The sequence below is a fragment of the Nannobrachium achirus genome, assembly GCF_963921795.1.
Source record: "Nannobrachium achirus genome assembly, chromosome: 4".
Lineage (NCBI taxonomy): Eukaryota > Metazoa > Chordata > Actinopteri > Myctophiformes > Myctophidae > Nannobrachium > Nannobrachium achirus.
This window is the reverse complement of record NC_137813.1, coordinates 35893810-35955631: the sequence shown is the minus strand read 5'-3', so window position 1 is coordinate 35955631 and position 61822 is coordinate 35893810. Positions and strand designations below refer to the sequence as shown.

The window sequence follows — 61822 nt, the reverse complement described above, 5'->3', positions numbered from 1 at the left end:
ATCAAAAGTGACTAATAATCACAGTCACACTATAATGCATTATATTAAAAATCACACCCGTGTGTACTGAGCGGTGGTTTACCCACCAACCCCCCCCCCCCCCCCCTGTGTGTGTGTGTGTGTGTGTGTGTGTGTGTGTGTGTGTGTGTGTGTGTGTGAACAACAGCGCCCCTCCCTTAACATGTGTGGTCAGAAAAGGTACTGCCAGGCTACATACACGGCCGGACGGACGGACGGACGGACGCATACATACCCACACACACGGCCACGTATAGGAGACGGTGTGACCACCGCTCAAAAATACTTATAATATACATAATTGTGATCCTTGCCAACAATATTCATATTTATTGTTCAGCAGTTATGAAGTATTATAATACTTGACCTAAGCCATTAGAAAATGTTTTATAATGGGTTATGATTGTTACAAAGCATTATGAGTATTTATTGCTTCTTATAACCAGTAAGACTCCCTAATCGGGAGATAAGCGACCGTAGATCGCTTATCTCCACAAATAGGGCAAAAATTTGTTTTTCCAAAATCTTCCTGATCCATGTTGATGACATGAGTGTAGACATGCTGTGTAGTGATTTTCGTGATTTTAGGGCAAAATCTGTAGGAGCAGTGTCCAAAAATGTGTTTTTAAAAATCGGCCTGAAGGTGGCGCTATATGGGACAGATTCATGGTGATGGGATGAGTGTAGACATACTGTGTAGCGATTTGCGTGATTTTAGGGCAAAAACTGTAGGAGCAGTGTCCAAAAATGTGTTTTAAAAATCGGCCTCATGGTGGCGCTAGAAGAGGGCCATGTGAGAAATGAGGGGTGGGGTGTCCGCGTTGCCTTGGCGGACGAATAGGTACCGGCCCCGGCTCTCCCGGACCCTCCTAGCCGGAGTTACGGCATTTAATATGAGCTGCAGTGTAGGGGGTCCTCCACTGGGGGCGCCACCACTTTTGCATCCGTTCTGGAGCAGCAGGAGTCGGTGGTCCCCGGGAATTCCCCGTGAGCAGCCCCGTTGGGGTGGTCATTTGGTCATTTTTGCACATTTGGTCATTTTTTACATCTGGGGGTCCCCCAGGGACCTGGAGCTCCGGGGGTCCTTGGAGGTTGTAGTTTGGCAGCCAAGGAGCGTGTGTGCAAAATTTGGCATGGATCGGGGCAACGGTTGCGGAGATATGAGCAGGGCAATAGTGTGACGTGTGAGGTGTGACAGACAGACGGACAGACAGACAGACTGACTGACTGACAGTTTGTGCAGGTTTTGATAGTAAGTGCGACCTACGGTCGCAACTATGATTCTACAGTCTTATAAGCAGCTATAATGCATTAGAATACAATAGAATAGACCTGTGCCCGGGCCTAGTCGGGGACCACGCAAGTCGGAAACGAAAAGTTGAGAACGCATACAGAGTACTCGCTGTACCCGTTGACAGTGTGGTACCCACTACACTACCTCTGATAACACCTGTGTGAAGTGAGCAGTGCTCATTATATTGTCCAATCAGAAAAGGGAAAATTGCAGACCTCTCCATTATGCAATGTTCTCCATTCAAAACGGACAGAGTATCAATGACTTATTTTGCCCACGTGGACATACACACAAAGTGACGTATTGGAGCAGCTAGCACCGTTCAAAAACACTAGCACTGTCATTTGTATCACAAACGTGATACAAAGCTTGGCGAATCTGTGCAGCCGAAGGGTCAACCAGGAACGCTGATGCATATACCCCTCCTCTCTTCACACACACACACACACACACACACACACACACACACACACACACACACACACACACACACACACACACACACACACACACACACACACACACACACACACACACACACACACACACACACACACACATTTTGTGAATTTATAGATAGATTAACATGGGATGCATAGCAATAGTTGCCATGGAGGTTGTGTAAATTTTGCACACACACTCCTTGACTGCCAAACTACAACCTCCAAGGACCCCCGGAGCCCCAGGGACGGGGGTCCCTGGGGGACCCCCAGATGTAAGAAATGACCAAAAATGACCATTTTTAACATCTGGGGATGTTAAAAATGACCAAATGTGCTCACACGTCACACGTCACACTTTTTCCCTGCGTATATCTCCGCACCCGTTGACCCGATCCATGCCAGATTTTACACACACACTCCTTGCCTGCCAAACTACAACCTCCAAGGACCCCCGGAGCCCCAGGGACCCCCAGGTCCCCGGGAATTCCCCGCGACCCCCAGGTCCCTGGGGGACCCCCAGATGTAAAAAATGACCAAATGTGCAAAAATGACCAAATGACTTTTGATTGATTGATTGAAGGCTTTATTAGAAGTTTGCATAGGAAAATGTACAGATTCATGACGGTACAGTTCACTGGTACAAGGTCTACTAAAAGGAGATCCATGAAAAGACTAAGCTTATTTCAACAGGAAACCATTAAAGTATCTCATATAACATTGAATGACAGACAAATAGAACACAGTACTATGCAGTAGATATGTAAAGAAAAAAGAAAACAGTAGGTCTATACAATCAGTAAGTACAGTATATACAATATATACAAGGAAGCGGCAGGTAACAGTAAGTCTAAACAATCAGTATGTACAGTATATACAAGGAAGGGGCAGGGAGGGTAGGGTTGGGCTAGGTTTTTTACCAGTTGCGAACGGCTGCTGCCTGTAAGTGGTTTTTCAGGGCATTTTTAAAGGATGCTAGTGATCCACACTCCTTTATGGCCTTCGGTAAGGCATTCCACATTTTTGTGGTGTAGCAGAAGAACGAGTTCGACCCTTTCTTTGAGTTGACTCTGGGTTGAACGTGATCTGTGGCACTGCCTCTGGTGTTGTAATTATGGACATCCTTAACGTTTATAAAGTATTTTGACAGGTACTTGGGTATCATAGTGGTGTGGTGTATCTTGTACACCAGGCCCATTGCAAGTTGCTGTACTCTGTCATCTACTCTGAGCCACCCTACTCTTAACTGGTGAGTAGCGGTGAGGTGAGTCTGATAGGGAAGGTTAAGCAGGACCCTAATTAGTTTATTTTGGGCTGTTTGGAGTTTAGTTTTAAGGGCTTGTGGGGCGTCACGGTACCATACGTGGACTCCGTAGTCAAAGAGGGGCTGGATTATTGCACCAGCTATGGTCTTCAGTGTGTTGAAGTTGACCATTGGGGCGATCCTCTGTAGGAAACGAGTTCGTTGGTTGATTTTTGTTATTACTTTTGAAGTCATCTTTTCGCTGGAAAGATTAGCTTCAAGGATACATCCTAAGTAAGAGATTTCGTTTTTTCGTGTTATGACCTTGTCACCCACTTTGATTGTGAAGTCATCTACCTTTTTGAGATTATGATTTGATCCAAAGAGGATGGACTCGGTTTTTCCCAGGTGAATTGATAATTTGTTGTCGTTAAGCCATGTGCAGATCTTACTCAGTTCAGAGTTAAGTGTCTTTTCAACCTGCAAGTGGTCCTTGCCCGAGACTAGGAGAGCCGAGTCATCCGCGAACAGGAACAGGTTGCAGTCGCAAGCAGATGCCATGTCGTTCACGTATATTAGGAACAACAGAGGTCCCAGTATGCTACCTTGAGGAACACCACAGCTTACTGGGAGGGGGGGGGACAGGGTTCCGTTAATCTCCACCACCTGTTCCCTCCCCACCAGGTAAGATTGCATCCAGCTCACTGCTGCGCTGTCAACCCCAACGGGGCTGCTCGCGGGGAATTCCCGGGGACCACCGACTCCTGGTGCTCCAGAACGGATGCAAAAGTGGTGGCGCCCCCAGTGGAGGACCCCCTGCCACTGCAGCGCACATAAAATGCCGTAACTCGGGCTAGGAGCGTCCGGGAGAGCCGGGGCCGGTACCTATTCGTCCGCCAAGGCAACACGGAGACCCCACCCCTCATTTCTCACATGGCCCTATTCTAGCGCCACCTTCAGGCCGATTTTTAAAACACATTTTTGGACACTGCTCCTACAGTTTTTGCCCTAAAATCACGAATATCACTACACAGCATGTCTACACTCATGTCATCAACATGGATCAGGAAGATTTTGGAAAAACAAATTTTTGCCCTATTTGTGGAGATAAGCCACCTACGGTCGCTTATCTCCCGATTAGGGAGTCTTACTGGTATATCATTAGCAACAACAACAATAATAATGCATTGTTCACTAAATAGTGATGTCAGGTAAAAAAAGAAAGAAAAAAAAAGATTACTTGTAAATAAATTGGGAATCTTTAAGTGAATACAGTGTCAGTGAATATGACCTATTGTCCGTGAATCGAAACACAATAAAACACTGTTATTTCTGTTAAAGACTTATATTAAGAGTCGTTCATGAAGATGTTTCAGTTGAACTTGTTTTTCAAGTTTAATTAACACAGCGGGGTTTCTCACAATAGTGTGGATTTATTCAAACAAACATTGACAAAACACTGACAGTTATAACACATGGGTTGCGCAAAGATTTAGTCCTAAACCAGTTTAAAATCACAGTTCATCAGTTAATCATGTTACACAACACTTAAACCACAATACTGTATTTATTATTTCAAAAGCAGCCAACCTTCACACTCTCACTGTGAATCAGCTCAGAGATATGCTATTTAAAAAGAAATTGGAGAACATTTTTGAATTGTATATTTTCATTCTTACCTACAATGACAATCATAAAATTAGGACGTCAGGGTTAAAGTGTGTAGACAGACAGGGATCAAGTTTGAATAAGATGGCAGCTAGTAACGGTGGATAGAACACCAGAGGCAAATTCCTGGCATGAATATAAGTGATAAGCTTAACCCATTTGAGTATAAAGGAAGCAGATTAATTTCTTCAACAATAGTTTCACCAAGAATTTGTTGCAATGATACAGCCTGTAACAGCCACTATAGTGGTAGTACAGTACAAGCCCCATCTGGGTATCCTTGATTATTACTTTGTATTGGTCTATCAACTCAAGCAATAAATGCTTGACATGGATGGACATGTTGTCAGCTAGTAGTCAGCGGAGCTTGCTAGCAAATGGATAAATCCAATTAACCTTTTCACAACCTTATGCCCAAGTGTCACTGACTGGTCTTGCTCATGTTTTTGGTTAGAATCTTAAAAATAAAATAAAAACGGATACATAATAAACCATTTTCAATCACCCTTTAAAACATTAATCATACATAAAAGTATTAATCTAATGTTTGTTCATCCGAGTTTAAATAAAACCCAGAACAACAAGGTTGAAATTAAACTTGGATCAACACATCTTATGATGTTTAATTTAAACATTGTTGATCATGCCCCTCCATAGGGATGTGTTCACTGTAGCATTGCAATGATGCGTTTCCGTCTGAGGAAACCACTACTTGCAAAGTAGGGCAATATCTTGAACAGGTTTTATGAATTAAGTGTGATGACTGTTTTGCAAAGTATCCCTTTATCACCACCAGACACTGTGCCTTTTTGTTCTTGGGTGTATTTCATTACATCATGTGACACTCTATTTGCCTATTGTCACTATTACTGTAGGTGCATTCTTGGACCTGACTCAACACCAGTACCAAGTGTACAGTTTCATGTTTTCTAGTAAGTTTGCCAATGTAATAATAATCATGCATCTTAAAATATTGTGAATTAAACCATGGGTTCTTCTGAAACTCAAACTTTGTCAGTCCATGGCTCAAATTAAGTGATGGTCCTTCTATAATAATAAATAAATAATAATAATAAAAAAGAGAGAGAGAAAGAGAGAGAGGGAGAGAGAGAGAGAGAGAGAGAGAGAGAGTGAGATTTTCAAATGTAAACCCACCTACCACAGGCTTGAAAACAACACAAATATGTAGTATACAATTTGAAGCCTAATCACTGTGTAAAAGAATGTTTTACTGTATTTTCCGGCCTATTGTGGAGTAGTTCTATTTTCCTATGTAGCCTACTGTATGTGTGTGTGCGTGCGTGTGTGCCCACGTGTGCATGCTGTGATTTCAATTTCAAGGTGTTGAACTATGCAGGTGCCACGTACCCAACACTCTCACACAAAATACATAGCCTAACAGGTTTTCTGTAGTAGATGATTTACGTCACCTTGAGGGAAATAAACTCACAATGAGATGAATTAAATTGAGATGACATTACCCGGTGAGTAAGCTACTTACTGTAAGCAAACAGTGTTGGACCCATACCAGAAAAGATAAACAGAATTATGTGCAGTTACAGTTCAAATAAACACAAGCCTGGCAGCAATAACCTGCTAATCTCAAAATACCACTTTGTCAGACCTAATAGCCAACCAGCTCAACAGAGTCAATGAATCTTCATCATTCTGGACTGGTCTCATCTGGAGATAGAGTTACCATCTTCCACATCGCAGAAAAAAGAAACCGTGTTCTAGCTTCACTAGTTAGGACAAACAAACTATCTTTATAACCTGTAGCTATGACCGGCTATGGCCAAACCAATCACTAAAACAAACTGATACTTTTGGGCTTAAGGTTGTACACCTGGAAAATCAGCCAATCAGGTGACAGATGAGGCAGAAGACACCATTGTGGATAGACTAGGCCTGTCACAATTATTACATAATCGTCTAATCGCAATTATTTTGTCATAATCGTCATAATCGTTTCCATGTTGAAAAATGTTCACATATTCAAACATTTTTTTTAAATAGTGGAAGTAGCAGTTCGCGGCGCATTGTGAGCTTGTAGATCGGCTATTTCCACTATCAATGTTATTTTTAAAGTATAATGTTGTCAAATATGTCAGTAATTTCTTTGTATATTTAGGTTATGTGTCATAACTGTCATATCTGCCATGTGCAACTTCAAAGCCTGAAAACGACAAAAACACAATTAAATCGTTAATCGCAATTATTTGAGTGACAAATAATCGTCATGTAAAATGTCATGATGGTGACAGCCCTCGGATAGACCAGGTGAGGGATCCTCAGCTGGTCTCCAGCAGCTGTGGGTGAGGTATTCCAATAATAGGGCTAAACATGGGACTTTATCTGTCTTTACAAGTCCTAATTTGAAACTGCCATTCACACTCCGCTACTACACCTTCACCAAATGTAGCTTGTTAAAACACGCCTATGAGTCACTGCGCCATTCATGCACATTTCATTACATGATCATTCATGTCAAGATTCAAAATTCAAGCGGTTTTATATTCGTCACATGCTCATACAAGTATGGCAGTGAAATGCTGATGTGGCTGATCAGTCTTTGCCAACAATTTCTAACGTATATAATAGAAACAAAGTATGATAAAAAAAAAATACCGTAGGTACTACATTTTAAAATACAAGAGTCCTAACATAATAAGAAAAACAACTGAATCGGTGGGCAAAAAAAACAAAACAATTCATACATCAATATACTGTACTGTACAGTATGTCACGCATTTAGTTATGTCTCGTATTTCCAGATGAGAACAGAGCCCTGCTGTGCTAACAACCCTGTGGCAATTGCTTTGGAAACCAATAATATCACTGCCGCAAAATGTGAAGGACCACCCTAAAGACTTTTGATTGGTTCTGCAATGCAGTTGTTGTGTTTTAACTCTCCAGTTGTTTCCACCCAGTCTTAGCAATGCAAGATGTGAGACGGACTTGTGAGTATAGAATTTAGTTAACAACCCCCCCCCCCCCCCCCCCCCCCCACACACACACACACACACACACACACACGCACACACACACACACACACACACACACACACACACACACACACACACACACACATGCACACACGCACGTGTGAGTCACCATTTTTGACTATTGCGAGAATTGAGCAAGTAAGAGATCAAAGACAAGTGCAGATGAGAGGAAGAGGGGCCCATAGAGGAAGAGGGGCCCGGATGTGCAGTGGTAAAGTAGCTTAAAGGGGAAGAGACAAACACTTGTTTCAGATCAAATCTGTGTCACCATTATTAATTATGTTATAATCAATCACAGCCTTTCAATGGGAGAGGCTGTCAGTGGGTCAGCCCAATCTCGGGAGATCAACTATGGCACCAATAGTAAGGAATGAGAATCAGTAGGTCACTGTGCTATACCTAGATATCAGGTAGGTACCATTTTTGTGTATTGCGTAAATATGTAGACAATGTGTTAGTTTTTTTTATTGATTCCTCTTCGTCCTTGCCCCCCCCTTTCTCCCTTTCTTTCACGGAAATAACAAAAGCGATGTAACTTGCACAACAACATACTGGTGGCAGGGGAAAAGTCTTTACTGCAGAACAGGAAGCTGCCATAGTGGATATTGTTGCCAACAATGCCATTTGATTATGAGAAACCCAGACAGGACCACAATATGTTTGCCAATGTCAACATCATTAACCCACTGGTCCTTAAAACACATCAAATGTAACAGCAACAGCTCTACATAGGAATGGCAACAGAGTGAAGGACATAAGATACAAGTACAAGTACAGGTACAGTAAATTATCTGTAGGGCCTTTTTTTTCTAGAGAAAAATTTAACTTGAAGCCAACTTCACATATTTTCATGTATGTGGATGAACAGGCTTCAACCTCTCAAATGTAAGGAGATGAGAAAGGAACATCATTGGTCAATGTTCCAGGTCAAAAGGGGGCATGTGAGCCAGTCTCCAGTGATGGTGTCCTTCACATTCACATGATTAAAGAACACAAAGAAAACACTTTTGTTGCCGTTCTTGCTCATCAGTGAAATTGTTTGTGCTTTGGTCTTCGTTGGTATCCTTTTAGGAAACTAGAATACATGTCATGCAGTGGCAGAATATTTATTTGCTTTTTACATACTATAATTGTCTCTACCAGGCCGAAGGATGCACCCTGTCCATCCGACCGCCCGTGTGTGCGTCCGTCTATCTGTCTCCAGTCCAGCACCATTGGGCCGTTCGCAGCTAAACTGTGCACACACACTCCCTGCATGTCAGAGCAAAACATCTGCCCAAATTCTTCACATCTGCCTTTTATAGCGCCACCATGAGGCCAACTTATGTCTAACACCTTTTTTGATATTACTCCTTCAGATTTTATCCAAATTCCACGGAAATCACTGAAATCAGTACACATGACATTTCTCTCTAGTCATGTTATCAAGATGGATCTGCGTCATATTCTATCAACATTGCTGGCCCACAATAACCTACCTGACCTGGCGGAGACCTGTGCACTTTAGTATTAGGCCTATGTGTAATGATCATAATACAGGATGGCATGAGTCACATCTGTAGCAGGCTAATATTGATACAGTGGCCTCAGGTACTTGGAGCCACTAAGTCAGAGAAGGCATCACATGATATATGGTGAACCAATCAAGTAGAATAATGCCTGGCCAAGTAGGTCACACTGACTCCTCGAAATTTCCTGAAAACTATAGTTGTTAATCTCATCTGGGAACCCATTCCGTAAAAAGAAAGGTTTGTTTAGCCTAATAAATGTTTCTTTCCTAGAGACCCACAGCCCACACATACAGTATGTAGCCTAGAATGTTCAAATGTGTGACTGTTGACTACAAAACATGATGGGGACACAACATCGCAACTATGTATGTACCAAAATGACGTGTCCTGCTTTTATACCACGATTTTACGTACCTTGTTTGATTCTTGTATGAGTTTCCTCACGACCTCTTTAATATGTGGGCCATTCGCTTTTGGTGGATGGGTGTAAACGGACACCCGAGTCGCTCCTTTGTAGTAAGTACCGCTGGCCGACCAGCCGAGGTCCAGCGGGGGGACCTCAGTGTCTGACATTTGGGGCCAGTATGTCGAGTGAACCCCAGAGTCCGCACTTGACTCCTTGGACTTTTCATTTCCTCCCCCAGACTCAGAGTCACCACTGTCCGAGTCGTATTCGTGGAACGTTTTTCGAATCCCTTTAATTTCCCTAGCGGACAGAAAGTCTTTGACATTGTCCTCTTTCAGACGCATCTTGAAAGCGCCGTCGCCGTTTTTCAGCAACTGCTCCAGCGCGGCTCGCTGTTCTTCACTGTAGTAAAACTCTGGTCTGGACTCCGGTATCTTTTCATTAACGTGCTCATCGTCCATACACAGTAGTTGAGACTCGGCCATAGTGGCGAGTTTCCACCGGTTTCCAACGACTCAGCCCTATTATTCTCACCCGCCGATGCTTTCGAGAATGAGAACACCTTTTTACCTGCGTACAGGTAACCTAAAGGTAGGCGCACTGTAACGCACAGCAGCAGGTGACGTTCAACCTGTTCAAAGTCCGTTTGGGGAGGAGCTTAACACTGTTTGAGTTTATAAATGGCAAAAAGGATATTAATTTCTCCAAAGAAACAAGGTCCAACTCAACAAACCAATGTTATTGCTTCATAATAATTCAAATTGATTGATGAAAAATATTTTATTTCCATTAATGTGATAAAATGTGACAACTTACATTATATAGGCCTGCTGTGTGAATCATGGAGATGACTATATTAGCCTATATATGTGTGATGTGTGACTATATTTATATTATGTATGTGTGTGTGTGTGTGTGTGTGTGTGTGTGTGTGTGTGTGTGTGTGTGTGTGTGTGTATATATATATATATATATATATATATATATATATATATATATATATATATATATACCGGTATATACAGTATATACACATGATACTTCTTTTCCATATGGGGCAGGTGTCATGTGGCAGTGACATTCTATTAAATAGACCACATCAAATCATTGGATTATGTGGGTGCAGGTGCTGGTGTCTCAGTTCTTTCAAGAAAATCACGGAGACAAGAAGGAGCTTATTACAGTATGTTCACTAATCACTAGTAAGTGATTGTTAGCTCTATATTCTGATGATACCAATCATTGAGAGCGTTTGTTTGTATAACAAGTGAAATTGGAAGTGGTGATGGTGATGGTGATCCAAAGAAGTGAGAAGACAAAATTGGAACTGGAAAACTATAACATTTAAGATAACAAATGGGTACTCTCTCCTGATTGGCTGTAATTGGCAACCGACCTAAAATAATTATTGCCTGATTATTAAAGAGACAGGGGGACGAGAAGACCCCTGACCCCAAATACTCAAAAAACAAAGAAATGTTTTATTTTAAACAAAAATATCACATATGCTACCTTTAAGATGTGAACCAGAACCAGAACCACTATGAATTGTAACATCACATCAGTCTGACCTTTCTCTTATAGGCTGTCTGCACCAAGAAGTATGAAGTTGTTGACAAGATAGCCAAACATTGGATGACTCACTGATGGTTTTATCTTTTGTGTTCATGTCACTGTGCAGTTCAAGGCATATATATCCATGGTGGACTCCATAGCCGATGAGTAAGTCAAAGATACACAACCGACTCATCGTGTGCATCGCCCCTGGGGTGATTCTCACAGTGGCGACGTGTAATTAGCTGGAAACAGGCCACTTTTCCCGCGCAGTCTCCCTTTCCACCATGTTGCATCTGAACGATCCAGCACTTCAATGACATCACCAGAACTGAAGCCAAGTTCATCGTCTTCTTCTGCTGTGAAATCGTACAGTGCCTTCGCCTTTATAGTGGCTGCCCTCTGTGGACACAACATTCATGCACACACATGACAGAAGCATACCGTCACTGTCGGGCAGAAATCTCGTATCTCAAGTTTCACATTTGTATGTTTTTTTTTTTCGCAAAGTAAAGCTCTGCTTCATCACACAAGGCCGTCAAACAAAAGTAGTGAAAACAACTGATCTACAAGCACACAGTGCCACTGCGAGGCACTGTGTGCTTGTAGATCGGCTATTTTCACTGTTTTAGATCATTTTCTAAATGATAAATGCAAAACAAACGATTTTGGACATACAAGGTTTCCACTTGACAGCAAAAATATCATACAGTAGCCACCATAAGGGGGGACTGCCCATAAGTCCGAAGGTTCATTAGATATTAATTTCCCAAACCCAAATGACTGGTAATCCAAAATGTGAAAAATCCCAGTCCTCTCAGTGAGGTGGAATTGAAGAGACAGCAGGCCTACCTGAGGATTGGGCATGGTATCTGCTGTTCGACGGGATACAGAGGCTGTATTAACCGGACTGCTTCTTCCTGTATGGCCAATCGTGTGGGCCCTCTCTTCTAGACCAGCTCTCTTACTCTATAGGGAGGAAGGAATAGTCTAGTTCAGTGGTTCCCAACCTTTATGGGCCAGGGCCCAGTTTTATAGGTATAGTAGGGTAAGTGATGGGTCTATGTTCTGACTATAGTGTTTGGTCCATATTTAGACTTCAGCCTTATCTCCTGTGAGGAGAAAAAAGCAGTTTAAAAAACTGTTGGGTGACAAGTTTTCCTCCAATCAGGATAGTGAGGCCTTCCTCCAATCCGAGTGGGGGCACCAAGGCCTGCCCCCACTTGATCATGTTTGTCGAAAGCATCTCAATATATAAATATTGTTATATTGTTATATTATCATTAAAATGTTTGTGTTTCGCATAATTATTTGGGTACCCATTTGCAATATCCACAACGCCCACGAGTGGGCCCTGGTCTAGTTTGTGAATCACTGGTCTAGTTTTCAACCTAAACCAGAGCAACTCAACAGGTTAGCCCATACTGATTATTGGATTAGATTAAAATAAACTAGAATGCTGCAGTGAATGAACCAAGCTGCACCCAGATAGAAAAATAGCTTGCCAGTATGAATCATGATGAAATAATGGGGAGTATATGTACCAGCTGGTTGTGAGGTTGGTCTGAGGCTCTGCGCTGTGTAGCTGTTGTAGCCGAAGGGGTGTTGACATAGTTCCGCTGCTCTGGCAGACTCCCCCTTTTCAACTGAGAAAGATACACAACAATCTCAGAATTAGAAAAATTGTATTTAAACCGATTTAAAGCTTGGATAGTATCCTGTGTAACCATAAGACTCCCTAATCGGGAGATAACCGACCCGTCAGGTTGCATACACAAACTTTAGAAGGCAATCGTAGCCAATGAGGAGGGAATATGGGAAATGGGACAGATCTTTTCACTTTAGAGATACTGTGTACCGCTTTGCGTGATTGTAGGCCAAAATCTGTAGGAGCAGTGTCCAAAAATGTGTTTTGCAATAATCTGCTTCATGGTGGCGCTAGAAAAGGGCCATGTGAGAAATCAGGTTGTGAGTTGCCATCCAAGGGGTGTGTGTGCAAAGTTTGGCATTGATAGGGGCAACGGTGGTTGAGATATGAGTAGGGCAAAAGTGTGACGTGACGTGACGTGACGTGACGTGACGTGACTGACAGATGGAGGTGGAGGTTTTGATAGTGACTGGATAATTGTGACCGCCAGGTCACAATTACCCGGTCAATTTAACTGTTTTGAGGAAGCTTCTCCACCACAATGTCTGTAGCTACTGTAAGGCCAGATAAAATGTGACCTTCATCCATCTGTAGCTATAGCTTGATAGAGGCACACATACAAATGAAATACCGTTTGGAGTGTAGAGGAACACTTGCTGTCTTGGCTTCCATCAAGGAGGTAGATTTCCCTCAGTTTAGAGATGGAGGTGGACTTGTAGAATTCCACCAGTTTGTTTAGGGAGGTAAACTTCTCAGACCATAGGAAGTAGTTGCCTTTGCTGTCTTTCATCACTTTGAAATGCTGCACGTCACAGTCATGTCTGTGGAGGAGACGGCATGTTTATATTTGTGAACACTTGAAAATGTAAAATGTCCCATGCTGGTCAATCTAAATATCTACGAGTTTAAAGTTATACTAACATAAAAACAGAAAAATGTTCTCTCTCTCTCTCTCTCTCTCTCTCTCTCTCTCTCTCTCTCTCTCTCTCTCTCTCTCTCTCTCTCTCTCTCTCTCTCCCACTCACATACACACACACACGTGCACACATACTTAACAGAAATTGAGAAATCTCCAGGAGAACTCTGGCATCCTCGGATCAGAAAACCTCCCACCTCTCTGTTCATCAGAAGCTCCTCTGCAGTACCACGACTGGCATTTTCTTGGAACCAGCTAGAGAGAAACGCGTCATTTATTCAATTACAGATTTATTTATTATTTTGTATTATCCATTAAATCGATTAGTAAAATTAACTGTTGCAGCCCTAATCATGTGGCAAATTAGACTATAAGCCTTGTTTATCTTTACAGACAGATGCATAAACATCACTCTATAACTGTACATGTGAGAAAACATGCAGCAAGCACATATGCACTTAGGACACACGCGCGCGCGCACGCACGCGCACACACGCACGCACACACGCACGCGCACACGCACACGCACACGCACACACACACACACACACACACACACACACACACACACACACACACACACACACACACAGGCCTGTCACAATTAATACGTAATTGCCTAATAGCAATTGTTGGAGATAATAATTGTCATAATTGTTTCATTGAAATGCAAATCTCTTGCACACCTACAAAGGCGACAGGTGCGTCAAGGAGAAGACCAAACCAAGGTCCGACAAACTGAAAAAGAAGAAAACTCTTGCACACTAGTCTTCAAATGCAAAAAAGTATTTTAATGGGAAATCACAATGTTTCTGTCTTTATTTAGACCTTCATTAGGCTATCTTTATGGGCTTTGGCATTCTTTTTCTAATTGTTTCAGATGCCTGAAGAAGGTCATTGACCGAAACGTTGCATTTATTCATATGTACAATCTGTGCATGTTTGAAAATACGTTGATCCCTGCCTACGCACCCATCTCTAAGCCTATATCAGGTGTGCAATTGTGCATTAGACTTTTTTGCCTCATAATTGTTTCATAAAATAATTATCATTTAAATTTTATTTGAAAGCATAAAATGATTGAATCTGTCAGTCAGTTATTTGTATATGTAAGTTAATTGCGCCCTGCACAATCTTTCAGTACAAAGTCTAAAAGCCAAACTGAAATGTTGCAATGTTCAATGCAAAAAAAAACAAAAAAACACACAATTAAATCCTTAATTACAATTATTTGTATGGCAATTGTCGAGTTGAATTTCATGATCATGACAGCCCTACACACAGCACGCACTCACAGACGCACGCACGCACACACCACACAAACACACTCACCTAGGATTTTGCTTATCTACATAGTTTTGTGGTATGAATCCTTCCTGTCCGTGCATCTCTGCCTTGTACCATTCATCTTGTGAGCCTATGATCTGATAAGATAAACCACATCGGTAACACTTTCTATGAAGCCCATGTCTATGATGCATTATAAACATACTTCTATGCATCATAATCTGCTTATAACTCTGCATATTTTTTGTTCTATGCATTTAATTAAGTATTCATGATTCTTTATAACAATAATTACAACAATTACATAAAGAAATTGTGTTTTAATTTGTTACTGTTATTAAGTCATTATACCGTAATAAACAAATGAATAGAATTGCACTAAATCTATGCAAGAACAATTACGTGAAACATGTCTGCCTACACCTCAAGGAATGTCATCATTACTTTACTTAATAACGTATTATAGACATGAGTTACACAGAACGTGTTACCAAAACATCAGTAACATTGGGGAAGGATAGCATACAGAGGTAATAACAATATGTCTGTCCACTGATAAATCAGCATAAAATAAGCAGCATGATTAAAAATCATATTGTAACTGTTGCGGTCCGACTTTCTGAAGTGATGTACAAACATTCTCACCTTAAGAATATCGCCCTTCCTGAAGCTGAGCTCGTCCTCTGCTGTTGCATTAAAATCATACATTCCTCTGGCCTCCATGGGTACAGAGTTTTGAAAATGAAGAGGAGGAACGGAGGTCCAAGGCTGTGCAAGAAGAGAGTGAAAGAATTTAATGCGAGTTGCTCTCAACTCAGTGGCAAAGGGTCAGCACGGACTCATCAGCTTTATCGACAGTCTAAACAAAACAAATATCCAAGAACTGACGAGTACAACACAACCTGCCAAAAGTCTCCAAACATGTGTGGTTGCAAAAACATGTGTAGCAGAAAAAGATTGCTGCTATTAGTTTAAAAAAGCTTTATACCGGTACCTTATAACATGTATACTGTATAACGACACCGAGACATATAGCTCTGTTTACACAAGGTTGTACCCCCTCCTACTGTATATACGTTCCCCATTAACCAAAAACAAAAATGTAAACATATGTTTTCTCATGCCAATAAACGCCCCTTTGAATTGAAAAAATGTAATTGAATTGTGTGGTGGGTTTGCACGACAATATATGAAGATGGATCTATTTTTCCTTCAGATATGTCTCTGTACTACAGTATGTGTTATTGTCACTTGCAATACATAATGCATAGAATTTGAACAGTATCTAAAACTACAGCATTTCAGATACATTTTTGGCATCAACACAAAATTGTGTTTTGAGCCATTCTACAAACATATCTACAAAGCATAAGGTGTGCTGCATTTAGCTTCTATTGCTTGGGACACAGATCTTAAATGTGCATTATTTCTAAACATGAGTTGTGGTCTAACAATGCTCATTTATAGGAACTAGCTGAGAGTTGAGCTGAAGACGTTTGGTTGGACTCCATCATATGAATGATTTATACTGTATGTATGTGACAATAAAGGCAAAAATAAATAAAGGAAGTGGAAAAGTATTTTTGAATCATTTGAATCATCATCATAAAATAAAGTGGGGTCACACAAGTTAACTTCCTCTCTTTTGCTACGATCAGGCCAGAGATTCATTAGACTGACCAACAACATGACTTGTTTCTACAGTAACTGTTTACTCATAGATGCAACAAATGGACAAGGGAGGAGAAAGGGGTGGGGCACGGTTGGTGGGGATCAGTATGAAACTGGAAAAGGTACAAATCTAATTCTGCATTAAAAAGGGACACTCAAGCCACTGAACACCCCATTACACTTATTGCAAGTTAGATCTCTTCGCTTGATTCAAATCCCATGAAGGCAATTATCTTTAATGTTTCATTTGGCTATCTTCCCACAGACTTGAATTAACACTCAACTCTTTTCACGGTTACGTTATGTACAGTAGGGGAGATGTTGAAATGCTCTCTCCCATAATATCATGGTAGTTTCAATCCTTAAGCCCCTATACTCTACAATACATTCCATCCCTGATCATCAAATAACCCACTTTTAATGTATTTTCTTTAGCATCATTCAATCAGGACAGCCATGGATGAGGACATGTACCAGTAAGACTCCCTAATCCGGAGATAAGCGACCGTTGGTCGCTTATCTCCACAAATAGGCCAAAAGTTTGTTTTACCAATTATCAAGACATACGGGCAGTTGACAGTTTGCCATGGTTACTCATTGAAGTTGAATCTCCATATATGGAGATAACCTACGCATCACACTAAGTCTGACCTCACCAGCCCATATTTGGGCATGAGCAACTTATGTCTCCATATATGGAGATATGATGACATCACACAGTCCTCAGCCGATGATGTGGCGTGATGTCATACAATACACAAACGAGCCCTACAGTATAAAGGGGCAATTCTTGCCAGGAAAGAAGCATTTCTTCGACTCAGACCTTATCGCCAGGGTTGGCTTATAGCAGCTGTCGGTAGGACCATATATGGATTCTGTTAGTGTGGATCTCCTAACAGGGCATCATCTGGGATACAATCCCTTTTATGCCCATATATGGAGATCCCTAACAGAATCCCTTTCATGCCCATATATGGAGATCCCTAACAGAATCCCTTTTATGCCCATATATGGAGATCCCTAACAGCATCCCTTTTATGCCCATATATGGAGATCACTAACAGCTAACAGAATCCCTTTTATGCCCATATATGGAGATCCCTAACAGAATCCCTTTTATGCCCATATATGGAGATCCCTAACAGAATCCCTTTTATGCCCATATATGGAGATCCCTAACAGAATCCCTTTTATGCCCATATATGGAGATCCCTAACAGAATCCCTTTTATGCCCATATATGGAGATCCCTAACAGAATCCCTTGTATGCCCATATATGGAGATCCCTAACAGAATCCCTTTTATGCCCATATATGGAGATCCCTAACAGAATCCCTTTTATGCCCATATATTATGGAGAAATCCCTGCTCTGAGTATCTGACATCAGTGTGATGTCACCTGTTTATGCCCATATATGGAGATCCCTGCTCTGCGTATCTGGTTGCTATGGTAAACAGTTGGTTGCTAGGGTAAAAAAACATGGTTGCTATGGTAAACAGTTGGTTGCTAGGGTAAACAGTTGGTTGCTAGGGTAAAACCATGGTTGCTAAGGTGGTTGCTAACGTACACTAACAGACCAGCAACAACAGACTGTTGCCACAGCAACGTACACAAAGGTTTGTGTACACATGTGGTGTGATGTCATACTGATGCGGAGATATGAGCAGGGCAAAGGTGTGACGTGCGTGTGACGTGTGACCGACGGACGGACGGACGGGCGGACGGACGGACGGACGGACGGTGGAGGTTTTCATAGTAAACTGCTCCCTGACGGTCGCAATCATTTGAAGACGATAAGGGTGTGTGGATGCACAAACGACTCAGAGAGGGCATCAAATTCAATTACACATAAAAGTCATGCTCACAGATGTCCTCACATTACCAGATCTGTTCATTCAGCCATGTGCTTCAATATTTCTTCTTCCAGAACAGAAAACATCCACTCTATCTCTCCTTCAAAAATCAACATAGTATATTCACTTATTGTCAGTAATAGGTCATGTATTAGCTTCCTGAATTAACACGTGATAACAACAACAAGAGAACTCTTTGATAAGACAGAGAGGAGTGGACCAGGATTTTGAAGGTCATCAGCAGGATTGTACATATTGTACATTCCACCAGCATGAATAAGCCAAATTGAATCGTTAAGCACTTTCACCCTCGTCCCTATAGGCAAAAGAAACGTCCAAATCTTTCCAATTTTGCCAAAAGCATTTAAAATATCGTCGTCGTCGGGTGGAAACCTCGTATCTCCAAGTTTCAAATATGTACGTTCTTTCGCAAAGTAAAGCCCTGCTTCATCATACAAGGCCGTCACACAAAAGTAGTGAAAATAGCAGATCTACAAGCACACAACACCTCGCGGTGCGAGGCGTTGTGTGCTTGTACATCGGCTGTTTTCACTAGTTTAAATCATTTTTAAAATGATAAATGCAAAACGAACAGTTTTGGACATACAAGGTTTTCACCCGACAACGACGATATACATAATTTAGAACAAAACGATGAGTATAAGCATATATGTTAGACACTGATAAGCATTACTTCATTACATTGTACATACTGTACATAGGCCTACTGTACATGCATGAAGCATGCAAGTCAATACAATAGTGTGATAACTCCCTGCCACGGTTTAGATTTACTTTTTGTTAATTGTTGCTGATACAAGTCTGAAAATATGAATGGTGACAAGATAACATTTGATATACTGTAGAAATGTTTGCAAGTTTATGGTTTCGGTACCGTAAACCTCACAAACCCTCCAATCTTTGAGATAGAAAGTCCTTCTTCTGTCTCTCTAGTAAAATGACTAAATAATAGTAGAATATTCTTGTCATTCTGTCGGCCTAAATATTTTACAAAAAAGACAAACCGATGCTATGTCATCTTTCCTGTGACAATGCTGATTAGCTTGGCTAAGTCTCATCCTGCAAGTCATCTGAGCATACAACAAAGAAAGTGATGGATGCCATATCATATGATGATGGGACACTTTGAAGTGGTGCTTACTGGCAAAGATGATCATTTTGTATTTTATAGGAGCTGAACACTTAGGCCAAGGCTTTGGATTGAAGATAGAACAAAGATATTCTAAGACGTGTATGCTACCCTACACTGAAGTAATTATGTACCAGGTGCAGTTGTTGAATTAGAATTAACTACAGCTAATTAGTAGTCCAATGGAGCAGAAGAATGAGGGCAAATCATGTAAACAGAGATGAAAATAACAATACAGTATTGCCATTAGAGTTGGGGCAATCCCCTTCTCTCTTCCTAGACAGAAAGACCAACCTGACCATTAATTTCCTCGGTCAGCACAAAGACCGAAGGGGGGATAGTAATAAATTATGACTTGAAATTAGATTGCTGGGGACTATAGGACTAGGACTAGTTCTTGATAATATTTCATTTTAGGCATTCTATGAAACACTTTGTTGGAATACTACCTCTTGAATCAATTAACTGACTTCTCATTCAGCTTTTGGTTTTACTATCTTCAACAGGCATGATGACTTGGTGTTTAAAATAGCTCACTTATGAGTTGTTTGGCAAGCTTTTTTTTATTCCTCTCCCATCCTAACAATAAGTTTCTAAATTACATCCCCTACATTTAAACATGTAACTGAAAGCAAAGAGGAACACACTAGATAATCAAACAATAAGGCTTAAAAATGCCTAATGACATGGAAGGCAGTCGTAAACAGCAAATTAGTTTTGGAACAGCACCCATACTTTTGGCAGTAGCTAGCTTATTTAATTATCAACAGAATCAGTGTCAGTGATCTACAAATCATTGCCATTACGCAACTTTGTTTTTCCCTTCTGTGAAAAGCAGTGATACATTGGCTGCTATGCAAACAAAATAACAGTAGCTCAAATTTACAGTAGTAGCAGTGTGGAGAGAGAGAGGGAGAGGGAGAGAGAGAGAGAGGGGGGGGGTTAAAGACAGACAAATTATTATTTTCAATTTACCTGAAAGTGCAGCAGCCCATGCACACTGGGCAGGTCAGATAGGTGACTGGCACTATAGGGTCGTCTCAGTGTCTGCCGTTGGGTCGCCTGTCGTTTGTGGTTGAATGCAGATACAGAGCATTTGCTCTGCTCTGCTGCTGTGAAGAGACCGCCTCTTTTCAAACTAAACACTAGGTTTCCTCATGCCTTCTCGTATACACACTGACTCCAGCACGTTCTCACGTGAAATGAGGAGATTAGCCTAATACTTGATTAGCCTAAATAGTTGTGTTAAGATAATCCATGCAACACTTTAGATTTAAAAACTGTTATTTTACTTCTTCTTTTTGGTATTCATATAGACTGCATGAAACAACCCTTTCTATTCTTAGTTTGTTTCTGATGAAACATCAATTCTAAAAAAGACAGAAGTGGGAAAACAGTGTCCTATAAGCATGCAGGTGTTTGATAGTTTCTGACATGGAATCAGTCAAGTAATAGAAGGGAACAAAAAAAATATTCCTCTACTAGGAATTATTCTTATCACCTGCTTATGATGGTGTGGCTCTGCAGTCTGCAGGATGCTAGCTGTCTATCTGGTTGGCAGTGCATTCTCCCTCCCAAGGGAGGGACTCTGTGTTTGTCTGTGTCTGTATGTCAGTCAGTCAGTCAGTCAGTCAGTCAGTCAGTCAGTCAGTCAGTCAGTCGTCCGGAGTGAATTTTAAGTTGTCCTGCCACTTAAGTTTTGTCTGAAAACGAATTAGAGTTAAAATATGACCACAGTATCACCATGTACAGTAGGCTACAGTACACACAAAAGAAAAGTCCGGCACTGTTACAGATTCACCACCATTAATATTCAGTCAGTATAGACCATGTGTTGCTGCTATCCCCAAGGCAAATTACAATCAAATTGCTTTTGACTGTTATACATTCATTAACTTCTTCTTTAGTCTAATATGACGTTAACACCTTTTCCATGTGAAATTGACGATGAAAGGGCCTGTGGCCATACTGAATATTTATTATGACCTGCCAGACTATAGCATTCCTGATATAATGAAAGAAGTCATATTCATATATGAAATCCACAGCAATAGGCATTTTAATAAGCATAAAAAACAGGAGAAAATGTAGCTATGCATCAGATATCATACAGTGAACAGGATGATCACAGTCTAAGGATACAAAGTCTATGATTATCTATTGATGTATTCTCAAACATGAAGGATACATCTTAATTAAATAGCTATATGTAGTCATTATTTACTACACTGTAGATTTGGTGTTTTGCCATTTCAATTATAACAAAATGGCTACAAGTGGATAACATAATATACATTTGTAATGACTATTAGAAATATGGTTTAATTCTATATCATGATCACAGATGATGCTCAGTCAGCTTATCTCCTTGAAAATGCATGTGAATTGTGTTAGTCAGGGTTAGAAAAGAAAGTAGACAACAAATTTGTGATAACAATAATTGTTTTTGTCTATTCAACACAGCTGCTGCCTGAAACCTTATTGTTCTGTTAAACTATTATTATTATTAGTGTTGTTGTAAATAATTATTGAAAATGAACTATGTTTGGCTTCTGTGTTTTATTCTAGGATATCATTTTCCTTGTGATTTACTGAAATGCACAAATAATGTAATGCATCAGAAAACCATGTGTAGCCTACAGGTGCTATTCAATCTACAAGAAACTACAGCCTTTCAACACTATAAGCCTTTATTGTACTTCACACATCACAAATCTTTAATCAAGTAGTTAAATTATATATAGGCTACTCCCAGAAAACATTCTTAAACAATTAAAGTGGTTTATTGTCTGTGTTGAAGACGAGAACTAACTTAAAATAGCTGATCTACAAGCTCACAACGCAACCACGTGCTTGTAGGTCTGCTATTTTAGGCGCGCGACACCGCCGCACGTGGGACCATAAGTCATATGAGATGTCAGGAAGGATACAGTAATGCAGTAAAGATAGATTTTCATTTGACCTGAATGTTCTCCCCACCACATGCAAGCCGCACCTCAGCCAAACCGCATGCTCTACACAGCTGCAGGTGGAGTTTACTCACATCCGCCTTTAGTGTTACTCAATACCGCAACACTTCAGCAGGCAGCCTTGGATTTTATGTTTATGTGTGCTTTTATGAATTTTGTGCGTGCGTGTGTGTGCGCGCAGTTGTCTAAATTCCAAAGTAACTATTACATTTAGCCTACTACAATTATACCAGTAAGACGCCTAAGGGCGAAAATAGACCTTGCCCTAAAGGGCGAGGCTGCACAGTGTGTGGTGGTTGCCCTAACAGGGCATCATCTGGGAATCAGATGTAGAGGTCAGCTCCATAAATGGAAATCTGGGTGATGAACCAGTCGTCTCCATCTGGGAATCAGATGTAGAGGACAGGGATCTCCATATATGGACATACAAGGGACAAGGACTTAATTAATTTGCAAGTGTGACTCATGTATGCAGCAACCACACTGGTTAAACTGACACAATATGTCCATACAGTATGGGCATTCCCAGGGGTGAGATGCCGTGGGCTCGGTTGGGCTCGGCGAGCCCAGACTTATTTAGCTGCACGCACGCGCGCCTCGCCGCCTCACATGCAAGCACGCGCATGTTACGAATTTAGAGGGGCACCACTTGTAAAATCCATATCACACCACTGGGCATTCCCAGATTTGGGCTTAATATTGATGGCATGATCCAGATTCCAGTCGTCTTCATGTATGGATAGGCGGGGCCTATAAGGTTTGATCTTTGATGAGGTGATGTCACAACAATGTGATGTCACAATGTCAACAATGTGATGTTACAACAGCTATAAACCATAGACATAGACTATAGCTAGGGTTTTCATAGTTAACTGCGACCTACCCTACCGTCACAAACATAGACTACATTAACCACTTCGGGCATTTTAAAATAGCCGCTGTCTACAAGCTTAATAGATCTGTTATTTTCAATACCGGACTGGTACATATTTTGAACTTGTGAAATAGGACATTCACATTCTATACACAATGAGGCTACGTTTACTTTTGCTGTCTTGAAGTACATTTTGATGCCAATACTTTTGTACTATGTGTGTGTGTGTGTGTGTGTGTGTGTGTGTGTGTGTGTGTGTGTGTGTGTGTGTGTGTGTGTGTGTGTGTGTGTGTGCGCGCGCGCGTGCGTGCGTGCGTGCGTGTGTGTGTGTGTGTGTGTTTTCTTCATATTTCAGTGCAATATCCTAGAAGGAGAGCAAGCAGGAGAGGGGAGGAGGCCCCCCTGGTGACATCGGACTGTCATAAGACTGTCATTCAAGTTTATAACCACGAGATGGGGCTCTTGCAGCGCCGGTGAACAGAACAGTGAAGCGTTGTTGTTGGGCAGCGCCAGCATAGATATCTATGAGCGCCAGCCTTGCCAATTTAACTTGGAATCGGATTACTTCTGTTTTACAGCACTGCTTATTTCTTTATGAAATAAGACCGTTGTATCATATCTCACTGCCACTATTTAAATAAGATGGAATCACATTTTATGGAATAATAGGGTTTGTCCAGGTGTTTTTCAGCTATTAAGGCTTGTAGCCTAATAGGTCTACAGTTTAAATGCAAATATGTAAATAAATAAATAAAGAAAGATTGATTGATTGATTGATTGATTAATTGGTTGATTGATTGATTGACTGTATCAGACTTTATTAGAGGTTTGCATTTGGAAAAGGCACAGTTGACAATATAGTAACTGAAAAAAGACATACCCAAAAAAGGCTATGGCTTGTTTTAAATTATATATATAAAAAAAAAAACACTTGAATGATAGACAGATAGAACACAGTTATGCATAGCAGAATATATCATCAGAAAAACATTCGTAAAACAATTCGTAATAAAAAAGAAAGAAAGAAAGAAAGAAAGAAAGAAAGAAAGAAAGAAAGAAAAGAAAAGAAAAAAATAACTTGGGCTTGTTTAAATTGGGGTCCCTTTTTCTTAATTCATGCAACATCCCTCCCACGGTCCCACCACCAGACCATGCGCTCAGTACTCAGTGACGTCATCGTAGTAGCAGGCTAGCAGCAGCTTTTCAAACAGGTTGCAGTGCATTCATGGTGTGGGACTGTGGGTCGTGGTGGGACAACTGATTCAAGCGCTCACAGTTAACGGGTCAAGTGTTTATTATGGAAAGGGCTGCTCGGCATGGAGTTTTAGCAGAGCTCACAGAAACGGATGGGAAAGTACACTTTCACATGGATATTTACGACCAGTTCTTAATTGCTGCGTGCTGCTGTGGATTTCACTCGCAAAAAAAAGATTTGAAAGTTTAACGCGTCGCTGCACTTTTGGCTGCAGGCTATGCATCCCTAAGCGGGATACAATGTAGCCAATTTCACTAACTTTGCAACACATGTCCAAATGATAGATGAAAGTGACAGTAAAATGCTCGGACCAGTGTGATTGTGTTTGGAATGGACAGCTGAATCCGGGATAAACCTTCCGGAATACCCGGGTGATCTAAAGGGCTTTAACTTCGACAACCGAGTTTCCCCGTGTAAACCTGGAATATCATGGAATATTTTAATAAATAACTTTGCGGTGGAAACACTGCAGTGCTTTTGGTACACATCATAACTACACCTCTTGGGCTGGAGTCAACGAAGAAACGAACAAAATGATTTCAGAGGAGAGAAGCAGTCATGTATCTAAGCAAGCCCTGAACTTTCCTGTGGGCTTGTTGATCCGCTCTCCAAAGAAACGTCTGGCTAAGCTCGGGAGGAAACCAAGCAATGGGTCTTTGCAGTAAGTACTAAGTAGCCTACCTGTAGCCAATGACAGCCACTCTGAATTAAACGTTTGTAAAGATAAAATTGATACAATTATACAATTGGGAGAGATTCTATCTCATGCTTTGTTTACTGTATATGACTTTTACCCACCTGCTAAAATGTTCTAGAGCTCTATGCTTTTTGACACAAAAAGTTGATTGGTATCCAACACCAGCACCAGTGGCGGCTCCAGGGAATAATCAGCAGGGGGGCCTTACATTTTCCTAAAGGGCACTTTATTTTTCAACACACCCCTATATTTAGCAAGCCATTTTTGCGGCGTTTTGAGTCAAACTAGTAATGTCCATTACACGTTTTCTCACTGAAATTATTTGAATTTCCCGTGCTGCATGCACAACAACAAAGGAATAGACACAGGAATTTTCATTAAACTATTCATTGTTCAAAATGTATATTTCTAATAATCACAAAGAATATAAAAAGAACATATATAATTAACACCTGTAAAACATCTTAAAATAATGGTGGGGTAGGGTTACTACTGGCCAATCTGGACTGGGGGGGCACAAAGTCTAATCTGGGAGGGCATTGCCACCCAATGCCCCCCTGTGGAGCCACCTATGCAGCACCACCGATGCCCCAATCATTCATGATTCCCTTCTTCCTCATGTACCCTGTCCTCGTTCAGGTCCAACAACTCAGACACCACCACGCGATCAGCAGAGAGTGTGGGTGTTCGGCAGCCGGCCAAGAGCAAAATCCGCCGACACAACAACAGGCTGTCCACGGTTTTCAACCGCAGCCCAAACCTTCGGGACAATGGCCATCAGCGGCAGGCCTCCGGCAGCCAGAGCCTGGCAGGGGACCTCCAGGCTAGAGATGACCCAGCTGAGCTGTCCAGTCAAATGTCTGCCCCGGGCATCCTCAAGATCTTTGGCAGCGACATCTGTCAGGGGACCAACTACAAGAGCGTGCTGGCCACGCCTCGGTCCAATGCTAAGGAACTTGTCAAGGAGGCCCTAGAGCGGTGAGGATTTGGCCCGGGGCCTTGTGGGATTGATCCACAAGGGTGTAATTCAAATATTTTGCACAGCTATGATTCCTCGAATACCAGTCTGTTTGCCCCAAAATCCTTTTCGCCTCGGGCGTCTATCCGGCGGAACGGTACAGGTCTCTGCCTGGTATTTCTAAACGTAACCTCAGCAAAATGCTTAAAAACCTAACCTTATTAAACCTCAGTAAAACGGTGCAAAAAACCTAACCCTATTCATAATCTTAACCTCAGTAAAACTATGTCTAACCCTAAACTTATTTCTCATCTTATCCTTAGTAAAACAAATACAAGTATACAAAAACCTCCCCACCGAGTGGTCGGCGTGAGTTCGGCGGAAAAATAATTAGGGCGAATGTCTACTAATAGATCATAACACCCCTCCCTCCTGTTGCTGTGCAGGTACTGCCTGGAGAAGGAGGATGCCGCTGACTATGTGCTCTGCGACGTGATTGGCCAGACGGCAGCCGATTTCCAGTGGAAGAGAGAGTGTTTCCGGGTCGTGGGGGACAACGAGAAGCCCCTCGTGCTGCAGTCACTTTGGAAACCTAAAGAAGGCTTCTCCAGGCGCTTTGAAATCCAGAAGAGGGCAAGCGTAGAAGAGCAAAGCGCAAAGGACACAGACACAGTCACAGCAGGTATGCAGGTGTACACGAGTCTTCACTCCCTTACAGGTCCGTTTTTACACTCCCGAGTTTACGCACTGAAAATCCACCAATTCACCTTTGGATGATAGGGTAGGTGTTTCTCACAACAGCCTGAAAGTGGTCGGTTTTATATGCACACGTATATTGGTCATTATGTGATCTAAGTAAAACAGGCAGAACTCAGTGCCTGTAACATCTTTATAGCTGGACAATAGGGATGGGACAATATGAAGATGTCATATCACGATTATAGTAACAAAATAAATCAAGATTCACGATATTATCGTGATAATCAAAATTAATTATCCTGGGGTAGAACATTTGCCAAAAATAGCAGATCTACAAGCTCACAATGCGTCGCAACTTGTGAGCTTGTAGATCGGCAATTTTTTGACAAAGATATTTGAAGTGAAAAAAATACTGTATCAAGTATGTATATTATAAGTACCTTTTAGCAATTATAGAGGGTTTAAGTGGTACAGGATATGCAGCTTGGCAAATAAAAGGTGAATTGATCCCAGTACATGACGGAGGACGTTATCACGATAAATTAAATCTCCACGAGACGATTATCGTGGGTGTTTTTTATCACGATAAACGATAATATCGCGTATCGTCCCATCCCTACTGGACAATCAGTGACTCACTCATAGTGTCATTGAGGGACACATAATTCCTCATCTCTAACCTTCATTGTCCATCTTATCACCACTCAGAGAGGAGGGGAGATGAGATGGCATGTGAGAGGTCGACAGGAAACCAAAGCAGCAGGGAGCGATAGAGGAGGTCACGGCGGCCCCTCTCTTATCTTTGTTTTATTGCAGCAGGGTCCCATCAGGGCCCTCTGAAGCCTGCATGGCACCGGTCAGCCCTGACCGGCCGAGGCCTGGACCTGTTAGAGTGTGTCCAACGCACTGGTTTGTTATTCTTTTAGATCAGAGCTTAGACTTCCTGAATACTGGGGGACTGTGTGGTTCACTGTTGACTTTGGGCCAGGGACGTGCTGGGCCCCTGATTCAGCCCGGGAAAAAGAGTTGCAGAGGCCCTCATTGCGTGCTATGGAGAGAGATCTCTCTCTATAGCACTGCTGCTACTCAAAGATTTCCCATTTCAGATCATGACAAAGTGACAAGCCAGTGGGCCAATTACGGTACATGAGTTATATTTCGTCGTTGTCGAGTGGAAACCTTGTACGTCCAAAACTGTTTGTTTTGTATTTATCATTTTAAAAATGATTTAAACTAGTGAAAACAGCTGATCTACAAGCACACAACGCCTCGCGGTGCGAGGCGTTGTGTGCTTGTAGATCTGCTGTTTTCACTACTTTTGTGCAACGGCCTTATATGAAGCACAGCTTTGCTTTGCGAAAAAAATAAATACAAATTGGAAAATTGGAGACAGTGACGATTTACTTTGTTGGCCGCCCAGCCCCCAAAATGGAACGAAGGCCGACATTTTATTTTAATTTTTTTCCCTAATGGTCGGCCTGGACCAGCCGGGAATGAACCGGCCGTTCGGTAGTTGTCCCGCTTTTCCCAATGGCCAGCACGTCCCTGCTTTGGGCACTTGTTTGTTGTGGTGCTCATGCCTCTTTTCGGCCTTATCCCGACCCACCCGCGCTACTCTGGCTACTGTCGGGGCTGCCCCGTGCTTCCACGGCTTTAGGCATTATAGCTGTCGCTGCGTAGCTGAACAATGTGGGAAAAACGCCCACTTCCACAGCTGATAAGGGCTTTGGGGAGCTGGGTGTGAAGCAAGGTTCTCTGAACATTCCATGGTGCTTAATGGCTACAAATGAGCCGGATAGTGTTTATGTTACGTCAGGCCGTTCAAGCGCCTGTTGATATCAGATAGAGGTGACCGCCTGCTCACTTTCCCTCCACATTTCCTCTCCTTCCGTTGGCTGTTTGATTTGAACAGGTGCCAGCGATTGCAGTGAACCATCATCGTTACAGAGCGGAGTCATTTAGGGGAACTGTTAATTATCATTATTATTTTTTTATGTTTGGCACTTAGGGGGAAATGTTTTGTTGTTATACAGAACTGGTAACAGCTTTCGGTAGGAAACAAATGAAAGAATGCATTGTTTTTAGCTTCATTAATGACAAATGTATCCGGCACTGTACAGTAGTGCTGGAGTTTTCAAAGTGGGTGACGGGGCACCCTGGGGTGCCGCGTCGGCAGTCCAGGGGTGCCACGAGATCATTTGATAATATTTGGAATTAATTTGGACACTTGAAAAAATATTTAATATCATTTTAAACTTGAGGTACAAAGTTATTTTCAGTCAGTTCTAAGTAACCAAAATGGCTATTATCTCAATGTTTTCCTCGCAATATAATCACTAAAATATTGTCACTGTTGGGCAGAAACCTCGTATCTCCAAGTTTCAAATGTGTACGTCTTTTGGTAAAGCAAAGCCCTGCTTCATTATACAAGACTGTCGCAAAAAAATAGTGAAAACAGCCGATCTACAAGCACACAACGCCTCGCGATGCGAGGCGTTGTGTGCTTGTAGATCTGCTGTTTTCACTAGTTTAGTACATTGTATAGATGATAAATACAAAACGAACGGTTTTGGACATACAAGGTTTCCACCCGACAACGACGATATGCTATAAATATAAGGTGCTGGGAGTGAAAATTATAATGTAGGGGTGCCTCGGATTTTAAAAAGAATATTCATGGGGTGCCCTGAGACAAAAAAGTTTGGGAACCCCTGCAGTAGTGTATGTATATGTATAGTTTACGACTAGTAAATACACTTAATTATGACTTCTCAGTAAAGCCTTATTTATGCTTTGCCAATACCTTTGCTGAAGCACGCATTTAAGCATCTCATAACCGTGCTCCTCTCTCTCTATGCAGGCATCAATGCCCAGGCACGCAAGCTCCAGAAGAGCCGCTCGAGGGTGACCTCGTTGTTCGTGGAAAGCAGCGGGGAGGACATGGAGGGACTGGGCATCTGGAGGAGCCTTAGCGAGATGGACCTGCCCACCATGGGTAAGGAGGCCAGCCGAGTCCGGCAGGGCCCCCTCAGGGAAGACCCCGAGGCAGAGGCTGACAAGGAGATCCTGCGTCTGGGCATGGAGAAGGAGGAGACGGAGAGCAGCGACGACAACACCACCCAGTACTCCATCCATCCACCTTTCGACTTCCCGTATTTCCTTCTGCTCCAAGGCTACAGCCATAGACAGGTGAGCTATGGGAGGGAAGGAGCACTTCAAAGTAGCTGTCACTTACTGAAATGTATTGAATTCCAGGTCATTGTTTGGTTGGAGTTTTTAATTCATAAGGTCCGATGCAGGACTTTGTTGAAGTATGAAGTCTATGAATCTATGTTTGTTTTACAGGATTTACAAAAAGGTCAGGTCTGTTTTTTCAAATGCATAGAAACTCTAATTCGGTAATGAAAAATAATTAAGGGGACTTTTAAAATACTGATGATAACACATTCCTGTTTAATATAAAAAAAACAATTGTTGCCTTATTGATTTTAAGATGTTTATTTGACAACATGACACCACAGAATAAATATCACACTGCTAATAAAATAAATAATCCAAGGATTTCTGTGAAATCAAACCCCACAAAATCCTTCTCACATCTGCCACTGCTGAACAGTTGAACAGTTCACCTTCAGCTTGACTTTGAATGACTCTTGTGCTGATGGACAGACAGACAGACAGACAGACAGACAGACAGACAGACAGACAGACAGACAGATAGATGGCCAATGCCTTTCATGAAAACATATGCATGTTTGGACTGCTTCAGTGTCTCGCCAACCCAAAATGATTTGTGTTTAGCGATGGGCTAAAAATAATAGGAGGCTGTAGTGGTTGTATTAACTTTACCAACCTGCTTTGTTAAAACAGACAATGCAGTTGTTTACAAATGAGAAATTATATTTTCCTTACGACATGACAAAAGAAAATCATCCTCCGCTTTTTCTCCCCAATAAGCCCTTTTGCAAATCCCGCCCCATTCTGCCCTGTTACTATGATAGGACATTTGACCCTGGGCAGATTGTTTTTATAGTGGCAGTGAATGGGATTTTTTTTTCCCTTCATAGCCTCATTACAGCTATATAAAGTACCAAAGGAAAAACATCTAGGTGATATTAATAAAAAGGGAAGACAAAGGTACAGTAGTTACATTGCAAAACAGGGGGTTTACCCGAAAATATATGTTTTAATTTGTTTAATCCCAGTGGGACAGAATCCTCTTTGCAGATTCTTTTATAGTGGTAGTGGATGGGATTTTTTTTCCCTTCATAGCCTCATTACAGCTATATAAAGTACCACAAAAAACACATCTACGTGATATTAATAAAAAGGGAAGAAAAAGGTACAGTAATTACATAGCAAAACAGTAGTTTTCCCCCCGAAAATAAATGTTTTAATTAGTTTAATCCTCTGGATCAGAAAGAGAATAGACCGCGCATTGCATCCTGGGTAGGAAGAGGACAGAACTATAATCCTAACCTCACATAATAGGCTGGCTTTTCGTAATTCTGCCCATTTAAAATATATGTACCCAATCGTGACTCTTAGACCATTGATATGGTCCATGTGAACTAGTTTGTTGAAGCTTATTCATTATGATGAGCGAGATCACGGCCGAGATCGCGGCCGTACCGGGCGATCGCCGTGTCGCGCACTGCGGACAGTTTTGAAAGCCACATTTAACATTCTCCACTGCACAAACTCCACCCCCGATAGCAAAAAGTGAATGTTTTTTTCTGGTTGGCCAGTCAGGGAGTCTCAGGGACCAATCAGAAGGCTGACAAACGGTCTATTCCATCGTTATGCCAATGTATTCCTCCTCACACACATTTGTGTGTGGTCATTGATGTTATAGCCTCAGCCTTATAGCCTGACTCACCGGCCAGGGACATAGAGCCTATCACTCTTGTCCAAGGGTCTTCAACAGGAGGTCCGGGACCCCTAGGGGGTCCTCAGAGTTACTACAGGGGGTCCTCCAAATCTTTCTGTGGTAGAAATGTTTTTTTTTTCTTTTTCTTTTTTCTTTTTTGCCTTTTTTATATTAACCCTAGCGTCCATATTCTGGGAACTATAGCCAAAAATAGCAGATCTACAAGCTCACAACGCCTCGCGCTGCAAAGAGGTTTGGTGTAGAGGGGAAAAAGAGCAGACTAAGTACAGAGTGAAAGGTCAAGTTTATTGTAAGTATTGATGGTTCAAGTGGTTAAATATCAGAAAACACAAATTGACATGAATCCAAAATACACTGGTGATTGTGCTGTCAAACAATTAAACTATATGGAATCTATGAGAAGGTTGTGGGGGTCCCTGCTTTATCTCTCTCTCAACTAAGGGGTCCTTGGCCTGAAAACATTGAAGACCCCTGCTCCAGTCATAGGTGATAGTACGTATATAGATCTACGTCCTCCCAGTCTCCGAGCCTCCGTCCTTCTGTATCTTTGTATTTCTTTTCTTTTCTTTCTTTTACCCCTTTTTCTCCCCAATTTCATCATTATGTAGAGCTCTACGTCCTCTCACTGGGAGGAGCCTCCGTCCTACCTACCGTCTAATACCACTGACAGGTCCCGCCCCAGCCCGTAGGAGTACAATATCACTCTCCCTGCCCGGTGTTCCTCGCCCAAACACAGCAATTGTGTTTGCATAGACCAGGGGTGGGCAACTTTGATGATGGAAAGGGCCACTATATTTCCACACTCTCTCCAGAGGGCCACATTGCATATTGCTACATGTCTACATCCTACTTTGTCATTCTAGTATGTCATTCAAAAGAAGCAAAAATAGCCGATCTACAAGCACAAAACGTGTCGCAGCTGCTATTTTTGAATTATTTTTGGTTATTCTTTAATTGGAATCCTAGATTGTAGCATTATGATTTAATTTCAAATGCATTTAGTTATACCCATGTTAACTTTATGAACTTAAATACAAATACGTTGAACATAAAAAAGACTATGATTTTAATACTACTATACTAGTCATTAAGCTACTATTTTAAGCAGGTCATGTTTACATGTTTGTAAATGTAACAGCTGAAATCAATAATATATCAGTATTCCAATATCAACCAGCGGGCTGCATTAAGTGAAGGTGTGGCCCCTGGGCTGCCAGTTGCCCATGTATGGAGTCTATGGACCATTGGTATAGACGCTCGACAAAGTCTGATGCACCGTGATGGATTTGAACCCCCAGCCTCTGGTAATGGGCAGGCACTTTACCACTGTGCCACCAAAGCGCCCCCCAAACTCATTCTCAAGTATTGTCTCATCTCTTGTTTGTGGTACAGTAGTCTACTTGACAGGTTAGCTAGAATAGCTAGATTACACAACCCATTAATATACACAGTAACAGGGCCATTCATGTTAATTTGCAATCCACCAATATTTATTGGGTTTTATCACCGTCACTAAAGTGTGATTGTTTTTACCGGATAGCGTTCACGGAAATGATCACCTCAATAGCCCACTCTGATCACCATGGGTGTTGAAAAAGAGATGGTTGTCCGCCCCTGCTCTAATTGGTTGAGCTCCCACATCCATTGAAGATCTTGAGTCTCTCATCTTGGCTTCACAGACAGACACTACTGCAAGTGCACTTCACCTCAGCGGAGAGCATCTTACTCAACCTCTTAGGCTAAGAGCCTCAGAAGAGGAAATCCCAGTGTCAGAGAGCAGGCCTATAACAAGCCAAAGGAGAAGGAAGGAGAGAGGCTTCCCCTGTGGATTACTGTCAATGAGCTTTAGGTCCAGGCAGCGCTGCTCAGTGGAGTGCAGCCACAGTGGCGTGAAAAGACAGGTGATCTTCCTGTCCTCCAAAATGCTGAGGGGCCACCCTGTGGCATTTATGGGGTGAGAGAACCATGCAGAATGGAGCTCGCCTCCCGTCAGGGGCTTGAGTTCCCACACTGAGATGAGCTGTCTGTCAACATGTCCCCATGCAAAGGATAAGGAACAATCTGTTCACTATTCAAGTCAGAGGGGGAACTGACAACAGCAGGGCTTGTAGTGAAAGGGGAGATAGCCCTGATTAAAGACACACAGGATAAACTGCAGAGGCGGATAAACTAGACTAGAACTATTCTTAGAGCATAAACAAACTGTGGAGGCTAGCGTACACACATGGTGCAGCAGTGTACTGTAATCTAGTAGTTACATTTCAGGGTGTTCAGTCTGGGAAAAGGAATTCCTCATTCTGTAAACAGCTAGCCCTTCAAAAACAACATCCTGAACACAGTCATTTCTGTTTGTGTCAGAAATATTATAGCACTCCGGGTCACTTGTTTACGGAGCAATTTTTCACACAAAACCAAAGATTCAGACTGTGGGCTTACGCTGGTCCATTCCCAGGAACAGGAAACTGCTTCTCTCTGTCTCTCTGTCTCTGTCTCTGTCTCTGTCTCTGTCTCTGTCTCTGTCTCTGTCTCTGTCTCTCTGTCGCTGCCTCTCTCTCTCTCTCTCTCTCTCTCTCTCTCTCTCTCTCTCTCTCTCTCTCTCTCTCTCTCTCTCTGTTGTTTGTCCCTGCATGGTTTTGTAGATTGCTGAGTATGCAGGATGCTGGGTGTTGCCACAGCATTCTGAGTACTGTGGCCAGTTTAATCTTGGCCCCTTCACACTTCCATCAATTCCATTAGCTAACCCAGAGCCAAAGAGAAACCAAACAGCAATATGGAACAAAAGCAGTTTAATGGTGTTTTGATGCTCAGACTTAATAAATTGGTCTGGGATATGTTTATAGAGGAGATGTTCGTGAATGTGTCCCATATGATGAAAAGCTTTGACTGTGACCAAAGATTGTTTTGGTGCAAATTATCTTTGTTTATGGTTCAAGTACAATTCAATGAAACAATGCAAGCACGATCCAACCTTTAACAATCTTACGGTCTCGTCAGGCACAGGGTGTCAAGTGCAGGTCAATGATTGATAATTAGGCTATTTTAATAATGTTAATCTTCCTTAGCAGTGGGATCAGTTCCTATATACAGTATTTATTTTACATGATTTGGATTCCAAAGGTTTTGGTTGCGTTGTTTCACTGCATTTAGCTCTAAACATGTTCATTCAGTGGCACTGTTGGAAACTGTGATTACCTGGAATGGAACCACTTACCATTTGATGCTATATGACCACTCTGTGATCCAGGATTTAAAATGTCCAAGCTGTGCATTCATTCATACCTTTATATATTCTCACAGGGCTACCAGATTGCTTGGTTGTCTTAACTGCAGAGTATCATTCCTGACTAATAGCATTAAGGTGGTGTTTATAAGGTCATAGACTTGACCTAATCTCACACCCATAAATAATCCTTTCCACATCTAACCCTGATTAAATACAAAGAGGGCTGTGCTGCCAATAGTGGGTGTTCTTGAGGATGGAACCTACTGTTGTTTGCACCCAAAATACAATTTAACAGCAGACACTCTTGAATGATTTACAAATTATTATAACATCTGTGGATTAAGCAACTGCAACGCCCTGAGGCAGACTTAAATGTACAATACAATGCAATGAAACGTCCTGTCTGATCCAGCACACATCAAGTCTGACCACAGTTTATATACTGAGCCAGAAGCTATTTTAGCACTAATCTGTATTGACAACAATTCATGGTAGTAACTATTGGTCAACTTAGACCTTAGGTTACAGGTCAAAGGTAATTTAAGCAATACATTCTCCAACATAACTACACACTAAAGCCCTTTGCACACAGGCGCGTTTAACCGCACGGATAAAACGGACAATATCATTTTTTGAAAAGAAAACAATGATTCTCTATGACCACATGCACACCGGCTCCAAATTAGCCGTGCGACGAGTGGCTGCCGCCGTGCGTTTTTTTCTCGATCGAACCCAGTTCGATTTGTGCGTCTTGTCGCATGCGGTGAAAAACTCATCACTCCTTTTATGACTCCTTTTGGGATCCGCAGCGCCGATTCCGCACAGCATTGCACACCAAATCCAATGCGTTTTATTCATACAGCAAACGGAAGAAATGCAACTGTCCTGTGTGCAAAGGGCTTAACTGTGGTACCGTGGTTACAAGGACATACGCATACACAATTTAGAGTTCTCTAAACGAAACACAACTCAACATAGATATTCAGAAGTCCTTAACAGCATCACTGAAAGTGGTGTGCTAGAACAAGTACAGGAAGGGAAGAACCATAACACAATGTTTAAACATGCTGAATCATTTCCTGCTCTGCATAGTATTACAAAATTAACATTTCCATTCTCTTTCACTTTGTTTCACTCCTCTCTGTCTGCGACTGTGGTCCCCCTTCCTGACGACAGGACTTTGTCATTTACCTGATGAGCAGCACCACCACCATCTTCGGCTGCTGCAGCGAGCACTGCAACGGAGAGGACGAGGAGAGGTTAAAGGTGGACATCCTCCTCTTCGCCCCGGACGTGTTGCCTCAACACTGCTGCGTCAGGCGCCTGGACTCCAACAGCTCCACCCCAGTGGCGGATGGCAGACAGACACTGACCATGCTGAAGCCGCTCCACGGCGCCCCCGTCACCAGGAATGGCTTCCTTCTGAAAGACGAGGTGGAGCTAAGTCCAGGGGACCTGGTGGGCTTGGGGAAACACTACCTGTTCATGTTCAAGGACCCCACCTGCACGCCCGGAACCCCCCAGACCCCCCTGTGGATGACCAAGCTCTGCCCAAATGACCACGCAAAGGCATCGTCCTCTTGTACGTCCTGTGGCTCCTCCCTCTCGTTGAGGAGAGTCCGCAGGAAGCCTGCACCTCCCCGGTGGAAAGACCTGGATGGCTCCGAGGCCTCTCTGTGCTATGAGCTAGAGCAGGAAGACAGGGTGCTGCAGCAGATCCTCGTCACGTCGGACCCAAATGGAGACGAACCCAAGCTGACACCCGCTTTTCTGCTGGCACTGTGCATTCAGCACTCAGCCGCCACATTTGAACTGACACACTTCAGGAAGCTGCTGCTCCGAATAGCCAGCCAGATCCAGCTGGTCATGTGGGTGAGTGTTGAACAGTGCCCCCCCTTTTTGTTCCCGTGCCCAGTCTCATACAGTTCCCCCCTTTTGTTCCTGGAAGACCTCAAACAAGCCAAATGTTAATCCATATGTTTTCAAAGGTAAAATCCCTAGAGTTGGGTAAAGAAAGCCAGTAATCAAAGGTGCCATCAAGGCCGAATATCATTTACATAGATAGTGCTAGTGTAGGCCAGTGCTTGCTGCTAACATCGGTTTGAAATGGATATTTTCTTTCTTCTTCTTCTGTGGCCTTCCTTGTCAGGAGAAGACAAAGGAGCTCGCAGCAATCCAACCAGAAACGTGAGTAGTCATTCCAACCACAAGCGTTTTTCAGTGTTTGCCCCAGAAATAGATGACAATGACCTGTTTACAAAGAAAGGAAAAGTAGCACCACTTGATGACATTGAGACATTTGACACCCATACCCTTGCTGTCTGCATGTAAGGGAACTTCAAAATCTGATTTGACTGTCACATATAACCGGACGACCTACGATGGGGAGGGGGAACAGAGAACATAAACACATTTAATGAGAATGAGTCATGGTCATGTCATCTGTTGCAGGAAAACAGCTTTAGCAAGAGGAATTCCTAACTAGCCAAATAAGTGTTTGATGCTATGTTATTGATGTTTAATGAACTCTTCAAAGGAGAAGCAAATTCATGAGGATTATAACTCGAGGGTACATCACAGGGGGGCAATGTCACAAAGACAATATTACAAGTGACAGAATGAATCATGAATTGCACGAAGAATCATCATGAGAACATATTCAAAGAAACCTGAAATAATTATTGCTTGTATAATGTAGGTATGGATTCTTGGTATAATAGGTATTTAATGTGCATGCTTTTTCCCCCCCCCCACTTTCAAATATTCACATTGTGAAAGGAAACATGCAGTTTGTAGCCTGTTTAGCGATATTCTATTGTAAGTAGATTAAAAATCACACCCGTGTGAAGTGGAGCTGTGTGTGTGTGTGTGTGTGTGTGTGTGTGTGTGTGTGTGTGTGTGTGTGTGTGTGTGTGTGTAGATCATGTGTACCGATTTTTGTGACATTTGAAGAAAATATGTAGGAAAAGGAGCAAAAAGTGTGTTTTGCGTTTCCTGCGTTCCTGAAGTAAGGATATGGTTTCTTGTTTTTAAGAAATAGGCTCCTCCCACAAGTTCCGCAAGGCGATTACGTTGTCGCGTCGCTCCAGAGATCGTTTGTGTTTCGTTTTGAGAGGGTCGTTCCCCCTGAAAAACACGTTTTGGCATGAAACGGTTACGTTTTGCGCGTTTGTGGCGCCCCCTATGGGTCGAACTGGAAATGCTTTTGGGGATTTGTTGAATATCCCACCCGTGACTTGTGGTTAAAATTTGGTGTTGACTGGATGTTTCGTTTCTGATTTATGGCTACTTCTTACAAAACGGGCTCCTCCCGCTAACTTTGGAACCCTGTTACGGAAGAACGGTATGGACTATCGAAATATCCTTTGAATATGTTTATCGCATGAGTCCATAGATCATGTGTACCGATTTTTGTGACATTTGGAGAAAATATGTAGGAAAAGGAGCAAAAAGTGTGTTTTGAAGAAAATTCAAAATGGCGGAAAATCTATCATGGCGCAAATGGGCGTGGCCTATATGGGGAGATGCGTCATGACCCAAGGAATCCAGGGAAAAAATATTTTGAATTTTCCGACCTACGGTTCAAGAGTTACAGGCCAAAACGTAAAGTGGGGTGTTATGGCGCCACCATGCGGCCAAATGACACAATTATTTTTTATTTAATCCTTGAAACCATTATGAACCTCCTCTCCAAGTCTTGAAACTCTAGCCCCTATGGTTTGCGAGAGACAAATAATTGAATGTGAGTTTTTGCGATTGCCATTATAAGTCAATGGGGAAAATTAATTCACTAATAAATTAATATCAATTAAACTATTGAACCTTTCTCTTAGCAAGTTACTAGCCCACTATTCCCGAGTAAGCCGGTCGATTTGACATATGGCGCGAGTGTGTGGTGGCAAAACTGTGGGACTAGTAGCGTGCCGAAGTTTAGGAAGTTCAGGCTACATACGGACACACAGACCCACAAAGCTACGTATAGGGAGCCTGTGTTTCACACAGCTCCAAAAATAAACATTACAAAAAGGAACATGTCTTCACCTCAGGAGTTCGGCGGACGGGCAGCCTCAGGAGGCTGAACAGATGCAGCTGTTGAGCATGGAGGAGCTGGTCCCAGGTCTGCAGCCTCTGCTGCAGTGGATGGCCAACTCCATTGAGCTGCTGCACTTTGTGCAGCATGAGGTCCCTCAGCTGCTGCCCTGGAGGCAAGACCACCAGGATGGAGGTAGACTCACGGGAAAGACTTTTCAAAAAATCACGATTTTTCACGATTTTCAAAAAACGCAGATCTATTTTTCACTATTTAAAGCATTGGTTCTCAACCTTTTCGGGCCGCGACCGAAAAGGTTTAACTGGGGACCCCCCACTCTGATGAGCACTAAAAGTTGAGGCATTACATTTTGCATAACACAGTTTGTGAAAATAGCGATCTACCGTACATGCTCACAACGCAACGCGAGGCGCTGTGAGCATGTAGATCGGCTATTTTCACGATTTCTGGCTCTAATATTTGACAATTTGGCCAATGTTTAATTTGTCATTTTACAGTTATTACAAAGTCCTTAAATGTTCACTTTAGAAATGTGCAGATACCCTCTATCTATACACTTAAACCTTATGTCGGTTTGTTTACTGTTGAGTGAGAAAACAATGTTGCACATTAAATTAATCATCTGGGGACCCCCCAAAATAATTTGGGGACCCCCTGGGGGTCCCGACCCACAGGTTGAGAACCACTGATTTAAAGCATAAAATAATGGTTAAAGTAATAATGCGTTCCCGGTCTAAATAGGAGTCAAGACTACCAGGATAAAGGTTAGCGCTGTCACGATTATGACATTTTACATGACGATTAATTCTCACTCAAATAATTGCGATTAAGGATTTAATTGTTTTTTTGTCGTTGACAATTACCGGTACATTTCTGTTTGGCTTGTAGGCTTCGAAGTTGCACATGGCAGATATGACACATGACCTGAATATACAAAGAAATTACTGACATATTTGACAACTTTATACTTTAAAAAAAGAACATTGATACTGGAAAAGCAATACTTAAAATGTTTGAAAATATATGAAAAATGTTCAACATGGAAACATAATAATTGTGATTATGTCAAATATTTTCTATTTTAGACCATTATGTAATAATTGTGGCAGGCCTAGATGAAGGTAGACTCACAGGAACCTGGCTAGCTGCCACCATTTTGAACGAAACACCCATAAAGAGTTCTGTCCTTTTGTAATAAATACCATCAGGTGACTTTTCAGCTGTGTTTAAACATATTTTGGGGTGTCATTTCATGACTGCTGTATGTGTGTATTTGTATTCTGAGACATGGCTGAATGTTTTGTTTCTGTTGCTTGCTAGGCCTACAGGACTCTGAGATGATGTCCACACGGACAGCCTGCGAGGAAGCCATGACAGTTCTGGAGGAAGTCATCATGTTCACCTTCCAGCAGTCTGTCTACTATTTGACCAAGGTTAGCTGCAATTAATTGTGCAGTACAATTGTTAACGTGTACGCATGTATGTATGCATGCACGCACGCACACACGCACACACACACACACACACACACACACACACACACACACACACACACACACACACACACACACACACACACAACCATGTATATGCTATATAGAAACATCATTTCACGTCCTTACCATTCCTGTTTGGGCTCCATGTGAAACAGGACATGGAGCTGTGTAAAGTAAACATAGTGATAATTTCAGGATAAAAACCACAATAAGCCAATGGAAACTGACTTTCTCTGGCACTCTTGGTCAGGAAAGACCTGTCAGATAGTGAGCGCGCAGGCTGTCCTTTCCATTTGGAATATAAACAAAGCCAATCTCGTCTCCCAAGGTTAGTAGTTTGCATAACAAACCTACAACCTGTACTTTCGTGGGAACTTTTTTAGAATACCAACACCACAAGGAATCTTTCACAACTACCCTTGAATTGCATTGTGACATGGTTGTAGCGTTGTCGAACACAAGAGTCCAGACACTCTTGTTTAACAATAAGCCCCAGGAAGGCACTCCTTGCTTGTATTTATGGGAGTCTATGTTAAGCGCTCATTAAAAGGGTATATCACTTTAAACAGAGCCCCATCACTGTCGTACCTCAGACCACACCTCAGACAAGCCACGACTGGGGCCCTGGAGACACCCGTAACCATGCCAACCCAGACTAGTGACTGTTGAAGGAAGGGAGGGAAGGAAGTAGCAACAGTCTGTGCTGTTATTTTAGACGGCCAAAGAGAAAGACAGATTTGTGTCTGTCTCATAACGGAACAGCTGCCAGTGACTAAAAGAGCCTGTATGTACATATTCCTTTACAGCTAGGAAATGATAGTTCAGTGTCTGTCTTATCTCAGATTTCCAGTCAATAGACCCTTTTCAAAAGCAACCATAAATGGCCATGAAATAGACGGGTAAACACTGGTGTTATCAATGATATTTATAATGTTGTAATCCATTCAGGTAAACAGAGTCAGTGTCCCATATTGCTGCTGTGAAAAAGGGGATACAAGCCCACAACGCATCACAATGCGACATTTTGTGAGCTTGCAATTGCTAATTTCACTATTTATATCTGAACCTTCACCTACTTCACTAACGATATTCATACCCGACAAGATTGGTATTATAATGTCAGAGCAATATGGCCACGGTGTGAATATGGTCCATTCTCTGCAGTAACATTTTCTCCACAAAACATTTCAGCTTGTTCTTTGCCCTTAACTGTTCCAGTGTAGGCAAGAGGCTTTGTGCACGACAGCCTATTATGTAGACAGGGTATAATTTGGTACAGAGGCCGAAAAGAATAGTGAGGGAAGGATTTACCAGAAAGGAATGGCAGCCTTTCCTGCTGAGGGCAATACATTGTCATCATTTCTCTCTCTGCATATCTTGATAAATACAACTGAATTAGTACATAGTGAAATTACCAGTCTTAATTTATACACTAGTTGTAACTCTGTATTGAGAGTGTACAAATATAACCAAATGGACCCTTACAGGTCATGTGTAAATCACTTGGTTAAATGTAGCTACTGTGTATAGTGTCATGAGCACCTACCGTATGATATTATGGCGTCTTTATTGTTATTATCAAGCCGTATCAATTTTTTCTCAAGGCTTGTGTGTTTAAGTTCAATTACAAATGTTTGCTCTGCATTCTCTCACACATTGCTCCTATCTTTAAAATACCTAAATTCTGTTCACACCCAGACTTCACCATTAACTAGCCAGCACCTGTAGCTCTGCTGAGCCTGTTGGTAATCTATTAAGTGACCTGTGATGTTAGGAATGCGGTGATTGTGATTCTAGCACCCAGGTTTTTAATGGTCTCCCTCCTCTACCTCCTCCCATAGCATCTGAGGTCATGCTGTGTGTGTGTGTGTGTGTGTGTGTGTGTGTGTGTGTGTGTGTGTGTGTGTGTGTGTGTGTGTGTGTGTGTGTGTGTGTGTGTGTGTGTGTGTGTGTGTGTGTGTGCGCGCGCGCGCGCGCGCGCGCGCATGGGGAATGCGTTTGTTGAGTGTTTGTGTGTGTGCTTTTGTTAAGTTTGCGTGTGTGTGTGTGTGTGTGTGTGTGTGTGTGTGTGTGTGTGTGTGTGTGTGTGTCTGTGTGCGCGTGTGCGTGTGTGTGTGTGTGTGTGTGTGTGTATGTGTGTGTGTGCGTGCGTGTGTGTGTTTAATGGCTGATGTGAAACAATGGCACAGTATCAGGACTGGTGATAAGGGCAGGATCTCTGTGAGAACTAACAGTAAGGTCGTGTTCAGTGAAAGTGCTGAGGTCTTGAAGAATCGAGACGCCTCTATGTTCCCTTATGTTTGAGACATTCATACTCTTTTTTTGTGAGTTAAGCAAGTGTCTATTAAAGCAGGATTAAAACAGGAACATGTACTGGGATTATAGGTTCAAATCTCTAAGCAATATTTTCGGCCCCCTATACAGTATAGCTACTGTATGTAACAATCTAAAAACTCCATTATAGATGGCTGGCAATATGACTTGAATCAGTATCATGATTATTTCAAACGTTTGCCTCAATTACGATTAAAGAACAATTATTTAAAAGAAAATAGTAAAATTAGCAATTTCAAGCTCACAACGTGTCGCATTGTGATGCGTTGTGGGCTTGTAGATCTTCTATTTTCACAATGTTTTACGCCACCATTGTACAACAAATTATAATACAGGGTTAGGTGGTTAATCAGACTAATTGTTTTAGTTGATTCGTTGATATATACAAAAAGTATTTGGTTATTAAGTTGTTATTGGTTCTAAATATCTGCCGTAGCTGACTGACTGAATGTACCTAATATGCTTCACCCTCCGTGTCTCATGTCTTGCTTCCCCTATATCTGGTGCACTGGGAAACACGTTTTCCTGACAAATTTCCTGTGTGTTCTGTAAAAGCCTTCCTCTCACTGGGCCATTATGTTCCTGTACAGAGACAAAATATGTGAGTTCCCTCCTGACTCAGACTCTCACTGTTGTATGTTCTTGCTGATAATCACATTCTCTGGACCTCTGGCTTTGACCATAAACGGCAAGGGAAAAAAAGAAAGCATAATCACCACGAGTAGTCAGGAGGCCTGTGAGGGTGAAGGGTTTAACTTATGGAGAGGAGAACATATTGTGCTCTTTGTGTTTCTATATGGAATTAACCCCCCCCCCCCCCCCCCCCCCCCATCACAATTTGATTCCCATCAGCAACCGTTTGACATGAACACTGGCGATGTCAGAACTTGAAGTGGCTATTTACCAGGCCTTCAGCACTCCAAAGGCCATATGTGTGGTAAATTTGCCTCTGATTGATCGTCTCACAAAAATATATCTGTTATGTCCATTATGTGCTATTCATTTATTTCATTTGATACGAGACATTATTGGCAGGATGTTTGTCTTCTAATGGAGCATTATTTTGCTGAAGACGTCAATAGTGGGAGGAATAGGTCAATCCGACTACGTGGGGTTAGGGTTAGAGACAGGGTTAGTAATGGGGAGAGTCGGACGAACGCAACGTCGGAGTAATGCGTGTCGGAACAACGCTACGCACCCGTCAATAGCAACGACAGTCAGATAGAGTTAGCCTATAGTATGCACCATGTCAAATAAACAACTTTTCAATGACAAGAACAAAACAAATGGTTTCTATATTTCTTTGGGCTCTGTGGGTCCTGTAGGAGGTAGTGGTGGTGTTGTTCTGGGCTGGTCTGACCTGATGACACTGGAACCAAACGCTAGAGAAGGGGTCTTCAACGTTTTCAGGCCAAGGACCCCTTAACTGAGAGAGAGATGAAGCAGGGACCCCCTCTACATATTGTATAAATTCGTCTTGCAGGTTTTCATCCACTTGTTTGACAGCACTGTCATCAGTCTATGTTGGATTTGTGTTTCAGACATTTAGCCACTTAAGTCGTCAATACTTAATAAACTTGACCTTTCACTCTGTACTTGGCCTGCTCTCTTTTACCTCTACACCAAACCTATTTGCTGAAAATAGCCGATCTACAAGCTCTCAACGCCTCGCGCTTGAGAGCTTGTAGATCTGCTATCTTTTGGCTAAAGATTAGGGATGCGAGGGTTCAAGTTTTTAATTGAAAAGAATTATCCTATCACACAAGGATTTTGTGGCCCCCCTGTAGTAACTCTGAGGACCCCCTAGGGGTCCCAGGCCCCCTGTTGAAGACCCCTGCGCTAGAGCAACACAACACCAACATCTTTCACCGCCTAATCCCCATTTCTTTTAAACAAGTGTATCAAGATTCAACACATGCAAATACGATGTCTTCTCTCCCCAGAGCATGTATGCAGCTCTGCCTGGTGTCCTGGACGGCAACCCGTTCTCAGAGAGTGGGCAGCTGCGAGTGCCTGATGGGGTCAGCGGCATCCAGGATGTTCTCAAAGAGGCTCTAAAGCTGCTCAACGCATTCCAGGTCCACCCTGACATCTCCTTACAGCTCTGTGCCTACCTGTTCTTCTTCACCAACGCGTCGCTCTTCAACGCCCTCATGGAGAGAGGTGAGGCCTGCCTGGCTCCTTGTTCCTCTGTTCCTCACCAGTATTTTTTAAAGCAGTGATTCTCAACCTTTTCAATTTCAACGACCCCCATAACTCTGAGGGTGTACAAATGGAACCAAATGTGAACACCGTCAGAGTTACAGTCCAGAGTTACAGACCTAAGGGTAAATGGTAAATGGTAAATGGTGCATTTATATAGCGCTTTTAATCCAAAGCGCTTTACATAGATTGTGCATTACATTCACCCATTCACACACACATTCATACACCGGTGGCGGAGGAAGCCATGCAAGGCACCAACCTACTCACCGGAGGCAATTAGGGGTTCAGAGTCTTGCCCAAGGACCCTTCGACATTAACTCAGGGGGAGCCCGGATTCGAACTGGGAACCCTACGGGATTTATACCCTTCGTGCTCTAATACCAGTTTCTCTACCCCTGAGCTATGCCGCCCCTATATATAAGGGTCCATTTAGAAGCCCCTCAAGGAATCCTGAGGGTATCTGGACATTCTTTTCTTTCTTTCTTGCAATTACCAAACCTGCTTACAGATGATGTCCACAGCCCACCTCTGAGACACAGAGTGAGTAGACAGAAATGGTGCCATCTTATATGAGCATTTTAATGAGCAAACCATCTGAAGATAAGTTAATAAATGGGTGAAGTCTCTGTAAGGAAACAATTTATATTAATAATAATCATAATCAGCATTTGTATACCACTTTATTATACCACAGAGTAACAAGAAGTTACATATTGCAATAGAATAAAAAGTGCATTGGAAGTTGATGAAGTAAAATGAAGAAGGAATAGCACAAAAAGTACACACACTCTAAATGTTGTTTATACATTTGTATAATTCTTTCTGGGGTAGGTTCTGGAGGTGGGTTCTACCAGTGGTCCAGAGGGGTGCAGATCCGGGCCAACCTTGACCTGCTGATGGACTGGTTTCAGAGCATGGGCCTGGGTGACCTGGCCACAGAGTTCTTCCAGAAGCTCTCCGCTGCCGTCAATCTTCTCGCCACACCCAAAGAAACACTCCTGCAGGTCAGAGGACATCCTCTTCTCCTTTCCTGTTTGTCTTTCCACAGTAAAGTCATGGCGTGCGTCAGTCTAAACATTTCATTGTATTAAGAAAGTCGGTACATCAGTTATGTTATGTTTATGTGGTAGATCATGTAAAGCCTACAAGCTCAACACCTTGCATCCCCGGGGTGAACTTTAAGCAGCCCTTCCAAGAGCAATTACTCATTATGTCATATCCTTGTTGTTGTAAACTCTACTGAATCATTTCAGTTGAATAGAGTGTTGCCTATAAATGATAGAATTGTTGTTTGCCGATGCACCAGCTTTGAAAACATTATGCATGCCATGTGCCAACTTGCGTCATCGGGTGCGTTGCCACAGGCGCACACTTCCGCACTTCACACGAGAAATACGCAAAAGACACAGGGTATTTTTCCCACACTTATCTCCTCACATACGGTATGAGCAATAGGATTGAAGTGGGCGACCCGATAGCAGAGCGGTTAGGGCACATACCAGATGGGCTCTAATGCTTGACAGCAAGTCATCGGTTCGATTCCCGGCTGGATGGACCATTTGCTGCATGACACTTCCCTCTCTCTCTTTCGTGTCTCTCTCCACTGTACCTGTCAAATGACCAGAGTGCCAGACTGAAGCCATGATGAGTCACTGCTCTTTGGTCGAACACATCTCCCGACGCACAGAATGAGCTGCTTGAACCCCAGCATGCCTATTCTGGGAGGAACATTCACCAACACGATGCGTTGTAGATTGGTCATTTTTGGAGAAGAGATTTGGTATAGAGGGAAAAAAGCAGTCCAAGTACAGTTGCAAGTAACTCAGGTCTATTTTACTAAGAATAGAGGGTTCAAGTGCTTTACATGCCAACATTGTACTGTATAAACAGTATAATCATGCTGAGCTGCATACTGTACACAGTGTATCCCTATACTCTTCTAAACCAAAACAGAAGATATTTAAGGTGACAGCGATGAAATCCTGTTTACACTTGACGTCAGCCAAGTGACTCATGTGCCCAACAGCTCACATGACATCACAAGGTTTGTTGAGACACAGAGCAAACAATGGAAATTTATGACTGTTTTATTACCATTCGGTTGCCCTCAATTCAAGAGCATACAGATAAGCAAAGATGCCAGTAGTCAAATGTTACTGTAATGTTACTTTTGTATACATTTGTTTACAATCACTAGTAGCCTTACACTATAGTACATTCACTATTACTTTGGTTTCAAGTGGTAGCCTGCCCATTTATCATTTAAAATCATCAACAATTTCCAAAAAAAATTTAAGATAGTAGTACATACACACAATACTACAAGCTCACGCCTCATCAGGACACGTGAGCTTGTTCATTGGTTGATGTCGCTTGATCGCTGTTCCTCCCATGACGAGGTACAGTATATACTGTAAGGGATTTAGTGGTTAATCTTCCTTTAAGTATAACACTATTCACTTCTTGCTTAACCATTCAAAGGGGATGTTGTTTACTCTTTAAGTACCAGAGAAGGAAGTTGAGCTCTTGCTTGGCTGGTTGTAAACACTGTGAGGTATTCAGAGCCATAAAGAGGGACCACCGTATAAACAGTGACCAGGTACACCAGGGGAGGTACCAAAGGTCACACTGTGTCCCACAAGCACATCCTCTCCTGGGTTTGATTAACGTGAATAGATGATAAGTATGATAATGAACCTCTTAAAAGCTGTTGAAGAGGACTGTTTTGGTCATTTGCGGCATGTTGACACAGTGAGCTCATGCAAAGAGAGGATTTTAATACTGTATTACTCTTGAAACACAGCCTGTTCATAACCCAAGTCCCCTCATTTCGCAACGCGTATGTCACAGAAATGACACTGGATCACATGAGAGTGCCAGTTCCCTCTCATCCCATGAAAACGCTTAGGCTTAGAAACACTATGTTCTTCCACTGAACTTTCAGTGTTGTCGATACATTTAGCATAGAGGTGCGTGAGTCACTCTTTAAGATAAGAATCAATCTTTATTAATCCCTAAGGGGATGTTCAGATGTCATAGCAGCAGCAGCAGCAGCAGTAAGAGTGAAACACAGGAGATAACAGGTAAGAGTAAGAGTGTAGAACAAAAACAAGATGGGTAGAAAATAAATATATTAAATCCTACATAATGCTTACACAATATCATGGCTCAGCTGTTGTCATGCTTCATTTCATAAAGAAATTGAAAACATTTAGCATAGCATGAAGTACAAAATACAATGAAAAGCATTTACCCTTCCTACGTCAGCTGACCTCAAGAAAGCCACATTTTTACTTCATTGCATGATAGTGTTGCTCAGGGATAATATGATTTCAGCATGAACCTAAACCTAAATCATTTGCAGCTGGAGCACGGTACCTTGTTATGATCCCAATCTGTGTGAGAATCCACCTCCAGTACTTTGTCTGGAGGAAACAGGTTTAGCCATGGGGCTAGAATTCCAGTCTTAGGCTAACACCTGTTTATAGTGTGTGACTAGTGGTCATGGTGCCAGCCTGAAAATGTCTCCCCCTCAGTAAAGAAGCGCTCCACCCCATTAGAGACGTCTCTTCTATTCGTGGGACTGGGTGGTTGCTAGGAGACGGATGCTTTTTTGCATCACTCATGGCATGAGGTCACTTTGTGGTCTGTAAAAAACGGAGCACACACCCTTGTCATGTTTTAACTTTTCCATCTGGAGTCCCGGGGCTGCAAGAGCCGAAGTGGCTTTTCTGGCACTATTGTCATTTCTGCTAGTGACGTGGCACGCATTGTTTTGACCTCTGACAACAGCCATTCTGGATAATGCAATATCACATACGACGTGACTGTCACACATACTGTATAACCCCAGATGTGACACCAAAAGCCAAATTCAATTTGAGCTGTGCTTTAAACTGCTAAACTGTGTGGATTGTGGAAGCCTCGCCATGTTAGAGAGGAGCTGGGACTTTTAAAGCAGGTTTCCATTACTGCACAGACACGCTTGGTGCACTGTTATGTTATTATTGTTTGTACAGGTGTATCAGTAATCACCTACTTGTCAAGTGATCTCATTGTCAGATGAGTCACCTGTATCCCTGTCTTTAAGTTTCTTATTAAGTCATGAAAGAGCAAACATTGGTTGTTTCAGGGGCTGTTGCAAGCAGTGTTGTATTAGTCTGGTCACGCGGGTAGTCGCCATCCCGTATCTTTTCTGAGCAGGGTTCACGTCTCTCACGCAAACGGACATGCATTGATGCAAAAAAAAAGTGTCACAACAGGGTGTTTTAGAAAAGAAACACGCCTGTATGCATATCAATAGACCTGTAATAGTAGGTGTTAAGCAACGTGTGAGTGACGTCATTAAAATCACGTACCCCCAAACATTGAATCAGCAATGCAACACTGGTTGCAAGGGAATGGCTTCAGATAAAGGCCTTTCACAAGAACCCAAGAGGCTAAGTAGAGAGATGATTGAAAGTCAAATTAAGTTCACAACATGTATATATACCGGTACATTCATACTCGCCTTAGACTCTTCGCCCTCCTGGCCCCCAAACTGTGGAATAAACTCCCAGTTGCACTTAGAACTGCAGACTCCCTAGCTTCCGCCGTGGTCTGAAGACTCACCTATTCAGACTCCACCTTAGCCCATAGCACTTACCTTTCCTTCCCTCAAATGACCATACATGTATGTAATTTAGATAGCATCTTATTTTTATTTTTTTATGAAGTTTTTTACTGAATAGGTGCTTGGTCTAGCTGTTTTTTCTTAGATTTACCAACTATCTTTCTTTCCATTTGATGTATTGATGTTGATGTATTGATGTATTACCTTGCTTATTGTAAGTCGCTCTGGATTAAGAGCGTCTGCTAAATGCAATCAGTGGTATTGGTTGATAATACAAGTGTCACATACCAGAAAAAGGCGGTTATGCTCAGGAGATGTTCATAACTGGCACTGGTTTGACGGAAGCAACTAGATCTCATGATTGGCTTAAAACATTTTGCAATGATAGCATATACAAATAGTGTGCAATAGTAGTAGAAATGAATTGAATTGAATTGGTTTCCTTTTGTGGAAATAAACATGGTGGGATGATACTCTTTTATTGGCCTGTTGTTGAAGTCAACCTAAGTCAATGGATGATAGCTTTTACAGCAGTGATTATGGTTAATTTTCACAGACTTTCTGACTAAATTGGCTGTGTATTCTACCAATATGTCCCTACCAGGCGTCATGGAGCTCCCTGAGGACGGAGTTTGCTGCCCTCAATGCTGCCCAGCTGCATCACATGCTGAGAGAGTACAACTCCAGCAAGGCCTGCCCCTCTGGATGGACCCCATCTGTAGAGGATGCAGAGGATGCTGTCAGGACTGGTAGCTTTACACACACACACACACACACACACACACACACACACACACACACACACACACACACACACACGCACACACATGCACGCACGGGCACGCTCGCTCGCTCACTCACACACACACACACACACACACACACACACACACACACACACACACACACACACATTTATTTCAGCATTCTTCATCAACCTCTGCATACTCATGCGTATGTATATTAATAATATTGTTTTTAATATTCACCAATTTTGCACCCGTTTTACAACACCTACATGCATTTGTCAATAGTAAGCCTCCCATGCCCCCTTCTACACCCCTGTAATCATGTCCTGAAAACCTGTCTCCACCAATCAGTTTCAATCTAAGGTTGCCTGTTAAATCCACCTCTTCTGGCACCTGTGCCCCCCTCCTCCCCAGTACCCTGCTGAGGAAAGCCCCAGCCCTTGACCCAGCAACGCCAGCTTGAGTCCTGTGTTCCCAGTGTGGCTGCCATTAATCAAGTGTTAACCCATAATTAAAAACAAAACCGGTTTACTTTAGTCAAGGGATTGAATTTCATGAGAATGCTTGTGTCATGTCTGATGGATGAGGTGATGTCTTTCTCTCATCCCGTAGCCGACATCCTAGAGAGTTTCGACAGCCACCCGCCACTCATCCTGCCCAGCAACACATTTCACCTTGAGCTGGGTAAACCCTTGGTGGAGCCTGGCCTGTTTGAACAGCTCGGTCATCTACAAGAGTTCATACGGCGTCTCCCTTGCAGGGAAACGCAAGCTAAACCCGATCCTGCACAACAGGTAACGACTCTGACCCAACATTACTCCTATAATGAGAAGCCGTTGGGAGTCTGGGTTATGCTTAAGTAAAGGAGACATTTCACTTTGAGGTTTCTCCATCTGTTATTTATTGACTTTATACCCCCTGCAGACTCTCAGCGGGACGACCGCAGACAGCCAGTCTACAACCTCGCCCTCCGTCGCCGTCTTTCAGGATCCTGCCCATCAGGCGGTCTCTGACCCGGTTACCTGCCCCAGCCTGAGGGCAGATGTGGACCTCGACTCCCCTGCAGCAGCCCCTCAGACCCGGGAATCCCACGGTGACCTGAGCTGCTGTGAGGCGGTGCTGACCCAGAAGCTGAAGAGTCTGGAGCTCCAGAACGCCCTCCCAGGTCAAGCCGACCTGGGCTGTCATAAGAGCATGGCCCTGGACCCGTCCTGCCTGCTTACGCCACCTAATACCCCCCAGGGTATGGAGCTGTCTGAGCTGGAGGCAGACCTGCAGGAAGGGGCTCGCCAACAAAACAGAGGTAATTCAGAAGGCAAGACGCACACTGAGCTTTTACTGTAGACCTCAGAATACGATGCAGATCAGACAGCTGACATAAATAACCGAGGAGGACGTACTGTATATGAAAACCGCAGTAACAGCTGAAACACATTTACTGAAAGCCATTTTCAAAAAGATGATTGACGATCACATGAGTGCATGTACACGAACAAAGAAACCAGGAAAAGAAGAGCAACCCAAATTGTCACCGCAGATAATTAACTCTAGTGACAGCATCACAAAGCAGCCATTGAAGACTTGCTTTTACACAGCAGCTTTTGATTAAACTGACGTAAACTCCTGTCCACTGCAAATATGGCTACCCCGGCTCAAACTCTGTCGGCCATATCTCATCTCTGAAGCGAGGTCACTGGTACCACCTCCACCCAATTAACCAGCTATGATTGATGGACTCCAATAGGGAAAGAATTTAGAGACTTGACCTGGCAGACCTTTTGCATATTTGTCCCTTGTGGCTTCAAGAAGCCCACATAAAGGCTCCTGATGCTTGGCATAAATGAGGTGGAGTGCCGTCTCCAGACACTCCACCCGCGCCCTTCAGCGTCACTGACTTTGGATGGAGAACGGGCTGCAGGTTGGGCCTTTCAAATGAAAGGCTGTGCCCTCTGCGTTCCTCCCACAGGGTGGATTCACTGTGCAAAGGAAACGCTGCTTCCTCCTCAGCCCCTATTGTTTTTAACCCATTTAGGCATAGAATTACTGAATGCTTTAACCAGTGAAAAATAGCAGATATACAAGCTCACAGCTCACAGCTGCGAGCTTGTAGATCTGCTATTTTTTTTAAAGTCGTGAAAATGTGCACAAATCTTTGAATGTATTTTCAAAGCGAACGTTTGTAACTCAAATTTTGCTTCTGGGTGGTCCCTGGAACTAAATATTTTGAGATGGGGGTCCGTGGCCAAATAAATATAATTTTGGGGGTCCTTCACATGAAAAGGTTTGAGAACCACTGGCAGAGTAGTCTCTCAAGAAAGAACAGACTAACTGAGCTCCAGTTAAGTGAAAAGGACCTTTTCTTTGACGATGGCTGGCCAGATTGCTGACATAGAAACACAGGTTTTTCAAAAAATCTTAGAAGGATTCAAAAGACACGAATAGAATCGGGTCAAAATTCTAATTTTCACGATTTAAAAAAAATAGCAGATCTACAAGCTGTGAGCTTGTATATCTGCTATTTTTCAATAGTTAAAGCATAAAATAATAACATACTATAATGTGTACCCGTTTTGAATGGTTTAGAAGGCTCAGTAATGAGGTCATTTCTAGAAGTGACAGGAAGGGACTCGACGTGTCGGGTCTGAGGTCTCTGCACTCCAACATACTCGAGGAAAGAAAGTGAGGGAACTCCTCCTCCAGACAAAAGAAATAACAGTGAATGTTGGAAAATCCCCAAACGCCATGCTCCATGACTTATTATAACTAGCCCTTACCCGTTCAAAGATATGAGCTCCAAAATGATGTGCAGTGTGTGGGTTATGGGATGTGCACTGTGCATACAGTATATGAGGGATGGAAAGTAACTTTAACTGGTGCTTGCATGATAATATGTAGGAGCATCAATGTAAGAAATACCGGTTTCGTTTAATGGCTACCCCCCCCCCCCAGCCCGCCCGCCCACCCGCCTGCGCACACACCCGCCTGCCTGCACACACACACACACACACGCACGCACGCACGCACGCACGCACGCACGCACGCACGCACGCACGCACGCACACACACACACACACACACACACACACACACACACACACACACACACACACACACACACACACACACACACACAGAGAGAGCTGGTTAAACATGTTGCCTCATGCTAGATGCAGAATAGATGTGCCTCATGCTAGATGCAGAATAGATAGTAGATACACCATAAAAATGCTAATATACAGCATACGATTTGTGAAAGTGACAAACGGGCTTCACAGTTATGTCAGATGTGTTCATATGCTAATTGTGATGCGATTTCAGATCACTTGCTCCAGCCACTGAGGAGAAACGCTGTTTCAGACAGACAGACAGACACTCAGACAGACATTCGCAAAATTATAGTATAGATAGGGGAATCACAAATAATTGTGTTCAATGCTAAATGTATCCTCAGCATTTATATTTGTATAGTGGCTGTACCTTCACTATGACTACACTAAATATAACAACAACAGTTACAGTCTATAATGAGTTGGGGTATATGTCAAACGGCACATGCTGACTCCATCCGGAAGTGTACTCTTTTTGGTACAGTCTATGGGTTTGCCGCTCTGACATCACTGTGATCTCAGGGGAACCGCTCTAACAGAATGGGTTTGCCGCTCAGAATTCCTTTTATGCCCATATATGGAGTTCCCTGATGTCATCAATAATAATCCCATATCTAACAGGACTTCATATGGGAATGCCCATATATGGAGGCCACATGGGCCACATACCCCACTAACAGAATCCACATATGCCCAAGACAGATGGCCAAGACAGCCCATATCTGTGTGGCTGGTTCTACAGACATGGATCTCCATGTATGGGCATAAAAGGGTATGATGTCAGATTAGAGGTTTTCACATAATGGATAACTGAGTAAGCATATTTGGGCTCACAGCATATCTCCATATATGGTACCAGGGGTCTCCATATATGGGTAACTGGTCCGATATACATCACTGTCCAGAGTGAGGCGAAGGTTGCTTGTCGCCCTGAGGCGTCTTTCTAGTATATACAGTAAAACAACTTGTGTTAGTTGTGTAAATCAAAAGGCGAGATTCTCAACATTTTTACAGTGCTGACAAAGATTGAGTAGAGGGTTGCGTTCATGATCGGTGAATACACTGTAGCACTGTGTGTGTGCGCTCTGCTCAAATATAGTCAATAGCCACAGTTCACCCCGCTCAGACTAGTACCGCAATTTAAATCACCAATGCAGAAAGGATTGGCCACACAAGCTCAGTTCACTCTGCTTCATGAAAGCTGTTGCTGTTCATAGCATGTGTCAGGATCTCTCTGATTTGCTGTACCATCAAAGAACCAGCTATCATCTCCCTTCAGAGGCAAACAAAGGCTTGCTTAATGGAAATTCTTCATGCAGGGAACATCAGATATGCTCTGCCTGGCCTTTCCTGTTGATAAACACATGCTCTGTCCAAGCCCCCAATTGGTCCAAGAGGGCTTCGGAAACACTCTCATCCCATGATGCGTGTAAGAGGTTCAAATTCAGTCTATAGGTTGACTGACTGGTGAGGGTAGGTGCAGTTACAGAAATATTTTAACCACCCTCTAGTAACTAGAGGATTGTTAAAATATTTCACTAAGAGTCTAGTCTTAGTGAAATGGACTTGAATTACAACTGTATTTGGGCCGTTTTCTTTCCCTCTATAGTCTATACCAAATATCTTCACCAAAAATAATCGATCTACACAAGCTGCTATTTTTGGCGAATGTTCCTCCCTAAGCATGCTAGGTTCAAGTGGTTGCGGACATAGTAAAAGCCATATGGGTCCACAGTCTCAAGAGCTAAATTAATTTGGGGTTTTAATGTGTAAGCTATATTTATTTAACTGCACACAACCTCACCTGGGGTCTGGAGTTAATTTAACTCATCATGTTTTTACATGCTTTGCAGTTTTTACATTCTCATTATTACATTTAGTTGTGTCCATCCCTATATCACATTCCCCACTGTCATAAGTAATTTAGCGTAATGAAATGTCACTCTATTGGCGAGATGATTGATCATTCTTTTAATGGCAGCCTATATTCTGATATTGAACCTCCCGTGGCTGTTGCCCATGACACAGCTCACATCATCTCACCAAACAGAGCCTAACTTTGGCCTCTCACATCCAGAGCTCCGGTTCTACCTCTGCGTTTTTCTGCCTCTAACGGGTAACATTATTTTGGAAGCTTTACTAATCCTTTAATCTGGCCCCAAGAATTCCAGAGAGGTGGTGATGTCAGGAGAGAAAAGAGCAGTGGCTGACCCGTCATGGGAATTTACAGTTGGGTTGGTACGTGGAATCTTAATCGGAGCAGGCATTGTTCTGGGCAGGTCCTGCATGGGGGGCAGACCAGACAGGCTGCATGTCAGTCCAGGGAGGAGGGGGAGAGCAGTGAGGGGTGGGAACATTGCATTGGGAATACAACTGCTGCTGCATGGTTGTTGTAACAAGCTGAGGTTCTTATTATGTGAGCAGCACAGCAGAGTTTCATAATACTAAATTGTTTGCTTTAGTGCCCCAGACCGCTGGCCTAGCGGTCCGCTTTGCCTATACAGTAGGCTCTGACTGATGCAGCCTGGTTCGAGTCCCGTTACAGACGATCTTTGCTGCATGTGTCTCCCATCTCTCCCTGTTTCCTGTCAAATAAAATGTGCTTTAGTAATTTAGACATTGGGCACTGTGGTCCCCGTCGTTGCCAACCCCCACTGTTGTCCGGGGGAGGGTGCAGACAACCACCCGAGAGTGAGGAGTTTCACCATATAACACACGCAGAGGTTCACATTATCTTCCCCAAAATCTGCTCCTCGTTGCACAGGTGCCCTGAGCCAACCAGTTGGAGTCACTAGAGAAGTGACGAGGAGGGGGGTCTTCAACAGGGGGTCCAGGACCCTCAGAGTTACTACAGGGGGTCCTCCAAAACTGAGTGATAGAACCTTTTCCCCCCTTTTATATATTAACCACTTGAACCCTAGTGTCCATATTCTGAGAGCCAAAAATAGCAGATCTACAAGCTCACAACGCCTCGCACTGCGAGGCATTGTGAGCTTGTAGATCGGCTATATTCGGCAAGAGGTTTGGTGTAGAGGGGGAAAAGAGCAGACTCAAGTACAGAGTGAAAGGTCAAGTTTATTAAGTATTGACGGTTCAAGTGGTTACATTTCTGAAAACACAAATTGACATGAATCCAAAATACACTGATGATTGTGCTGTCAAACAATGAAACTATATGGAATCTATGAAAAGGTTGTGGGGGTCCCTGCTTCATCTCTCTCTCAACTAAGGGGTCCCTGGCCTGAAAACGTTGAAGACCCCTGCTGTAGGCTCTTTGCATAACTGTGGTCCCGGGTTACCACCAGAAGGTAACATGGTAGATGTGTTTCTATTTCAATGTATGGGAAACTCACCGGAACAGGAAACAGGAATGTCACCTTCTGGAAACCCAGACAGAGCCTATACTGTGTCGGTTTCCCACCCACCGACGCTGGCAATCGTTTAGCAAACCTGGGCCTCTGTGGGCAGCCTGCATATACTTGATTGAATGCATGCCAGATCTTTTGAAGAAGTCTTTCATGAAACGAAAATCTCTTAGGATTTACTGCCAACAACTGTGCACTAATAAGAACCAGATATTTGAACATGTTTTAACAATGAATTTTGTTTGTGTGTGTGTGTGTGTGTGTGTGTGTGTGTGTGCGTGTGCGTGTGCGTGTGCGTGCGTGCATGCGTGCATGCGTGTATGCGCGGAGATTGTTGGGGTTCACTATGAAGTCCTTGGTGATACCTTTACATTTGTATTCAGTATAACTTCTACTCTTTGATGATGCTAAGAGATAGGGAAATTAGCCAGAAACAAGACCAGGGGTGTAGAAAAAGATCCAGGGCTGCAGAATACTTTTCACTGAATCCAGCTATGGCCTCCAGGTCTTTGTTCAAGGTTACTGAACACTGGAAGCATTTTTACGGCGTGGCTCTGTAGGAGGCGAGCTGTCTAGAAATGGGTCTGTGAGTGTGTGTCCAGGGCTAATGTCGCAAACACATTTCTTGTGCACGCACGCTGCCATGTAGGCCAATGAAGTAACTAATTAACGCATGCTTGTGTGTGTGTGTGTGTGTGTGTGTGTGTGTGTGTGTGTGTGTGTGTGTGTGTGTGTGTGTGTGTGTGTGTGTGTGTGTGTGTGTGTGTGTGTGTGTGTGTGTGTGTGTGTGTGTGTGTGTGTGTGTGGTTTCAGCTGGTATTAGTGCTGAAGTGAGGAATGGAAATGTGGAAGAAGTGGAGGATGAAGAAGGAGAGGAGGTGTTCACAGTGGAACTTCACAGAGGTCCTCATGGGCTTGGCCTGGCACTCGTAGATGGAATGGTGAGAATACAAGCACTTTATACTTAAACAACATTTAATTAGTAAGAAAGTCCCCCTTTATAACTTACGGTGACAGGTGATTGTAAAGCATTTGCAACTGATGTCACCCCTACGTTTCACTTGTTGCAGAAAACCCCTCTGAAGATGAGTGGCATTTATATCAAGTCGGTGGTGCCCAACAGCCCCGCTGCTCAGTGTCAGAAGCTGAGACTTGGTGACCGAATCCTGGCCGTCAATGGCATCAGCCTTGTTGGCATGGAATACCACGTGTAAGTAGTGGGTTGAGACGTCCCTGGTGCCAGAGAAATGGCCATTGCACGCAGACACTAATTTGATCTTCTCTCCTTGTAATTAAGTTGTCATCTCTTTTCTTCTCTCTCTCTCTCTCTCTCTACTTCCATCCTCCACAGTGGGAGGGAGCTCATTCGATCTTCTGGCGACTCGCTCAGATTTCTGGTTGCCAAGATTGACCAAAGAGCGATGAGCAAGGACTCGTTTACAACAAAGTGCTGAAGCACGAGCTCTCATCAACAACAAGTGCAATTGGACACACAGCCAGGAGGAGACGTGATTCTGGATGAATTCTTCCTGCTCTTATCTGAGCGTGTTGAATGTATATCAGTGTTTCTCACAGGATCTTTTCCCCAACCAAAGGAAAGCAGACGTGTTTGGTGACTTCCTGCTTCTCATCTCAGTCTTACATTGTGAGAAAGGTTTATTATATAAAGCTGTACGGTGTATAGAACATAGGAGACAAATAACCAAAACGGTGATGATTCTTGTATTGCTACAATCTCATTTTATCAACCACTATGAATGCTGTCTCTTACCAAACAAAAAAAGAAAACTTGTGAGCGTTTGCTGGAAGATGGATGGCAAAGAACAGACTCGCACACTCGCAAAACCCAGGCCTCTGTTTGCCTTTTTGGGAAAACACACACACACACACACACACACACACACACACACACACACACACACACACACACACACACACACACACGGTTTGCTCCATACTCATAAAACATGGGTTTGGTAGTGAAGAAAATGACTGTCTGTGGTAATGGGCAGTTGTTATTTGCAAGCGATGACAGAACTATTTCAGTGTCCTTTAAGTCCTCTGGCTGCAAATAACAAGTACACAGCTGTTCTGTCTGGAGAGCAGAACCAAAATCTACACCTAATACAGGAACAATATATGCAATAATTAATTATTCAGGTCTACTCTGAACTGGAATTATTCTTGGCTTCATTTAAAATTGTTTATGTCTTGTATGACTGATTCAAAAATGCATCACGTTACAGCATATATCGTAACAGTTGGTAACTTTCATTGTGGCCTTCAGAACATACAGCCTTAGCTACCATAGAATATCTATTGCTCCACATTCGAATATTTGAATGTCTTTTTCTTTTTAGCTGTCACAATGCAAAAGAAAATATCTGGCAAGCTATACAGCAAGAGACATGTTTTGCTTAGTAATATACAAACCATTCTATGCTCAAGAGAACAAGCAAAATGATTTTTGATTACACAGTAATTCACAGTGTACTGGTTGGTCAACTTGACCAAGAACGAGAATTTCAGGATGCACAAGTATCCAGATACTTGATATCTGTATGGGAAACAATCAAATCCTCCTATCCATGTGCCATTAGAATGGAACGTCACAGGAGTGTGTGGGAATACACTATACACTAAAATGGGAAATTCTGATTCATCAGCTTTAATTTTGATCAGAAATGTACGTTTTCACATACAAATGAGCGTTTCTTTCATAGAAAGAATGGTGACCTTTGCAGGATGAATGCATTGATGGGTATGCGCGCATGCACCATGTCCCAATGTAATTGCTACAGTATGTACGAATGCAAGCATAAAGGGTACTTCCACGATGGCTAAGGCTGTAATGAAATACATACAAAAGATGGGGATCTTAAATCCAAGTGTACTGATTTCTGTACTATTGTCATCTGCACATTCATAGAAATAATACAGACATACATGTTGCCAAAGCCTTACTGTTAGTATTCTCGGCCCATATTGATAAAGTATCAGAGAAGGGACATTCTCATCTGACAGATTTCCCTCCTGCTGTTATTTTTTTCTCCCAAACCCAGATGGATCCACTTTTCTCAATATGTTTATGATTTCATATTTGTATGTATTTAACACTACAACTGTAGAATGACATATACTGTAACAGCTCTACCATCTCAACTCTTGTCAATTTCCATGTTTTAATCTCCTTACTGCCAGGGTAACAGTGTTAAGTCTTCAATTATATTTACATAAAAAATAAGAGTATTCCATTTTGTAATATTTATATTGCCTAGTATTTTTTCAAACTTATTGAATAAATATTTTGACTATTTTGACTGAAAAACAACTTGTACTTTCCTGCATATAGAGCTCTCAACACCTTGCAGATTGTGCAGTAGGCTGTGCAACACTCAGTGCTGGGTGGGGAAACTGGGACAAATAAATGGCACACTTGGCTGAATAAGGCACCCAGCTGTAGTTTTCAAATGGGGAGAGCAGCAGGGAAGCATGGGTGTGTCTCTCGTAGTGCTGCTACCACAGATGCTGTTTATAGCTTCTGTGTGGTTTCCACTAGGCTAGCACTTTCCACTACACTAGCCCATTATATGTGCACTGAAAACAGCTGATCTCCAAGCGTACAATGTGTCACAGAGTGATGTGGAGTGAGCTTGTAGATCGTCTGTCGATGTGTGACCCCGGCGCGCAACTAAATCAGTCTTATTGCCTCCCATATGCCTCTCAGTCTTATAATGTAGGCCCGTGCCCCAGGCCTGTGTTAAAACACCTGTGTTTTACAGTAAATGCGGTATACTGTATAAGGGGGCAGTTTCAACACATCGCATACTCATCACTTGCATGCATAGCCTATTGTCTGAGTGTGCAGTAAATGCAGGAGTTGCTGAGTGTGAGTTGTCCCCTGCAGGTTTCAGAAATAAATCCTTTATCAAAATCAGGCCGCCGTATGTTCACTGTTAATGCTAATTGTGGGCTTGCTTAAGTGAGCACACCTAATTTTCCCATCCACATTTTTTGGCACCTAAAACTGGTCTTGTTTTGAGATTTTTGAGGGGAAAAAAACACTTTCCCAGTGAAATCCTATGGGAAATGATTTTTATCATACCATTTATATTACTGCCATCTACATTCGTGGCACTTAAAATGAGTCCACATTTTTTTTGCTGTAAATTCCATTCAAACTTCAACTTGTTCAGCTTTACACAGTTATCTCTGCTTCAGTATTATTCTCGTTTTCTACACTATATTCTACACCTGTGCATGTTGTCACAGAATGTGTACTTTTTGTACCGCCCAGAATATACTTTGTGCGTGTTTTCAGCGAGCCCACACAGTTTCTCTAGGAACTGCATTTCTAGTTTATACTGAAAAACATGCCTGATCCCTCATTGATGTGAGAATAGATTTTCTTTTAAACAGATTATTTATTAATAATAACATTTCATCTTTTATTTACGGTATGTATGTATTTATTTATTTATTAATCTTCTATTGGCACACCCAATAAGGGGCATATCACATGGGCTTTAGTGCCTGACAGCGAGTGTCCAGTTCGATTCCCGGTTAGCTTGACCAGTTGCATGGCATGTCACTCCCCTGCTCTTTCGGGAACATACTGTACATCACAAGTACAATTTCACCCACAACTGGAATTATCACAAAATATTTAAC

At 42.6% G+C, this 61822-nt stretch overlaps 3 protein-coding genes across 4 annotated transcripts in view; 1 reads left to right on the top strand and 2 right to left on the bottom strand.

Annotated features, from left to right (window-relative positions):
* The window catches only part of fam83fa (family with sequence similarity 83 member Fa), a gene marked incomplete at both ends in the record, with an annotated part of 13739 nt that extends 3668 nt beyond the window's left edge, over window positions 1-10071 (bottom strand). Inside the window, one exon of the mRNA XM_080723834.1 lies at window positions 9595-10071. Within this exon, the coding sequence (XP_080579960.1) occupies window positions 9595-10071 (477 nt within the window). The remainder of the gene's footprint in view (window positions 1-9594) is intronic.
* A 564-nt stretch (window positions 10072-10635) lies between these two features.
* On the bottom strand, window positions 10636-20732 carry grap2a (GRB2 related adaptor protein 2a). The gene is made up of 8 exons (XM_080724122.1): window positions 20642-20732; window positions 15637-15759; window positions 15037-15128; window positions 13840-13959; window positions 13420-13609; window positions 12685-12786; window positions 11993-12109; window positions 10636-11542 (listed from the first exon to the last, which is right to left on the bottom strand). The coding sequence occupies exons 2-8, from the start codon at window positions 15712-15714 to the stop codon at window positions 11363-11365; spliced, it is 879 nt and encodes a 292-aa protein (XP_080580248.1). The 5' UTR covers window positions 15715-15759; window positions 20642-20732; the 3' UTR covers window positions 10636-11362.
* A 4058-nt stretch (window positions 20733-24790) lies between these two features.
* Window positions 24791-60467, top strand: radil2a (Ras association and DIL domains 2a). 2 transcript variants are annotated; one of them, XM_080724312.1, is made up of 16 exons: window positions 24791-25425; window positions 26101-26439; window positions 26866-27101; window positions 29979-30307; window positions 36409-37104; window positions 37385-37419; window positions 39279-39457; window positions 40604-40716; window positions 45057-45276; window positions 46150-46322; window positions 50535-50679; window positions 51292-51473; window positions 51604-51982; window positions 57965-58092; window positions 58222-58361; window positions 58503-60467. In XM_080724312.1, exons 1-16 carry the CDS (start codon window positions 25298-25300, stop codon window positions 58603-58605), a joined length of 3525 nt encoding a protein of 1174 aa, XP_080580438.1. In that variant the 5' UTR covers window positions 24791-25297; the 3' UTR covers window positions 58606-60467. The 2 variants fall into 2 exon arrangements, with proteins under 2 accessions (XP_080580438.1, XP_080580437.1); XM_080724311.1 differs by having other exon boundaries at window positions 37382-37419.
* Window positions 60468-61822: the final 1355 nt, after the last annotated feature.

What these genes read in the sequence shown, in the direction of transcription:
- grap2a (XM_080724122.1), bottom strand. Translation starts at nt 15,714, where the DNA reads ATGGAGGCCAGAGGAATGTATGATTTTAATGCAACAGCAGAGGACGAG. An exon ending in GATTTCTCAATTTCTGTTAA is followed by an intron (nt 13,610 to 13,839) that starts GTATGTGTGCAC and finishes TCTCCTCCACAG; the next exon opens with ACATGACTGTGACGTGCAGC. An exon ending in ACCAACCTCACAACCAGCTG is followed by an intron (nt 12,110 to 12,684) that starts GTACATATACTC and finishes TCCTCCCTATAG; the next exon opens with AGTAAGAGAGCTGGTCTAGA.
- radil2a (XM_080724311.1), top strand. Translation starts at nt 25,298, where the DNA reads ATGATTTCAGAGGAGAGAAGCAGTCATGTATCTAAGCAAGCCCTGAAC. An exon ending in CAACGCCCTCATGGAGAGAG is followed by an intron (nt 45,277 to 46,149) that starts GTGAGGCCTGCC and finishes TTTCTGGGGTAG; the next exon opens with GTTCTGGAGGTGGGTTCTAC. An exon ending in TGGCACTCGTAGATGGAATG is followed by an intron (nt 58,093 to 58,221) that starts GTGAGAATACAA and finishes CACTTGTTGCAG; the next exon opens with AAAACCCCTCTGAAGATGAG.